Source organism: Megascapheus bottae, chromosome X, assembly GCF_031878675.1.
Source record: "Megascapheus bottae isolate mThoBot1 chromosome X, mThoBot2.hap1, whole genome shotgun sequence".
Classification (NCBI taxonomy): domain Eukaryota; kingdom Metazoa; phylum Chordata; class Mammalia; order Rodentia; family Geomyidae; genus Megascapheus; species Megascapheus bottae.
This window is the reverse complement of record NC_143547.1, coordinates 51,585,307-51,657,395: the sequence shown is the minus strand read 5'-3', so window position 1 is coordinate 51,657,395 and position 72,089 is coordinate 51,585,307. Positions and strand designations below refer to the sequence as shown.

The window sequence follows — 72,089 nt, the reverse complement described above, 5'->3', positions numbered from 1 at the left end:
ACTGTACCATAGCAGTCCTCCTGGGCATGTGGGTGTGTGCCTGTTAGTGTCTGCCTGTGAGTGTCCTTGTGTGAGTGCATGGTACCATGCAAACAAACTCAGCGGTTCATGCATGCTAGAAAAGCACTCTACCAAAAGGCCATATTCGTGTCCCTCTGCACATTTGTATTTCTTCAGCAGTTGTAGGACTTGAACTCAATGCCTGTATGCCGCCCCTGAGCTCTTCAGTTTAAGGCTCCCACCCTCCTACTTGAGGCACAGCAACACTTCCTGATTCAATTGGAGAAATGCTTTGTTGATTGGAGGTAAGAGTCTCACAGTTTTAGACTCCGGGCAGGCTTTGAAACAGGACCCTCCGATCTCAGCGCCCGAGTAGCTTGAATTACAGGTGTGAGCCAAAGCGCCCAGATATATCTCAGCTCATGTATGAAATAACCACAGGAGGAAGTAAGACCAAGGTGGACTCCACCACCAGGCAGCCATTTTTATTTCACTGCTGATGTAACATAGCCATTCTGACATCAGGGCAATGTTGCTATGTTACGTCTAGTTCAAAGCTGAGGACAGGAAGCTGTTGACCAGAAATCAGAGTAAGCCCAAAGGGTACAATATGCTTTTGGTAGGAATTCATTTGTCACCGTTCACTCTTGGTTCTTGAAGAAATTGCAGATGTTTCAAAGAAGGTAACTTTCTATTCCAAATGTAAGTTTGAAGTCTTTATTCATAGAAAGACAGGGAAATCATGATATAGTTCCCTACATGTGTATAGTTCCCTTTCAACAAGTTAATTCTAAACTAGTTATTCTCAAATTATTTCTGTTAGGTGCTGGTGTCTCTTGCCTATAATTCCAGTTACAAAGGATGGTATGAAAAGGTTTGGGAAAAGACTCAGTCCTTGAATTCAAGCCCCAGGACCGACAGGCATGTACACAGACACACATGCACACACAGGCACATGCACACACATACCCACTGACACACACTAATACAGGATAATATATATTTTTAAATATATATTTTTCCTTTTGCCAGTGCATTGTCTAGATCTGAAATCCTGAGAGCTGTACCTGGTCTTCTCAAGTATAGGACTATACCACATGATCCAAACTGTATTTTTTTTTATTGGTATGCTTGTGTATGTGTGTGTCTGTGTGTGTGTGTCTGTGTGTGTATGTCTGTGAGTGTGTGTGTGTGTGTGTGTGTGTGTGTATGTGTATGTGCGTTTCTGTGGTACCAAGATATCAAACTCAGGGCTTGATCCATGCTTGTCAAGCACTCTAACACTAGACCACATTCCTGGCCCTCTGCATATTGTTCCTTGGTCTGTTATGGGACTTGAACTCTAGACATGGGTGCTGACACCGAGCCTTTCAGCAGTAGAATAACAACCTACCACATGAGACACAGGACCCTTTCTGGTTTTAATTGGAGACAAGATTTGAAAATTGAAGATAAATATGTCAGAGTGTTTAGTGCCCAGGCCAGATTTAAACACGATCCTCAGATCTCAGCCTCCTGCTTAGCTAGAATTAGAGGTGTGAGCCAATTTGCCCAGGGATAACACTGCTCAGTTATGAAATTACTCCAGGAGGAAGTAGTCCCAAGGTGGACTCCATGACCAGGCAGCCATTTTGATTTCACTGCTGATGTAACCATAGCCATTCTGACATCAGGGCAGAGTTGCTATGTTACGTCTAGTTCAAAGCTGAGGAAAGGGAGCTGTGGACCAGATATCAGAGGAAGACCAGAGAGGGTACAACATGCTTTTGGTAGGATATCAATGGCCACAGTTCACTCATGGTTCCTAAATGTATTGGAGATGTTTCAGAAAAGGTATGTTTGTATTCTATTGTAGTAGGTTTTGACGTACATATTAATAGAACGAGAGGGAATACTTCATATATTTCCCTTCATGTGTGTAGTTCCCTTTCAACAAGTTAAGGCCAGAATTGTTATTCTCAAATTTGTTCATACTTCCATTTCTCTTGTGTGCTGGTTCCTCATGCCTGTAATTCCAGTTACAAAGGTATGGGAAAGCCTCAGTCCAGTTGTAATTTTGAAGTATTTATTCATAGAAAGAGAGGAAAATCATGATATATTTCCCTACATGTGTATAGTTCCCTTTCAACAAGTTAAGGCCAGAATAGTTATTCTCAAATTTGTTAATTCTTCTATTTCTGTTGGGTGATGGTGGTTCTTGCCTCTAATTCCAGTGAAAAAGAATGCTATGAAAAGATAAGGGAAAACAATCAGTCCTTAAATTCAAGACCCAGGACTTGCAGACATGTACACAAACACACTTGCACACACATGGACACACACATATATACACATACATGCAAATACAGGATACTATGTTCTTAAATATCTGTAGATAATTTTCATTTTGCCAGTGCAGTGTCTAGATCTGAAATCTTGAGAACTGTACCTGGTAGTCCTCAAGATTAAGACTCTAACACAGCATCCACCGCATCCAACCTGTTATTTTTTGTTTATTGATGATGTTTGTGATCATTTTTTGTGATCAGTGTGTGTGTGTGTGTGTGTGTGTGTGTGTGTGTGTGTGTGTTCGCGCGTATGTGTTGAGAAGATCAAGCACACTTAACATTAGGCCACATTCATGGCCCACTGAATATTATTTGTTTGTCAGTTATGGGACTTGAGTTCTAGACATGGGTGCTGTTCCTGTGCTGCTTAGCCCCTGGACAACAACCTACCACATGAGACCCAGTATAATTTCTGGTTTTAATTGGAGCCAAGAGTTGAAAATTGGAGATAAATATCTCTAAATATCTCAGTGTTTAGTGCCCAGGCCAGATTTAAATACGATCCTCAGATCTCAGCCTCCTGCATAACTAGAATTAGAGGTGTGAGCCAATGTGCCCAAGATATTACTACTCATTTATGAAATAACTCCAGGAGGATGTATGCCCAAGGTGGACTCCATGACCAGGCAGCCATTTTGATTTCACTGCTGATGTGAACCATAGCCATTCTGACATCACAGAGTGTTGCTATGTTACGTCTAGTTGAAAGCTGAGGACAGGGAGCTGTTGACCAGATATCAGAGGAAGACCAAAGAGGGTACAACATGCTTTTGGTAGAATCTCGATAGTCACAGTCCACTCATGGTTCCAAAATATATTGGAGATGTTTCAAAAAAGGTAAGTTGTATTCTATTGTAGTAGAGTTTTTGAAGTCCGCATTAATAGATCAAGAGGGAATATTTCATATATTTCCCTTCATGGGTATAGTTCCCTTTCAGCTAGTTAAGGCCATTATCGTTATTCTCAAATTTCTTCCTAGTTCCATTTCTGTTGTGTTATTGTTCCTCATGCCTTTAATTCCAGTTACATATGACGCTAAGCTTGAAGCATCCATGTAAAGAGCCAATCCTTAAAGAAAGGAAATGATGGAAAGGTTAGGATAGAGTTTTAAATATGTGTGCAAAGGCAAGAGAAACCACTCAGGCCTTGAATTAAAGCCCCAAGACTAGCAAATACACACATGTGCACACACACACACAGAATCACTTAGTATGTTTTGTTTTCTGTTAGAATATATCTGTACATTTTTCTTTTTCCAAGTATTGAGGCTTGAACTAGTTCCTGAGAACTGTCTTCAGCCTTTCGAAAGACTAGAACTGTACCATAGCAGTCCTCCTGGGCATGTGGGTGTGTGCCTGTTAGTGTCTGCCTGTGAGTGTCCTTGTGTGAGTGCATGGTACCATGCAAACAAACTCAGCGGTTCATGCATGCTAGAAAAGCACTCTACCAAAAGGCCATATTCGTGTCCCTCTGCACATTTGTATTTCTTCAGCAGTTGTAGGACTTGAACTCAATGCCTGTATGCCGCCCCTGAGCTCTTCAGTTTAAGGCTCCCACCCTCCTACTTGAGGCACAGCAACACTTCCTGATTCAATTGGAGAAATGCTTTGTTGATTGGAGGTAAGAGTCTCACAGTTTTAGACTCCGGGCAGGCTTTGAAACAGGACCCTCCGATCTCAGCGCCCGAGTAGCTTGAATTACAGGTGTGAGCCAAAGCGCCCAGATATATCTCAGCTCATGTATGAAATAACCACAGGAGGAAGTAAGACCAAGGTGGACTCCACCACCAGGCAGCCATTTTTATTTCACTGCTGATGTAACATAGCCATTCTGACATCAGGGCAATGTTGCTATGTTACGTCTAGTTCAAAGCTGAGGACAGGAAGCTGTTGACCAGAAATCAGAGTAAGCCCAAAGGGTACAATATGCTTTTGGTAGGAATTCAATTGGCACCGTTCACTCTTGGTTCTTGAAGAAATTGCAGATGTTTCAAAGAAGGTAACTTTCTATTCCAAATGTAAGTTTGAAGTCTTTATTCATAGAAAGACAGGGAAATCATGATATAGTTCCCTACATGTGTATAGTTCCCTTTCAACAAGTTAATTCTAAACTAGTTATTCTCAAATTATTTCTGTTAGGTGCTGGTGTCTCTTGCCTATAATTCCAGTTACAAAGGATGGTATGAAAAGGTTTGGGAAAAGACTCAGTCCTTGAATTCAAGCCCCAGGACCGACAGGCATGTACACAGACACACATGCACACACAGGCACATGCACACACATACCCACTGACACACACTAATACAGGATAATATATATTTTTAAATATATATTTTTCCTTTTGCCAGTGCATTGTCTAGATCTGAAATCCTGAGAGCTGTACCTGGTCTTCTCAAGTATAGGACTATACCACATAATCCAAACAGTATTTTTTTTATTGGTATGCTTGTGTATGTGTATGTCTGTGTGTGTTTGTCTGTGTGTGTATGTCTGTGAGTGTGTGTGTGTGTGTGTGTGTATGTGTATGCGCGTTTCTGTGGTACCAAGATATCAAACTCAGGGCTTGATCCATGCTTGTCAAGCACTCTAACACTAGACCACATTCCTGGCCCTCTGCATATTGTTCCTTGGTCTGTTATGGGACTTGAATTCTAGACATGGGTGCTGACACCGAGCCTTTCAGCAGTAGAATAACAACCTACCACATGAGACACAGGACCCTTTCTGGTTTTAATTGGAGACAAATTTGAAAATTGAAGATAAATATGTCAGAGTGTTTAGTGCCCAGGCCAGATTTAAACACGATCCTCAGATCTCAGCCTCCTGCTTAGCTAGAATTAGAGGTGTGAGCCAATTTGCCCAGGGATAACACTGCTCAGTTATGAAATTACTCCAGGAGGAAGTAGTCCCAAGGTGGACTCCATGACCAGGCAGCCATTTTGATTTCACTGCTGATGTAACCATAGCCATTCTGACATCAGGGCAGAGTTGCTATGTTACGTCTAGTTCAAAGCTGAGGAAAGGGAGCTGTGGACCAGATATCAGAGGAAGACCAGAGAGGGTACAACATGCTTTTGGTAGGATCTCAATGGCCACAGTTCACTCATGGTTCCTAAATGTATTGGAGATGTTTCAGAAAAGGTAAGTTTGTATTCTATTGTAGTAGTTTTTGACGTACATATTAATAGAACGAGAGGGAATACTTCATATATTTCCCTTCATGTGTGTAGTTCCCTTTCAACAAGTTAAGGCCAGAATTGTTATTCTCAAATTTGTTCATACTTCCATTTCTGTTGTGTGCTGGTTCCTCATGCCTGTAATTCCAGTTACAAAGGTATGGGAAAAGCCTCAGTCCAGTTGTAATTTTGAAGTATTTATTCATAGAAAGAGAGGAAAATCATGATATATTTCCCTACATGTGTATAGTTCCCTTTCAACAAGTTAAGGCCAGAATAGTTATTCTCAAATTTGTTAATTCTTCTATTTCTGTTGGGTGATGGTGGTTCTTGCCTCTAATTCCAGTGAAAAAGGATGCTATGAAAAGATAAGGGAAAACAATCAGTCCTTAAATTCAAGACCCAGGACGTGCAGACATGTACACAAACACACTTGCACACACATGGACACACACATATATAAACATACACGCAAATACAGGATAATATGTTTTTAAATATCTATAGATAATTTTCATTTTGCCAGAGCAGTGTCTAGATCTGAAGTCTTGAGAACTGTACCTGGTAGTTCTCAAGATTAAGACTCTAACACAGCATCTACAGCATCCAATCTGTTATTTTTTGTTTATTGGTGATGTGTGTGATCATTTTTTGTGATCATTGTGTGTGTGTGTGTGTGTGTGTGTGTGTGTGTGTGTGTGTTCGCGCGTATGTGTGTTTCTGTGATACCAAGGAATCAAACTCAGAATGCTTGACAAGATCAAGCACACTTAACATTAGGCCACATTCATGGCCTAATGTTTGTCAGTTATGGGACTTGAGTTCTAGACATGGGTGCTGTCTCTGTGCTGCTTAGCCCCTGGACAACAACCTACCCCATGAGACCCAGTACAATTTCTGGTTTTAATTGGAGCCAAGAGTTGAAAATTGGAGATAAATATCTCTAAATATCTCAGTGTTTAGTGCCCAGGCCAGATTTAAATACGATCCTCAGATCTCAGCCTCCTGCATAACTAGAATTAGAGGTGTGAGCCAATGTGCCCAAGATATTACTACTCATTTATGAAATAACTCCAGGAGGATGTATGCCCAAGGTGGACTCCATGACCAGGCAGCCATTTTGATTTCACTGCTGATGTGAACCATAGCCATTCTGACATCACAGAGTGTTGCTATGTTACGTCTAGTTGAAAGCTGAGGACAGGGAGCTGTTGACCAGATATCAGAGGAAGACCAAAGAGGGTACAACATGCTTTTGGTAGAATCTCGATAGTCACAGTCCACTCATGGTTCCAAAATATATTGGAGATGTTTCAAAAAAGGTAAGTTGTATTCTATTGTAGTAGAGTTTTTGAAGTCCGCATTAATAGATCAAGAGGGAATATTTCATATATTTCCCTTCATGGGTATAGTTCCCTTTCAGCTAGTTAAGGCCATTATCGATATTCTCAAATTTCTTCCTAGTTCCATTTCTGTTGTGTTATTGTTCCTCATGCCTTTAATTCCAGTTACATATGACGCTAAGCTTGAAGCATCCATGTAAAGAGCCAATCCTTAAAGAAAGGAAATGATGGAAAGGTTAGGATAGAGTTTTAAATATGTGTGAAAAGGCAAGAGAAACCACTCAGGCCTTGAATTAAAGCCCCAAGACTAGCAAATACACACATGTGCACACACACACACAGAATCACTTAGTATGTTTTGTTTTCTGTTAGAATATATCTGTACATTTTTCTTTTTCCAAGTATTGAGGCTTGAACTAGTTCCTGAGAACTGTCTTCAGCCTTTCGAAAGACTAGAACTGTACCATAGCAGTCCTCCTGGGCATGTGGGTGTGTGCCTGTTAGTGTCTGCCTGTGAGTGTCCTTGTGTGAGTGCATGGTACCATGCAAACAAACTCAGCGGTTCATGCATGCTAGAAAAGCACTCTACCAAAAGGCCATATTCGTGTCCCTCTGCACATTTGTATTTCTTCAGCAGTTGTAGGACTTGAACTCAATGCCTGTATGCCGCCCCTGAGCTCTTCAGTTTAAGGCTCCCACCCTCCTACTTGAGGCACAGCAACACTTCCTGATTCAATTGGAGAAATGCTTTGTTGATTGGAGGTAAGAGTCTCACAGTTTTAGACTCCGGGCAGGCTTTGAAACAGGACCCTCCGATCTCAGCGCCCGAGTAGCTTGAATTACAGGTGTGAGCCAAAGCGCCCAGATATATCTCAGCTCATGTATGAAATAACCACAGGAGGAAGTAAGACCAAGGTGGACTCCACCACCAGGCAGCCATTTTTATTTCACTGCTGCTGTAACATAGCCATTCTGACATCAGGGCAATGTTGCTATGTTACGTCTAGTTCAAAGCTGAGGACAGGAAGCTGTTGACCAGAAATCAGAGTAAGCCCAAAGGGTACAATATGCTTTTGGTAGGAATTCAATTGCCACCGTTCACTCTTGGTTCTTGAAGAAATTGCAGATGTTTCAAAGAAGGTAACTTTCTATTCCAAATGTAAGTTTGAAGTCTTTATTCATAGAAAGACAGGGAAATCATGATATAGTTCCCTACATGTGTATAGTTCCCTTTCAACAAGTTAATTCTAAACTAGTTATTCTCAAATTATTTCTGTTAGGTGCTGGTGTCTCTTGCCTATAATTCCAGTTACAAAGGATGGTATGAAAAGGTTTGGGAAAAGACTCAGTCCTTGAATTCAAGCCCCAGGACCGACAGGCATGTACACAGACACACATGCACACACAGGCACATGCACACACATACCCACTGACACACACTAATACAGGATAATATATATTTTTAAATATATATTTTTCCTTTTGCCAGTGCATTGTCTAGATCTGAAATCCTGAGAGCTGTACCTGGTCTTCTCAAGTATAGGACTATACCACATAATCCAAACTATTTTTTTTTATTGGTATGCTTGTGTATGTGTGTGTCTGTGTGTGTGTGTCTGTGTGTGTATGTCTGTGAGTGTGTGTGTGTGTGTGTGTGTGTGTGTATGTGTATGTGCGTTTCTGTGGTACCAAGATATCAAACTCAGGGCTTGATCCATGCTTGTCAAGCACTCTAACACTAGACCATATTCCTGGCCCTCTGCATATTGTTCCTTGGTCTGTTATGGGACTTGAATTCTAGACATGGGTGCTGACACCGAGCCTTTCAGCAGTAGAATAACAACCTACCACATGAGACACAGGACCATTTTTGGTTTTAATTGGAGACAAGATTTGAAAATTGAAGATAAATATGTCAGAGTGTTTAGTGCCTAGGCCAGATTTAAACACGATCCTCAGATCTCAGCCTCCTGCTTAGCTAGAATTAGAGGTGTGAGCCAATTTGCCCAGGGATAACACTGCTCAGTTATGAAATTACTCCAGGAGGAAGTAGTCCCAAGGTGGACTCCATGACCAGGCAGCCATTTTGATTTCACTGCTGATGTAACCATAGCCATTCTGACATCAGGGCAGAGTTGCTATGTTACGTCTAGTTCAAAGCTGAGGAAAGGGAGCTGTGGACCAGATATCAGAGGAAGACCAGAGAGGGTACAACATGCTTTTGGTAGGATCTCAATGGCCACAGTTCACTCATGGTTCCTAAATGTATTGGAGATGTTTCAGAAAAGGTAAGTTTGTATTCTATTGTAGTAGTTTTTGACGTACATATTAATAGAACGAGAGGGAATACTTCATATATTTCCCTTCATGTGTGTAGTTCCCTTTCAACAAGTTAAGGCCAGAATAGTTATTCTCAAATTTGTTCATACTTCCATTTCTGTTGTGTGCTGGTTCCTCATGCCTGTAATTCCAGTTACAAAGGTATGGGAAAGCCTCAGTCCAGTTGTAATTTTGAAGTATTTATTCATAGAAAGAGAGGAAAATCATGATATATTTCCCTAAATGTGTATAGTTCCCTTTCAACAAGTTAAGGCCAGAATAGTTATTCTCAAATTTGTTAATTCTTCTATTTCTGTTGGGTGATGGTGGTTCTTGCCTCTAATTCCAGTGAAAAAGGATGCTATGAAAAGATAAGGGAAAACAATCAGTCCTTAAATTCAAGACCCAGGACTTGCAGACATGTACACAAACACACTTGCACACACATGGACACACACATATGTACACATACATGCAAATACAGGATACTATGTTCTTAAATATCTGTAGATAATTTTCATTTTGCCAGAGCAGTGTCTAGATCTGAAATCTTGAGAACTGTACCTGGTAGTCCTCAAGATTAAGACTCTAACACAGCATCCACAGCATCCAACCTGTTATTTTTTGTTTATTGATGATGTTTGTGATCATTTTTTGTGATCAGTGTGTGTGTGTGTGTGTGTGTGTGTGTGTGTGTGTGTGTGTGTGTTCGCGCGTATGTGTTGAGAAGATCAAGCACACTTAACATTAGGCCACATTCATGGCCCTCTGAATATTATTTGTTTGTCAGTTATGAGACTTGAGTTCTAGACATGGGTGCTGTCTCTGTGCTGCTTAGCCCCTGGACAACAACCTACCACATGAGACCCAGTACAATTTCTGGTTTTAATTGGAGCCAAGAGTTGAAAATTGGAGATAAATATCTCTAAATATCTCAGTGTTTAGTGCCCAGGCCAGATTTAAATATGATCCTCAGATCTCAGCCTCCTGCATAACTAGAATTAAAGGTGTGAGCCAATGTGCCCAAGATATTACTACTCATTTATGAAATAACTCCAGGAGGATGTATGCCCAAGGTGGACTCCATGACCAGGCAGCCATTTTGATTTCACTGCTGATGTGAACCATAGCCATTCTGACATCACAGAGTGTTGCTATGTTACGTCTAGTTGAAAGCTGAGGACAGGGAGCTGTTGACCAGATATCAGAGGAAGACCAAAGAGGGTACAACATGCTTTTGGTAGAATCTCGATAGTCACAGTCCACTCATGGTTCCAAAATATATTGGAGATGTTTCAAAAAAGGTAAGTTGTATTCTATTGTAGTAGAGTTTTTGAAGTCCGCATTAATAGATCAAGAGGGAATATTTCATATATTTCCCTTCATGGGTATAGTTCCCTTTCAGCTAGTTAAGGCCATTATCGATATTCTCAAATTTCTTCCTAGTTCCATTTCTGTTGTGTTATTGTTCCTCATGCCTTTAATTCCAGTTACATATGACGCTAAGCTTGAAGCATCCATGTAAAGAGCCAATCCTTAAAGAAAGGAAATGATGGAAAGGTTAGGATAGAGTTTTAAATATGTGTGAAAAGGCAAGAGAAACCACTCAGGCCTTGAATTAAAGCCCCAAGACTAGCAAATACACACATGTGCACACACACACACAGAATCACTTAGTATGTTTTGTTTTCTGTTAGAATATATCTGTACATTTTTCTTTTTCCAAGTATTGAGGCTTGAACTAGTTCCTGAGAACTGTCTTCAGCCTTTCGAAAGACTAGAACTGTACCATAGCAGTCCTCCTGGGCATGTGGGTGTGTGCCTGTTAGTGTCTGCCTGTGAGTGTCCTTGTGTGAGTGCATGGTACCATGCAAACAAACTCAGCGGTTCATGCATGCTAGAAAAGCACTCTACCAAAAGGCCATATTCGTGTCCCTCTGCACATTTGTATTTCTTCAGCAGTTGTAGGACTTGAACTCAATGCCTGTATGCCGCCCCTGAGCTCTTCAGTTTAAGGCTCCCACCCTCCTACTTGAGGCACAGCAACACTTCCTGATTCAATTGGAGAAATGCTTTGTTGATTGGAGGTAAGAGTCTCACAGTTTTAGACTCCGGGCAGGCTTTGAAACAGGACCCTCCGATCTCAGCGCCCGAGTAGCTTGAATTACAGGTGTGAGCCAAAGCGCCCAGATATATCTCAGCTCATGTATGAAATAACCACAGGAGGAAGTAAGACCAAGGTGGACTCCACCACCAGGCAGCCATTTTTATTTCACTGCTGCTGTAACATAGCCATTCTGACATCAGGGCAATGTTGCTATGTTACGTCTAGTTCAAAGCTGAGGACAGGAAGCTGTTGACCAGAAATCAGAGTAAGCCCAAAGGGTACAATATGCTTTTGGTAGGAATTCAATTGCCACCGTTCACTCTTGGTTCTTGAAGAAATTGCAGATGTTTCAAAGAAGGTAACTTTCTATTCCAAATGTAAGTTTGAAGTCTTTATTCATAGAAAGACAGGGAAATCATGATATAGTTCCCTACATGTGTATAGTTCCCTTTCAACAAGTTAATTCTAAACTAGTTATTATCAAATTATTTCGGTTGGGTGCTGGTGTCTCTTGCCTATAATTCCAGTTACAAAGGATGGTATGAAAAGGTTTGGGAAAAGACTCAGTCCTTGAATTCAAGCCCCAGGACCGACAGGCATGTACACAGACACACATGCACACACAGGCACATGCACACACATACCCACTGACACACACTAATACAGGATAATATATATTTTTAAATATATATTTTTCCTTTTGCCAGTGCATTGTCTAGATCTGAAATCCTGAGAGCTGTACCTGGTCTTCTCAAGTATAGGACTATACCACATAATCCAAACTGTATTTTTTTGTTGGTATGCTTGTGTATGTGTGTGTCTGTGTGTGTTTGTCTGTGTGTGTATGTCTGTGAGTGTGTGTGTGTGTGTGTGTGTGTGTGTCTATGTGTATGCGCGTTTCTGTGGTAGCAAGATATCAAACTCAGGGCTTGATCCATGCTTGTCAAGCACTCTAACACTAGACCACATTCCTGGCCCTCTGCATATTGTTCCTTGGTCTGTTATGGGACTTGAATTCTAGACATGGGTGCTGACACCGAGCCTTTCAGCAGTAGAATAACAACCTACCACATGAGACACAGGACCATTTCTGGTTTTAATTGGAGACAAGATTTGAAAATTGAAGATAAATATGTCAGAGTGTTTAGTGCCCAGGCCAGATTTAAACACGATCCTCAGATCTCAGCCTCCTGCTTAGCTAGAATTAGAGGTGTGAGCCAATTTGCCCAGGGATAACACTGCACAGTTATGAAATTACTCCAGGAGGAAGTAGTCCCAAGGTGGACTCCATGACCAGGCAGCCATTTTGATTTCACTGCTGATGTAACCATAGCCATTCTGACATCAGGGCAGAGTTGCTATGTTACGTCTAGTTCAAAGCTGAGGAAAGGGAGCTGTGGACCAGATATCAGAGGAAGACCAAAGAGAGTACAACATGCTTTTGGTAGGATCTCAATGGCCACAGTTCACTCATGGTTCCTAAATGTATTGGAGATGTTTCAGGAAAGGTATGTTTGTATTCTATTGTAGTAGTTTTTGACGTACATATTAATAGAACGAGAGGGAATACTTCATATATTTCCCTTCATGTGTATAGGTCCCTTTCAACAAGTTAAAGCCGGAATAGTTATTCTCAAATTTGTTCATACTTCCATTTCTGTTGTGTGCTGGTTCCTCATGCCTGTAATTCCAGTTACAAAGGTATGGGAAAAGCCTCAGTCCAGTTGTAATTTTGAAGTATTTATTCATAGAAAGAGAGGAAAATCATGATATATTTCCCTACATGTGTATAGTTCCCTTTCAACAAGTTAAGGCCAGAATAGTTATTCTCAAATTTGTTAATTCTTCTATTTCTGTTGGGTGATGGTGGTTCTTGCCTCTAATTCCAGTGAAAAAGGATGCTATGAAAAGATAAGGGAAAACAATCAGTCCTTAAATTCAAGACCCAGGACGTGCAGACATGTACACAAACACACTTGCACACACATGGACACACACACATATAAACATACACGCAAATACAGGATAATATGTTTTTAAATATCTATAGATAATTTTCATTTTGCCAGAGCAGTGTCTACATCTGAAGTCTTGAGAACTGTACCTGGTAGTTCTCAAGATTGACTCTAACACAGCATCTACAGCATCCAATCTGTTATTTTTTGTTTATTGGTGATGTGTGTGATCATTTTTTGTGATCATTGTGTGTGTGTGTGTGTCTCTGTGTGTGTGTGTGTGTGTGTGTGTGTTCGCGCGTATGTGTGTTTCTGTGATACCAAGGAATCAAACTCAGAATACTTGACAAGATCAAGCACACTTAACATTAGGCCACATTCATGGCCTAATGTTTGTCAGTTATGGGACTTGAGTTCTAGACATGGGTGCTGTCTCTGTGCTGCTTAGCCCCTGGACAACAACCTACCACATGAGACCCAGTACAATTTCTGGTTTTAATTGGAGCCAAGAGTTGAAAATTGGAGATAAATATCTCTAAATATCTCAGTGTTTAGTGCCCAGGCCAGATTTAAATACGATCCTCAGATCTCAGCCTCCTGCATAACTAGAATTAGAGGTGTGAGCCAATGTGCCCAAGATATTACTACTCATTTATGAAATAACTCCAGGAGGATGTATGCCCAAGGTGGACTCCATGACCAGGCAGCCATTTTGATTTCACTGCTGATGTGAACCATAGCCATTCTGACATCACAGAGTGTTGCTATGTTACGTCTAGTTGAAAGCTGAGGACAGGGAGCTGTTGACCAGATATCAGAGGAAGACCAAAGAGGGTACAACATGCTTTTGGTAGAATCTCGATAGTCACAGTCCACTCATGGTTCCAAAATATATTGGAGATGTTTCAAAAAAGGTAAGTTGTATTCTATTGTAGTAGAGTTTTTGAAGTCCGCATTAATAGATCAAGAGGGAATATTTCATATATTTCCCTTCATGGGTATAGTTCCCTTTCAGCTAGTTAAGGCCATTATCGTTATTCTCAAATTTCTTCCTAGTTCCATTTCTGTTGTGTTATTGTTCCTCATGCCTTTAATTCCAGTTACATATGACGCTAAGCTTGAAGCATCCATGTAAAGAGCCAATCCTTAAAGAAAGGAAATGATGGAAAGGTTAGGATAGAGTTTTAAATATGTGTGCAAAGGCAAGAGAAACCACTCAGGCCTTGAATTAAAGCCCCAAGACTAGCAAATACACACATGTGCACACACACACACAGAATCACTTAGTATGTTTTGTTTTCTGTTAGAATATATCTGTACATTTTTCTTTTTCCAAGTATTGAGGCTTGAACTAGTTCCTGAGAACTGTCTTCAGCCTTTCGAAAGACTAGAACTGTACCATAGCAGTCCTCCTGGGCATGTGGGTGTGTGCCTGTTAGTGTCTGCCTGTGAGTGTCCTTGTGTGAGTGCATGGTACCATGCAAACAAACTCAGCGGTTCATGCATGCTAGAAAAGCACTCTACCAAAAGGCCACAGGAGGAAGTAAGACCAAGGTGGACTCCACCACCAGGCAGCCATTTTTATTTCACTGCTGATGTAACATAGCCATTCTGACATCAGGGCAATGTTGCTATGTTACGTCTAGTTCAAAGCTGAGGACAGGAAGCTGTTGACCAGAAATCAGAGTAAGCCCAAAGGGTACAATATGCTTTTGGTAGGAATTCAATTGGCACCGTTCACTCTTGGTTCTTGAAGAAATTGCAGATGTTTCAAAGAAGGTAACTTTCTATTCCAAATGTAAGTTTGAAGTCTTTATTCATAGAAAGACAGGGAAATCATGATATAGTTCCCTACATGTGTATAGTTCCCTTTCAACAAGTTAATTCTAAACTAGTTATTCTCAAATTATTTCTGTTAGGTGCTGGTGTCTCTTGCCTATAATTCCAGTTACAAAGGATGGTATGAAAAGGTTTGGGAAAAGACTCAGTCCTTGAATTCAAGCCCCAGGACCGACAGGCATGTACACAGACACACATGCACACACAGGCACATGCACACACATACCCACTGACACACACTAATACAGGATAATATATATTTTTAAATATATATTTTTCCTTTTGCCAGTGCATTGTCTAGATCTAAAATCCTGAGAGCTGTACCTGGTCTTCTCAAGTATAGGACTATACCACATAATCCAAACTGTATTTTTTTTGTTGGTATGCTTGTGTATGTGTGTGTCTGTGTGTGTTTGTCTGTGTGTGTATGTCTGTGAGTGTGTGTGTGTGTGTGTGTGTGTGTGTGTGTGTGTGTGTCTATGTGTATGCGCGTTTCTGTGGTACCAAGATATCAAACTCAGGGCTTGATCCATGCTTGTCAAGCACTCTAACACTAGACCACATTCCTGGCCCTCTGCATATTGTTCCTTGGTCTGTTATGGGACTTGAATTCTAGACATGGGTGCTGACACCGAGCCTTTCAGCAGTAGAATAACAACCTACCACATGAGACACAGGACCCTTTCTGGTTTTAATTGGAGACAAGATTTGAAAATTGAAGATAAATATGTCAGAGTGTTTAGTGCCCAGGCCAGATTTAAACACGATCCTCAGATCTCAGCCTCCTGCTTAGCTAGAATTAGAGGTGTGAGCCAATTTGCCCAGGGATAACACTGCACAGTTATGAAATTACTCCAGGAGGAAGTAGTCCCAAGGTGGACTCCATGACCAGGCAGCCATTTTGATTTCACTGCTGATGTAACCATAGCCATTCTGACATCAGGGCAGAGTTGCTATGTTACGTCTAGTTCAAAGCTGAGGAAAGGGAGCTGTGGACCAGATATCAGAGGAAGACCAAAGAGAGTACAACATGCTTTTGGTAGGATCTCAATGGCCACAGTTCACTCATGGTTCCTAAATGTATTGGAGATGTTTCAGGAAAGGTATGTTTGTATTCTATTGTAGTAGTTTTTGACGTACATATTAATAGAACGAGAGGGAATACTTCATATATTTCCCTTCATGTGTATAGGTCCCTTTCAACAAGTTAAAGCCGGAATAGTTATTCTCAAATTTGTTCATACTTCCATTTCTGTTGTGTGCTGGTTCCTCATGCCTGTAATTCCAGTTACAAAGGTATGGGAAAAGCCTCAGTCCAGTTGTAATTTTGAAGTATTTATTCATAGAAAGAGAGGAAAATCATGATATATTTCCCTACATGTGTATAGTTCCCTTTCAACAAGTTAAGGCCAGAATAGTTATTCTCAAATTTGTTAATTCTTCTATTTCTGTTGGGTGATGGTGGTTCTTGCCTCTAATTCCAGTGAAAAAGGATGCTATGAAAAGATAAGGGAAAACAATCAGTCCTTAAATTCAAGACCCAGGACGTGCAGACATGTACACAAACACACTTGCACACACATGGACACACACACATATAAACATACACGCAAATACAGGATAATATGTTTTTAAATATCTATAGATAATTTTCATTTTGCCAGAGCAGTGTCTACATCTGAAGTCTTGAGAACTGTACCTGGTAGTTCTCAAGATTGACTCTAACACAGCATCTACAGCATCCAATCTGTTATTTTTTGTTTATTGGTGATGTGTGTGATCATTTTTTGTGATCATTGTGTGTGTGTGTGTGTCTCTGTGTGTGTGTGTGTGTGTGTGTGTGTTCGCGCGTATGTGTGTTTCTGTGATACCAAGGAATCAAACTCAGAATGCTTGACAAGATCAAGCACACTTAACATTAGGCCACATTCATGGCCTAATGTTTGTCAGTTATGGGACTTGAGTTCTAGACATGGGTGCTGTCTCTGTGCTGCTTAGCCCCTGGACAACAACCTACCACATGAGACCCAGTACAATTTCTGGTTTTAATTGGAGCCAAGAGTTGAAAATTGGAGATAAATATCTCTAAATATCTCAGTGTTTAGTGCCCAGGCCAGATTTAAATACGATCCTCAGATCTCAGCCTCCTGCATAACTAGAATTAGAGGTGTGAGCCAATGTGCCCAAGATATTACTACTCATTTATGAAATAACTCCAGGAGGATGTATGCCCAAGGTGGACTCCATGACCAGGCAGCCATTTTGATTTCACTGCTGATGTGAACCATAGCCATTCTGACATCACAGAGTGTTGCTATGTTACGTCTAGTTGAAAGCTGAGGACAGGGAGCTGTTGACCAGATATCAGAGGAAGACCAAAGAGGGTACAACATGCTTTTGGTAGAATCTCGATAGTCACAGTCCACTCATGGTTCCAAAATATATTGGAGATGTTTCAAAAAAGGTAAGTTGTATTCTATTGTAGTAGAGTTTTTGAAGTCCGCATTAATAGATCAAGAGGGAATATTTCATATATTTCCCTTCATGGGTATAGTTCCCTTTCAGCTAGTTAAGGCCATTATCGATATTCTCAAATTTCTTCCTAGTTCCATTTCTGTTGTGTTATTGTTCCTCATGCCTTTAATTCCAGTTACATATGACGCTAAGCTTGAAGCATCCATGTAAAGAGCCAATCCTTAAAGAAAGGAAATGATGGAAAGGTTAGGATAGAGTTTTAAATATGTGTGAAAAGGCAAGAGAAACCACTCAGGCCTTGAATTAAAGCCCCAAGACTAGCAAATACACACATGTGCACACACACACACAGAATCACTTAGTATGTTTTGTTTTCTGTTAGAATATATCTGTACATTTTTCTTTTTCCAAGTATTGAGGCTTGAACTAGTTCCTGAGAACTGTCTTCAGCCTTTCGAAAGACTAGAACTGTACCATAGCAGTCCTCCTGGGCATGTGGGTGTGTGCCTGTTAGTGTCTGCCTGTGAGTGTCCTTGTGTGAGTGCATGGTACCATGCAAACAAACTCAGCGGTTCATGCATGCTAGAAAAGCACTCTACCAAAAGGCCATATTCGTGTCCCTCTGCACATTTGTATTTCTTCAGCAGTTGTAGGACTTGAACTCAATGCCTGTATGCCGCCCCTGAGCTCTTCAGTTTAAGGCTCCCACCCTCCTACTTGAGGCACAGCAACACTTCCTGATTCAATTGGAGAAATGCTTTGTTGATTGGAGGTAAGAGTCTCACAGTTTTAGACTCCGGGCAGGCTTTGAAACAGGACCCTCCGATCTCAGCGCCCGAGTAGCTTGAATTACAGGTGTGAGCCAAAGCGCCCAGATATATCTCAGCTCATGTATGAAATAACCACAGGAGGAAGTAAGACCAAGGTGGACTCCACCACCAGGCAGCCATTTTTATTTCACTGCTGCTGTAACATAGCCATTCTGACATCAGGGCAATGTTGCTATGTTACGTCTAGTTCAAAGCTGAGGACAGGAAGCTGTTGACCAGAAATCAGAGTAAGCCCAAAGGGTACAATATGCTTTTGGTAGGAATTCAATTGCCACCGTTCACTCTTGGTTCTTGAAGAAATTGCAGATGTTTCAAAGAAGGTAACTTTCTATTCCAAATGTAAGTTTGAAGTCTTTATTCATAGAAAGACAGGGAAATCATGATATAGTTCCCTACATGTGTATAGTTCCCTTTCAACAAGTTAATTCTAAACTAGTTATTATCAAATTATTTCGGTTGGGTGCTGGTGTCTCTTGCCTATAATTCCAGTTACAAAGGATGGTATGAAAAGGTTTGGGAAAAGACTCAGTCCTTGAATTCAAGCCCCAGGACCGACAGGCATGTACACAGACACACATGCACACACAGGCACATGCACACACATACCCACTGACACACACTAATACAGGATAATATATATTTTTAAATATATATTTTTCCTTTTGCCAGTGCATTGTCTAGATCTGAAATCCTGAGAGCTGTACCTGGTCTTCTCAAGTATAGGACTATACCACATAATCCAAACTGTATTTTTTTGTTGGTATGCTTGTGTATGTGTGTGTCTGTGTGTGTTTGTCTGTGTGTGTATGTCTGTGAGTGTGTGTGTGTGTGTGTGTGTGTGTGTGTGTCTATGTGTATGCGCGTTTCTGTGGTAGCAAGATATCAAACTCAGGGCTTGATCCATGCTTGTCAAGCACTCTAACACTAGACCACATTCCTGGCCCTCTGCATATTGTTCCTTGGTCTGTTATGGGACTTGAATTCTAGACATGGGTGCTGACACCGAGCCTTTCAGCAGTAGAATAACAACCTACCACATGAGACACAGGACCATTTCTGGTTTTAATTGGAGACAAGATTTGAAAATTGAAGATAAATATGTCAGAGTGTTTAGTGCCCAGGCCAGATTTAAACACGATCCTCAGATCTCAGCCTCCTGCTTAGCTAGAATTAGAGGTGTGAGCCAATTTGCCCAGGGATAACACTGCACAGTTATGAAATTACTCCAGGAGGAAGTAGTCCCAAGGTGGACTCCATGACCAGGCAGCCATTTTGATTTCACTGCTGATGTAACCATAGCCATTCTGACATCAGGGCAGAGTTGCTATGTTACGTCTAGTTCAAAGCTGAGGAAAGGGAGCTGTGGACCAGATATCAGAGGAAGACCAAAGAGAGTACAACATGCTTTTGGTAGGATCTCAATGGCCACAGTTCACTCATGGTTCCTAAATGTATTGGAGATGTTTCAGGAAAGGTATGTTTGTATTCTATTGTAGTAGTTTTTGACGTACATATTAATAGAACGAGAGGGAATACTTCATATATTTCCCTTCATGTGTATAGGTCCCTTTCAACAAGTTAAAGCCGGAATAGTTATTCTCAAATTTGTTCATACTTCCATTTCTGTTGTGTGCTGGTTCCTCATGCCTGTAATTCCAGTTACAAAGGTATGGGAAAAGCCTCAGTCCAGTTGTAATTTTGAAGTATTTATTCATAGAAAGAGAGGAAAATCATGATATATTTCCCTACATGTGTATAGTTCCCTTTCAACAAGTTAAGGCCAGAATAGTTATTCTCAAATTTGTTAATTCTTCTATTTCTGTTGGGTGATGGTGGTTCTTGCCTCTAATTCCAGTGAAAAAGGATGCTATGAAAAGATAAGGGAAAACAATCAGTCCTTAAATTCAAGACCCAGGACGTGCAGACATGTACACAAACACACTTGCACACACATGGACACACACACATATAAACATACACGCAAATACAGGATAATATGTTTTTAAATATCTATAGATAATTTTCATTTTGCCAGAGCAGTGTCTACATCTGAAGTCTTGAGAACTGTACCTGGTAGTTCTCAAGATTGACTCTAACACAGCATCTACAGCATCCAATCTGTTATTTTTTGTTTATTGGTGATGTGTGTGATCATTTTTTGTGATCATTGTGTGTGTGTGTGTGTCTCTGTGTGTGTGTGTGTGTGTGTGTGTGTTCGCGCGTATGTGTGTTTCTGTGATACCAAGGAATCAAACTCAGAATACTTGACAAGATCAAGCACACTTAACATTAGGCCACATTCATGGCCTAATGTTTGTCAGTTATGGGACTTGAGTTCTAGACATGGGTGCTGTCTCTGTGCTGCTTAGCCCCTGGACAACAACCTACCACATGAGACCCAGTACAATTTCTGGTTTTAATTGGAGCCAAGAGTTGAAAATTGGAGATAAATATCTCTAAATATCTCAGTGTTTAGTGCCCAGGCCAGATTTAAATACGATCCTCAGATCTCAGCCTCCTGCATAACTAGAATTAGAGGTGTGAGCCAATGTGCCCAAGATATTACTACTCATTTATGAAATAACTCCAGGAGGATGTATGCCCAAGGTGGACTCCATGACCAGGCAGCCATTTTGATTTCACTGCTGATGTGAACCATAGCCATTCTGACATCACAGAGTGTTGCTATGTTACGTCTAGTTGAAAGCTGAGGACAGGGAGCTGTTGACCAGATATCAGAGGAAGACCAAAGAGGGTACAACATGCTTTTGGTAGAATCTCGATAGTCACAGTCCACTCATGGTTCCAAAATATATTGGAGATGTTTCAAAAAAGGTAAGTTGTATTCTATTGTAGTAGAGTTTTTGAAGTCCGCATTAATAGATCAAGAGGGAATATTTCATATATTTCCCTTCATGGGTATAGTTCCCTTTCAGCTAGTTAAGGCCATTATCGTTATTCTCAAATTTCTTCCTAGTTCCATTTCTGTTGTGTTATTGTTCCTCATGCCTTTAATTCCAGTTACATATGACGCTAAGCTTGAAGCATCCATGTAAAGAGCCAATCCTTAAAGAAAGGAAATGATGGAAAGGTTAGGATAGAGTTTTAAATATGTGTGCAAAGGCAAGAGAAACCACTCAGGCCTTGAATTAAAGCCCCAAGACTAGCAAATACACACATGTGCACACACACACACAGAATCACTTAGTATGTTTTGTTTTCTGTTAGAATATATCTGTACATTTTTCTTTTTCCAAGTATTGAGGCTTGAACTAGTTCCTGAGAACTGTCTTCAGCCTTTCGAAAGACTAGAACTGTACCATAGCAGTCCTCCTGGGCATGTGGGTGTGTGCCTGTTAGTGTCTGCCTGTGAGTGTCCTTGTGTGAGTGCATGGTACCATGCAAACAAACTCAGCGGTTCATGCATGCTAGAAAAGCACTCTACCAAAAGGCCACAGGAGGAAGTAAGACCAAGGTGGACTCCACCACCAGGCAGCCATTTTTATTTCACTGCTGATGTAACATAGCCATTCTGACATCAGGGCAATGTTGCTATGTTACGTCTAGTTCAAAGCTGAGGACAGGAAGCTGTTGACCAGAAATCAGAGTAAGCCCAAAGGGTACAATATGCTTTTGGTAGGAATTCAATTGGCACCGTTCACTCTTGGTTCTTGAAGAAATTGCAGATGTTTCAAAGAAGGTAACTTTCTATTCCAAATGTAAGTTTGAAGTCTTTATTCATAGAAAGACAGGGAAATCATGATATAGTTCCCTACATGTGTATAGTTCCCTTTCAACAAGTTAATTCTAAACTAGTTATTCTCAAATTATTTCTGTTAGGTGCTGGTGTCTCTTGCCTATAATTCCAGTTACAAAGGATGGTATGAAAAGGTTTGGGAAAAGACTCAGTCCTTGAATTCAAGCCCCAGGACCGACAGGCATGTACACAGACACACATGCACACACAGGCACATGCACACACATACCCACTGACACACACTAATACAGGATAATATATATTTTTAAATATATATTTTTCCTTTTGCCAGTGCATTGTCTAGATCTAAAATCCTGAGAGCTGTACCTGGTCTTCTCAAGTATAGGACTATACCACATAATCCAAACTGTATTTTTTTTGTTGGTATGCTTGTGTATGTGTGTGTCTGTGTGTGTTTGTCTGTGTGTGTATGTCTGTGAGTGTGTGTGTGTGTGTGTGTGTGTGTGTGTGTGTGTCTATGTGTATGCGCGTTTCTGTGGTACCAAGATATCAAACTCAGGGCTTGATCCATGCTTGTCAAGCACTCTAACACTAGACCACATTCCTGGCCCTCTGCATATTGTTCCTTGGTCTGTTATGGGACTTGAATTCTAGACATGGGTGCTGACACCGAGCCTTTCAGCAGTAGAATAACAACCTACCACATGAGACACAGGACCCTTTCTGGTTTTAATTGGAGACAAGATTTGAAAATTGAAGATAAATATGTCAGAGTGTTTAGTGCCCAGGCCAGATTTAAACACGATCCTCAGATCTCAGCCTCCTGCTTAGCTAGAATTAGAGGTGTGAGCCAATTTGCCCAGGGATAACACTGCACAGTTATGAAATTACTCCAGGAGGAAGTAGTCCCAAGGTGGACTCCATGACCAGGCAGCCATTTTGATTTCACTGCTGATGTAACCATAGCCATTCTGACATCAGGGCAGAGTTGCTATGTTACGTCTAGTTCAAAGCTGAGGAAAGGGAGCTGTGGACCAGATATCAGAGGAAGACCAAAGAGAGTACAACATGCTTTTGGTAGGATCTCAATGGCCACAGTTCACTCATGGTTCCTAAATGTATTGGAGATGTTTCAGGAAAGGTATGTTTGTATTCTATTGTAGTAGTTTTTGACGTACATATTAATAGAACGAGAGGGAATACTTCATATATTTCCCTTCATGTGTATAGGTCCCTTTCAACAAGTTAAAGCCGGAATAGTTATTCTCAAATTTGTTCATACTTCCATTTCTGTTGTGTGCTGGTTCCTCATGCCTGTAATTCCAGTTACAAAGGTATGGGAAAAGCCTCAGTCCAGTTGTAATTTTGAAGTATTTATTCATAGAAAGAGAGGAAAATCATGATATATTTCCCTACATGTGTATAGTTCCCTTTCAACAAGTTAAGGCCAGAATAGTTATTCTCAAATTTGTTAATTCTTCTATTTCTGTTGGGTGATGGTGGTTCTTGCCTCTAATTCCAGTGAAAAAGGATGCTATGAAAAGATAAGGGAAAACAATCAGTCCTTAAATTCAAGACCCAGGACGTGCAGACATGTACACAAACACACTTGCACACACATGGACACACACACATATAAACATACACGCAAATACAGGATAATATGTTTTTAAATATCTATAGATAATTTTCATTTTGCCAGAGCAGTGTCTACATCTGAAGTCTTGAGAACTGTACCTGGTAGTTCTCAAGATTGACTCTAACACAGCATCTACAGCATCCAATCTGTTATTTTTTGTTTATTGGTGATGTGTGTGATCATTTTTTGTGATCATTGTGTGTGTGTGTGTGTCTCTGTGTGTGTGTGTGTGTGTGTGTGTGTTCGCGCGTATGTGTGTTTCTGTGATACCAAGGAATCAAACTCAGAATGCTTGACAAGATCAAGCACACTTAACATTAGGCCACATTCATGGCCTAATGTTTGTCAGTTATGGGACTTGAGTTCTAGACATGGGTGCTGTCTCTGTGCTGCTTAGCCCCTGGACAACAACCTACCACATGAGACCCAGTACAATTTCTGGTTTTAATTGGAGCCAAGAGTTGAAAATTGGAGATAAATATCTCTAAATATCTCAGTGTTTAGTGCCCAGGCCAGATTTAAATACGATCCTCAGATCTCAGCCTCCTGCATAACTAGAATTAGAGGTGTGAGCCAATGTGCCCAAGATATTACTACTCATTTATGAAATAACTCCAGGAGGATGTATGCCCAAGGTGGACTCCATGACCAGGCAGCCATTTTGATTTCACTGCTGATGTGAACCATAGCCATTCTGACATCACAGAGTGTTGCTATGTTACGTCTAGTTGAAAGCTGAGGACAGGGAGCTGTTGACCAGATATCAGAGGAAGACCAAAGAGGGTACAACATGCTTTTGGTAGAATCTCGATAGTCACAGTCCACTCATGGTTCCAAAATATATTGGAGATGTTTCAAAAAAGGTAAGTTGTATTCTATTGTAGTAGAGTTTTTGAAGTCCGCATTAATAGATCAAGAGGGAATATTTCATATATTTCCCTTCATGGGTATAGTTCCCTTTCAGCTAGTTAAGGCCATTATCGTTATTCTCAAATTTCTTCCTAGTTCCATTTCTGTTGTGTTATTGTTCCTCATGCCTTTAATTCCAGTTACATATGACGCTAAGCTTGAAGCATCCATGTAAAGAGCCAATCCTTAAAGAAAGGAAATGATGGAAAGGTTAGGATAGAGTTTTAAATATGTGTGAAAAGGCAAGAGAAACCACTCAGGCCTTGAATTAAAGCCCCAAGACTAGCAAATACACACATGTGCACACACACACACACAGAATCACTTAGTATGTTTTGTTTTCTGTTAGAATATATCTGTACATTTTTCTTTTTCCAAGTATTGAGGCTTGAACTAGTTCCTGAGAACTGTCTTCAGCCTTTCGAAAGACTAGAACTGTACCATAGCAGTCCTCCTGGGCATGTGGGTGTGTGCCTGTTAGTGTCTGCCTGTGAGTGTCCTTGTGTGAGTGCATGGTACCATGCAAACAAACTCAGCGGTTCATGCATGCTAGAAAAGCACTCTACCAAAAGGCCATATTCGTGTCCCTCTGCACATTTGTATTTCTTCAGCAGTTGTAGGACTTGAACTCAATGCCTGTATGCCGCCCCTGAGCTCTTCAGTTTAAGGCTCCCACCCTCCTACTTGAGGCACAGCAACACTTCCTGATTCAATTGGAGAAATGCTTTGTTGATTGGAGGTAAGAGTCTCACAGTTTTAGACTCCGGGAGGCTTTGAAACAGGACCCTTCGATGTCCGTGCCCGAGTAGATTGAATTACAGGTGTGAGCCAAAGTGTCCAGATATATCTCAGCTCATGTATGAAATAACCACAGGAGGAAGTAAGACCAAGGTGGACTCCATCACCAGGCAGCCATTTTTATTTCACTGCTGATGTAACATAGCCATTCTGACATCAGGGCAATGTTGCTATGTTACGTCTAGTTCAAAGCTGAGGACAGGAAGCTGTTGACCAGAAATCAGAGTAAGCCCAAAGGGTACAATATGCTTTTGGTAGGAATTCAATTGCCACCGTTCACTCTTGGTTCTTGAAGAAATTGCAGATGTTTCAAAGAAGGTAACTTTCTATTCCAAATGTAAGTTTGAAGTCTTTATTCACAGAAAGACAGGGAAATCATGATATAGTTCCCTACATGTGTATAGTTCCCTTTCAACAAGTTAATTCTAAACTAGTTATTCTCAAATTATTTCTGTTAGGTGCTGGTGTCTCTTGCCTATAATTCCAGTTACAAAGGATGGTATGAAAAGGTTTGGGAAAAGACTCAGTCCTTGAATTCAAGCCCCAGGACCGACAGGCATGTACACAGACACACATGCATACACAGGCACATGCACACACATACCCACTGACACACACTAATACAGGATAATATATATTTTTAAATATATATCTTTCCTTTTGCCAGTGCATTGTCTAGATCTGAAATCCTGAGAGCTGTACCTGGTCTTCTCAAGTATAGGACTATACCACATAATCCAAACTGTATTTTTTTTGTTGGTATGCTTGTGTATGTGTGTGTCTGTGTGTGTTTGTCTGTGTGTGTATGTCTGTGAGTGTGTGTGTGTGTGTGTGTGTGTGTGTATGTGCGTTTTTGTGGTACCAAGATATCAAACTCAGGGCTTGATCCATGCTTGTCAAGCACTCTAACACTAGACCACATTCCTGGCCCTCTGCATATTGTTCCTTGGTCTGTTATGGGACTTGAATTCTAGACATGGGTGCTGACACCGAGCCTTTCAGCAGTAGAATAACAACCTACCACATGAGACACAGGACCATTTCTGGTTTTAATTGGAGACAAGATTTGAAAATTGAAGATAAATATGTCAGAGTGTTTAGTGCCCAGGCCAGATTTAAACACGATCCTCAGATCTCAGCCTCCTGCTTAGCTAGAATTAGAGGTGTGAGCCAATGTGCCCAGGGATAACACTGCACAGTTATGAAATTACTCCAGGAGGAAGTAGTCCCAAGGTGGACTCCATGACCAGGCAGCCATTTTGATTTCACTGCTGATGTAACCATAGCCATTCTGACATCAGGGCAGAGTTGCTATGTTACGTCTAGTAACATATACTTCATATATTTCCCTTCATGTGTATAGGTCCCTTTCAACAAGTTAAAGCCGGAATAGTTATTCTCAAATTTGTTCATACTTCCATTTCTGTTGTGTGCTGGTTCCTCATGCCTGTAATTCCAGTTACAAAGGTATGGGAAAAGCCTCAGTCCAGTTGTAATTTTGAAGTATTTATTCATAGAAAGAGAGGAAAATCATGATATATTTCCCTACATGTGTATAGTTCCCTTTCAACAAGTTAAGGCCAGAATAGTTATTCTCAAATTTGTTAATTCTTCTATTTCTGTTGGGTGATGGTGGTTCTTGCCTCTAATTCCAGTGAAAAAGGATGCTATGAAAAGATAAGGGAAAACCATCAGTCCTTAAATTCAAGACCCAGGACGTGCAGACATGTACACAAACACACTTGCACACACATGGACACACACATATATAAATATACACGCAAATACAGGATAATATGTTTTTAAATATCTATAGATAATTTTCATTTTGCCAGAGCAGTGTCTAGATCTGAAGTCTTGAGAACTGTACCTGGTAGTTCTCAAGATTAAGACTCTAACACAGCATCTACAGCATCCAATCTGTTATTTTTTGTTTATTGGTGATGTGTGTGATCATTTTTTGTGATCATTGTGTGTGTGTGTGTGTGTCTGTGTGTGTGTGTGTGTGTGTGTGTGTGTGTGTGTTCGCGCGTATGTGTGTTTCTGTGATACCAAGGAATCAAACTCAGAATGCTTGACAAGATCAAGCACACTTAACATTAGGCCACATTCATGGCCTAATGTTTGTCAGTTATGGGACTTGAGTTCTAGACATGGGTGCTGTCTCTGTGCTGCTTAGCCCCTGGACAACAACCTACCACATGAGACCCAGTACAATTTCTGGTTTTAATTGGAGCCAAGAGTTGAAAATTGGAGATAAATATCTCTAAATATCTCAGTGTTTAGTGCCCAGGCCAGATTTAAATACGATCCTCAGATCTCAGCCTCCTGCATAACTAGAATTAGAGGTGTGAGCCAATGTGCCCAAGATATTACTACTCATTTATGAAATAACTCCAGGAGGATGTATGCCCAAGGTGGACTCCATGACCAGGCAGCCATTTTGATTTCACTGCTGATGTGAACCATAGCCATTCTGACATCACAGAGTGTTGCTATGTTACGTCTAGTTGAAAGCTGAGGAAAGGGAGCTGTGGACCAGATATCAGAGGAAGACCAAAGAGAGTACAACATGCTTTTGGTAGAATCTCGATAGTCACAGTTCACTCATGGTTCCTAAATGTATTGGAGATGTTTCAGAAAAGGTATGTTTGTATTCTATTGTAGTAGAGTTTTTGACGTACATATTAATAGATCAAGAGGGAATATTTCATATATTTCCCTTCATGGGTATAGTTCCCTTTCAGCTAGTTAAGGCCATTATCGATATTCTCATATTTCTTCCTAGTTCCATTTCTGTTGTGTTATTGTTCCTCATGCCTTTAATTCCAGTTACATATGACGCTAAGCTTGAAGCATCCATGTAAAGAGCCAATCCTTAAAGAAAGGAAATGATGGAAAGGTTAGGATAGAGTTTTAAATATGTGTGAAAAGGCAAGAGAAACCACTCAGGCCTTGAATTAAAGCCCCAAGACTAGCAAATACACACATGTGCACACACACACACAGAATCACTTAGTATGTTTTGTTTTCTGTTAGAATATATCTGTACATTTTTCTTTTTCCAAGTATTGAGGCTTGAACTAGTTCCTGAGAACTGTCTTCAGCCTTTCGAAAGACTAGAACTGTACCATAGCAGTCCTCCTGGGCATGTGGGTGTGTGCCTGTTAGTGTCTGCCTGTGAGTGTCCTTGTGTGAGTGCATGGTACCATGCAAACAAACTCAGCGGTTCATGCATGCTAGAAAAGCACTCTACCAAAAGGCCATATTCGTGTCCCTCTGCACATTTGTATTTCTTCAGCAGTTGTAGGACTTGAACTCAATGCCTGTATGCCGCCCCTGAGCTCTTCAGTTTAAGGCTCCCACCCTCCTACTTGAGGCACAGCAACACTTCCTGATTCAATTGGAGAAATGCTTTGTTGATTGGAGGTAAGAGTCTCACAGTTTTAGACTCCGGGAGGCTTTGAAACAGGACCCTTCGATGTCCGCGCCCGAGTAGATTGAATTACAGGTGTGAGCCAAAGTGTCCAGATATATCTCAGCTCATGTATGAAATAACCACAGGAGGAAGTAAGACCAAGGTGGACTCCATCACCAGGCAGCCATTTTTATTTCACTGCTGATGTAACATAGCCATTCTGACATCAGGGCAATGTTGCTATGTTACGTCTAGTTCAAAGCTGAGGACAGGAAGCTGTTGACCAGAAATCAGAGTAAGCCCAAAGGGTACAATATGCTTTTGGTAGGAATTCAATTGCCACCGTTCACTCTTGGTTCTTGAAGAAATTGCAGATGTTTCAAAGAAGGTAACTTTCTATTCCAAATGTAAGTTTGAAGTCTTTATTCATAGAAAGACAGGGAAATCATGATATAGTTCCCTACATGTGTATAGTTCCCTTTCAACAAGTTAATTCTAAACTAGTTATTCTCAAATTATTTCTGTTAGGTGCTGGTGTCTCTTGCCTATAATTCCAGTTACAAAGGATGGTATGAAAAGGTTTGGGAAAAGACTCAGTCCTTGAATTCAAGCCCCAGGACCGACAGGCATGTACACAGACACACATGCACACACAGGCACATGCACACACATACCCACTGACACACACTAATACAGGATAATATATATTTTTAAATATATATCTTTCCTTTTGCCAGTGCATTGTCTAGATCTGAAATCCTGAGAGCTGTACCTGGTCTTCTCAAGTATAGGACTATACCACATAATCCAAACTGTATTTTTTTTGTTGGTATGCTTGTGTATGTGTGTGTCTGTGTGTGTTTGTCTGTGTGTGTATGTCTGTGAGTGTGTGTGTGTGTGTGTGTGTGTGTGTGTATGTGCGTTTTTGTGGTACCAAGATATCAAACTCAGGGCTTGATCCATGCTTGTCAAGCACTCTAACACTAGACCACATTCCTGGCCCTCTGCATATTGTTCCTTGGTCTGTTATGGGACTGGAATTCTAGACATGGGTGCTGACACCGAGCCTTTCAGCAGTAGAATAACAACCTACCACATGAGACACAGGACCATTTCTGGTTTTAATTGGAGACAAGATTTGAAAATTGAAGATAAATATGTCAGAGTGTTTAGTGCCCAGGCCAGATTTAAACACGATCCTCAGATCTCAGCCTCCTGCTTAGCTAGAATTAGAGGTGTGAGCCAATGTGCCCAGGGATAACACTGCACAGTTATGAAATTACTCCAGGAGGAAGTAGTCCCAAGGTGGACTCCATGACCAGGCAGCCATTTTGATTTCACTGCTGATGTAACCATAGCCATTCTGACATCAGGGCAGAGTTGCTATGTTACGTCTAGTTCAAAGCTGAGGAAAGGGAGCTGTGGACCAGATATCAGAGGAAGACCAAAGAGAGTACAACATGCTTTTGGTAGGATCTCAATGGCCACAGTTCACTCATGGTTCCTAAATGTATTGGAGATGTTTCAGAAAAGGTATGTTTGTATTCTATTGTAGTAGTTTTTGACGTACATATTAATAGAACGAGAGGGAATACTTCATATATTTCCCTTCATGTGTATAGGTCCCTTTCAACAAGTTAAAGCCGGAATAGTTATTCTCAAATTTGTTCATACTTCCATTTCTGTTGTGTGCTGGTTCCTCATGCCTGTAATTCCAGTTACAAAGGTATGGGAAAAGCCTCAGTCCAGTTGTAATTTTGAAGTATTTATTCATAGAAAGAGAGGAAAATCATGATATATTTCCCTACATGTGTATAGTTCCCTTTCAACAAGTTAAGGCCAGAATAGTTATTCTCAAATTTGTTAATTCTTCTATTTCTGTTGGGTGATGGTGGTTCTTGCGTCTAATTCCAGTGAAAAAGGATGCTATGAAAAGATAAGGGAAAACCATCAGTCCTTAAATTCAAGACCCAGGACGTGCAGACATGTACACAAACACACTTGCACACACATGGACACACACATATATAAATATACACGCAAATACAGGATAATATGTTTTTAAATATCTATAGATAATTTTCATTTTGCCAGAGCAGTGTCTAGATCTGAAGTCTTGAGAACTGTACCTGGTAGTTCTCAAGATTAAGACTCTAACACAGCATCTACAGCATCCAATCTGTTATTTTTTGTTTATTGGTGATGTGTGTGATCATTTTTTGTGATCATTGTGTGTGTGTGTGTGTGTCTGTGTGTGTGTGTGTGTGTGTGTGTGTGTGTGTGTGTGTGTTCGCGCGTATGTGTGTTTCTGTGATACCAAGGAATCAAACTCAGAATGCTTGACAAGATCAAGCACACTTAACATTAGGCCACATTCATGGCCTAATGTTTGTCAGTTATGGGACTTGAGTTCTAGACATGGGTGCTGTCTCTGTGCTGCTTAGCCCCTGGACAACAACCTACCACATGAGACCCAGTACAATTTCTGGTTTTAATTGGAGCCAAGAGTTGAAAATTGGAGATAAATATCTCTAAATATCTCAGTGTTTAGTGCCCAGGCCAGATTTAAATACGATCCTCAGATCTCAGCCTCCTGCATAACTAGAATTAGAGGTGTGAGCCAATGTGCCCAAGATATTACTACTCATTTATGAAATAACTCCAGGAGGATGTATGCCCAAGGTGGACTCCATGACCAGGCAGCCATTTTGATTTCACTGCTGATGTGAACCATAGCCATTCTGACATCACAGAGTGTTGCTATGTTACGTCTAGTTGAAAGCTGAGGACAGGGAGCTGTTGACCAGATATCAGAGGAAGACCAAAGAGGGTACAACATGCTTTTGGTAGAATCTCGATAGTCACAGTCCACTCATGGTTCCAAAATATATTGGAGATGTTTCAAAAAAGGTAAGTTGTATTCTATTGTAGTAGAGTTTTTGAAGTCCGCATTAATAGATCAAGAGGGAATATTTCATATATTTCCCTTCATGGGTATAGTTCCCTTTCAGCTAGTTAAGGCCATTATCGATATTCTCATATTTCTTCCTAGTTCCATTTCTGTTGTGTTATTGTTCCTCATGCCTTTAATTCCAGTTACATATGACGCTAAGCTTGAAGCATCCATGTAAAGAGCCAATCCTTAAAGAAAGGAAATGATGGAAAGGTTAGGATAGAGTTTTAAATATGTGTGAAAAGGCAAGAGAAACCACTCAGGCCTTGAATTAAAGCCCCAAGACTAGCAAATACACACATGTGCACACACACACACAGAATCACTTAGTATGTTTTGTTTTCTGTTAGAATATATCTGTACATTTTTCTTTTTCCAAGTATTGAGGCTTGAACTAGTTCCTGAGAACTGTCTTCAGCCTTTCGAAAGACTAGAACTGTACCATAGCAGTCCTCCTGGGCATGTGGGTGTGTGCCTGTTTGTGTCTGCCTGTGAGTGTCCTTGTGTGAGTGCATGGTACCATGCAAACAAACTCAGCGGTTCATGCATGCTAGAAAAGCACTCTACCAAAAGGCCATATTCGTGTCCCTCTGCACATTTGTATTTCTTCAGCAGTTGTAGGACTTGAACTCAATGCCTGTATGCCGCCCCTGAGCTCTTCAGTTTAAGGCTCCCACCCTCCTACTTGAGGCACAGCAACACTTCCTGATTCAATTGGAGAAATGCTTTGTTGATTGGAGGTAAGAGTCTCACAGTTTTAGACTCCGGGAGGCTTTGAAACAGGACCCTTCGATGTCAGCGCCCGAGTAGATTGAATTACAGGTGTGAGCCAAAGTGTCCAGATATATCTCAGCTCATGTATGAAATAACCACAGGAGGAAGTAAGACCAAGGTGGACTCCACCACCAGGCAGCCATTTTTATTTCACTGCTGATGTAACATAGCCATTCTGACATCAGGGCAATGTTGCTATGTTACGTCTAGTTCAAAGCTGAGGACAGGAAGCTGTTGACCAGAAATCAGAGTAAGCCCAAAGGGTACAATATGCTTTTGGTAGGAATTCAATTGCCACCGTTCACTCTTGGTTCTTGAAGAAATTGCAGATGTTTCAAAGAAGGTAACTTTCTATTCCAAATGTAAGTTTGAAGTCTTTATTCATAGAAAGACAGGGAAATCATGATATAGTTCCCTACATGTGTATAGTTCCCTTTCAACAAGTTAATTCTAAACTAGTTATTCTCAAATTATTTCTGTTAGGTGCTGGTGTCTCTTGCCTATAATTCCAGTTACAAAGGATGGTATGAAAAGGTTTGGGAAAAGACTCAGTCCTTGAATTCAAGCCCCAGGACCGACAGGCATGTACACAAACACACATGCACTCACAGGCACATGCACACACATACCCACTGACACACACTAATACAGGGTAATATGTATTTTTAAATATATATTTTTCCTTTTGCCAGTGCATTGTCTAGATCTGAAGTCCTGAGAGCTGTACCTGGTCTTCTCAAGTATAGGACTATACCACATAATCCAAACTGTATTTTTTTTATTGGTATGCTTGTGTCTGTGTGTGTCTGTGTGTGTTTGTCTGTGTGTGTATGTCTGTGAGTGTGTGTGTGTGTGTGTGTGTGTGTGTGTGTGTGTATGTGCGTTTTTGTGGTACCAAGATATCAAACTCAGGGCTTGATCCATGCTTGTCAAGCACTCTAACACTAGACCACATTCCTGGCCCTCTGCATATTGTTCCTTGGTCTGTTATGGGACTTGAATTCTAGACATGGGTGCTGACACCGAGCCTTTCAGCAGTAGAATAACAACCTACCACATGAGACACAGGACCATTTCTGGTTTTAATTGGAGACAAGATTTGAAAATTGAAGATAAATATGTCAGAGTGTTTAGTGCCCAGGCCAGATTTAAACACGATCCTCAGATCTCAGCCTCCTGCTTAGCTAGAATTAGAGGTGTGAGCCAATGTGCCCAGGGATAACACTGCTCAGTTATGAAATTACTCCAGGAGGAAGTAGTCCCAAGGTGGACTCCATGACCAGGCAGCCATTTTGATTTCACTGCTGATGTAACCATAGCCATTCTGACATCAGGGCAGAGTTGCTATGTTACGTCTAGTTCAAAGCTGAGGAAAGGGAGCTGTGGACCAGATATCAGAGGAAGACCAGAGAGGGTACAACATGCTTTTGGTAGGATCTCAATGGCCACAGTTCACTCATGGTTCCTAAATGTATTGGAGATGTTTCAGAAAAGGTAAGTTTGTATTCTATTGTAGTAGTTTTTGACGTACATATTAATAGAACGATAGGGAATACTGTACCTGGTAGTTCTCAACATTAAGACTCTAACACAGCATCCACAGCATCCAACCTGTTATTTTTTGTTTATTGGTGATGTGTGTGATCATTTTTTGTGATCGTTGTGTGTGTGTGTGTGTGTGTGTGTGTGTTCACGCGTATGTGTGTTTCTGTGATACCAAGGAATCAAACTCAGAGTGCTTGACAAGATGAAGCACACTTAACATTAGGCCACATTCATGGCCCTCTGAATATTGTTTGTCAGTTATGGGACTTGAGTTCTAGACATTGGTGCTGTCTCTGAGTTGCTTAGCTCTAGGACAACATCCTACCACATGAGACCCAGTACAATTTCTGGTTTTAATTGGAGCCAAGAGTTGAAAATTGGAGATAAATATCTCTAAATATCTCAGTGTTTAGTGCCCAGGCCAAATTTAAATACGATCCTCATGCAGAAGGCTGAGATCTGCCACAGTTCACTCATGGTTCCAAAATACATTGGAGATGTTTCATATATTTCCCATCATGGGTATATCCCTTTCAACAAGTTAAGTCCATTACCATTATTCCCAAATTTGTTTCTAATTCCATTTCTCTTGTGTTATCGTTCCTCATGCCTTTAATTCCAGTTACATATGACGCTAAGCTTGAAGCATCCATGTAAAGAGCCAATCCTTAAAGAAAGGAAATGATGGAAGTGGTTAGGATAGGTTTTAAATATGTGTGAAAAGGCAGGAGAAACCACTCAGGCCTTGAATTCAAGCCCCAAGACTAGCAAATACACTCATGTGCACACACACACACACACACACACACAGACTCACACACAGTGTTTTTTTTTGTTAATTATTTTTTTGTTAATTATTTTCTTTTTCCAAGTATTGAGGCTTGAACTAGTTCCTGAGAACTGTCTTCGGCCTTTCTCAAGACTAGAACATAGCAGTTCTCCTGGGCATGTGGGTGTGTGGGTGTTAGTGTCCGTGTGTGAGTGTCCTTCTGTGAGTGCACAGTACCATGAAAACAAAGTCAGCGGTTCGTGCATGCTAGAAAAGCACTCTACCAAAAGGACATATTCGTGTCCCTCTGCACATTTTTTTTTCTTCATCAGTTGTAGGACTTTAACTCAATGCCTGTATGCCGCCCCTGAGCTCTTCAGTTTAAGGCTCCCACCCTCCTACTGGAGGCACAGCAACACTTCCTGATTGAATTGGAGAAATGTTTTGTTAATTGGAGGTAAGAGTCTCACTGTTTTAGAGTCCGGGCAGGCTTTGAAAAGCAACCCTCCGATCTCAGCCTCCTGAGTAGCTTGAATTACAGGTGTGAGCCAAAGCGCCCAGATATATCTCTGCTCATTTATGAAACAACTCCAGAAGGAAGTAGGACCAAGGTGGACTCCATCACCAGTCAGCCATTTTGATTTCACTGCTGATGTGAACCATAGCCATTCTGACATCAGGGCAGAGTTGCTATGTTACGTCTAGTTCAAAGCTGAGGAAAGGGAGCTGTTGACCAGATATCAGAGGAAGACTAAAGAGGGTATTGGTAGGATCTCAATAGCCACAGTTCACTGATGGTTCCTAAATGTATTGTGTGTGTGTGTGTGTGTGTGTGTGTGTGTGTGTGTGTGTGTGCGTGCGCGTGTGAGTGTCCTTGTGTGAGTGTAAGATACCATGAATACAGACTCAGGGCTTCATGCATCCTAGTCAAGCACTCTACTACCAGGTCATATTCGTGGCCCACTGCACATTTTTTTACTTGATCAGTTGTAGGACTTAAACTCAAGTCTTGTATGCTGCCCGTGAGATCTTCAATTAAAGGCTACCACCATCCCACTTGAGCCAAAGAAACACTTCCTGTTTCGACAATTTTTGTTAATTGGAGATAAGAGTCTTACAGTTTTAGTGTCCAGGCTAGCTTCAAAACCCGGCCCTCAGATCTCAGCCTCCTGAGTAGCTTGAATTAGAGGTGTGAGCCAATGCACCCAGACATGTCTCCGCTCATTTATGAAATATCTCCAGGAGGAAGTAGGCCCACGATGGACTCCATGACCAGGTACCCATTTTTATTTCATTGCTGATGTAACCATAGCCATTCTGACATAAGGGCAGTGTTGCTATATTACATCTAGTTCAAAGCTGAGGACAGGGAGCTTTTGACCAGATATCAGAGGAAGACCATAGAGGGTACAAGATGATTTTGGTAGGTTCTCAATAGCCACAGTTTACTCATGGTTCCTAAAGATATTGCAGATGTTTCAACAAAGGTAAGTTTGTATTCTACTGTGGTAGATTTTTTGAAGTATGTATTAATAGAACAAGAGGGAATACTTCATATAATTCCCTTCATTTGTATAGTTCCCATTCAAAAAGTTAAGGCCAGAATAGTTATTTTCAAATTTGTTCATAGTTCCATTTTTGTTGTGTGCTGGTTCCTCATGCTTATAATTCCAGTTACATATGAGACTAAGCTTCAAGCATCCAGGTTCAGAGCCAAGCCTCAAAGAATGGAAATGATGCAAATACACTTTTCATAGAGTTGTAAGCATTTGTGAAAAGGTAAGGGAAACCACTCAGTCCTTGAATTCAAGCCCCCAAACTAATAAACACACACAAGTGCACACACACACACACACACACAGTATGTTTTATTTTCTGTTAGAATATATCTGTACATTTTCTTTTTGCCAGTATTGAGGCTTGAACTAGTTCCTGAGAACTGTCTTTGGCCTTTCTCAAGACTAGGTCTCTATCATAGCAATACTCCCAGGAATGTGTGTGTGTGCGTGTGCACACGCGCGCGCGCGCGCGCACTTGTGTGTGTGTGTGTGTGTGTGTGTGTGTGTGTGTATGTGAGTGTGAGTGTCTTTGTGTGAGTGTATGGTACCATGAAAACAAACTCATGTCTTAACACATGCTAGTCAAGCACTCTACCACCAGGCAATGTTTGTGGACCTCTGTTATTTTTTTTTTCTTGATCAATTGTAGGACTTGAGCTCAAGGTGTGTGTGCTGCCCCTGCGCTCTTCAGTTTAAGGCTACCATCCTCCCACTTGAGCCACAGAAACACTTCCTGTTTCATTTGGAGACAAGTGTTGTTAATATGAGATAAGTCTCACAGTTTTAGTGTCGGGACTGGCTTTGAAACGCGACCCTCAGATCTCAGCCTCCTGCTTAGCTAGAATTAGAGGTGTGAGCCAATGTGCCCAGGGATAACACTGCACAGTTATGAAATTACTCCAGGAGGAAGTAGTCCCAAGGTGGACTCCATGACCAGGCAGCCATTTTGATTTCACTGCTGATGTAACCATAGCCATTCTGACATCAGGGCAGAGTTGCTGTGTTACGTCTAGTTCAAAGCTGAGGGCAGGGAGCTGTTGATCAGCCAGCAGAGTAAGCCCCAATGAGTACAAATGCTTTTAGTGTGATCTAAATAGCAACAGTTCAGCTTGTGTTCCTAAGGAAATTTGCAGATGCTTCAAAGAAGGTAAGACAGTTTTTCTTTACATTATGCTTTGCTTGTATGAAGTATGTTAATAGATTCAGAGTAAATCCTTTCGATATTTCCCCATATATGTATAGTTTCTTTTGAATTGGTTAATTCTAGAAGTTATTTTCAAATTTATTACGTAGTACTACTGCTTTTGCTGGCTGTTTGGTCATGTCTACAACCTCAGCTCACATGACACTGAACTCCATATATCATGGTCCAGAGCCCGGCCAGAAAGGAAAGTCTTTGAGACTCTTATTTCTAATTAACTGAAAAATATGCTGGAAGTAGAGCTGTGGTCATATGGTAGAGTGAGTACTAAACTTGAATGAATAGCTAAGGAAAAGCACTGAGGCCTTGAGTTCAAGCCCCAGAACTGGTACAGATTGTACTATTTCTCTTTTTGATAATATCTATGTACATTTATGAAATTAATTGTAGGAGCAAGTAGACCCTAGATATACTCCATGACTGGGCAGCCATTTTAATTTCACTGCTGATGTAACCATAGACATTCTGACATATGGGCAGTGTTGCTATGTTACATCTAGTTCAAAGCTGAGGACAGGGAGCTGTTGACCAGATATCAGAGGAAGACCAAAGAGGGTACAAGATGCTTTTGGTAGGAACTCAATAGCCACGTTTCACTCTTGGGTCCTAAAGAAATTACAGATGTTTCAAGAAATGTAAGTTTGTATTCCATTGTAGTAGATTTTTTTGAAGTAGGTATTAGTAGAACAAGAGGGAATACTTTTTATATTCTTCATATGTATAGTTCCTTTTCAACAAGTTTATTGCAGAATATTTTCAAATTTGTTAAGACATAGTTCTATTTCTTTGTTACATATGCTGCTATGCGCTAAGGATCTAGGTACAAAGCAGGCCTGAAAGGAAAGCAAATGCTGTAAATGTAGTTATGGTAGAGTGAGTGCTTAACTTGGGTGAAAAGCTAATGGAAAGCACTCATTCCTTGAATTCAGGGCTTAGGACAGGCACACACACACACACACACACACACACACTATTTTCACAATATCTTTGCACATTTTTTTGCCAGTACTGATGCTTCACACTCTCCTTGGCCTTTCTTAAGACTAGCACTCTTTCATAGCACCAATTCTGGTATTCTGTGGTGCGTGTGTGTGTGTGTGTGTGTGTGTGTGTGTGTGTCTGTGTGTGTGTCTGTGTGTGTGTCTGGCATTATGTGGTGCATGTGTATGTGTGTGTGTATATGTGTCTCTGTGTGTGATCATGGCATTGAACTCTAGGCCTCATGCATGCTAGTGAAGCACTCTACCTCTAGGCCACATTCTTCCACTCTGCGTATCTGCGCATTTTTTGGTCAGTTGTTGGACTTGAACTCTGGGCCTGGACACTGTCCCTGAGCTCTTCAGCTCAAGGCTACCACCCTAGTCTTTAAGCCAAAGCACCACTTCTTGTTTTTTGGTTGTTAATTGGAGATAAGTGTCTCACAGTCTTTAATGCCTGGGATGGCTTTGAACCACGATCCTCTGATCTCTGTCTCCTGAGTAGCTAGACTTACATGTGTGAGTCACTGTGTCCACCTATATCTCTGCACATTTAGAAAAAGAACTCCAGGAGCACGTAGTCCCAACGTGGACTCCATGACCAGGAAGCCATTTTGATTTCACTGCTAATGTAACTGTAGCCATTGTGACATCAGGGCAATGTTTCTGTGTTACCACAAGTTAAAAGCTGAGGACAGGGAGCTGTTGACCAGATATCAGAGTAAGGACCAAAGGGTAAAAGATGCTTTTGGTTAGATCTAAAGTTCAGTTTGTGTTCCTAAGAAATTTTGCAGATGCCAGAGAGAACATGTGTTTTTTTCCCTGCGAAGGACATTATTTTATTCTTTCTAATGGCTGTGTAAAATTCCATAGTGTATAAGACCATGTTTTTTGAATCCACTCATCTATTGTGGGGCATCTGGGTTGTTTCCATATCTTGGCTATTGTGACTAGTGTATCAATAAACATGCATGTGTAGGTGTTCTTATCATATCTTGGTTTATGATGCTCAGGGAAGATGCCCAGGAGTGGTATGGCTGGGCCATAGAGAAGGTCTATGTTTAATTTACTGAGGAACCTCCAGACTTCTATACTACTTTACATTCACACCAACAGTGCTGTAGGATTCCTTTCTCCCACATTCCCACCAACATTTGTTTTTCAAATTCACAACGTTGGCCAATCTTACTGGGGTGAGATGGAATCTCAGAGTTGTTTGATTTGTATTTCTTTTTATGACCTGGGATAATGAACATTTCCTCATATTTCTTTGCCATTCCTTTCACGTCTGAGATGTTTCTCCTTATCTGCTTCCTCCATTTAATGATCAGTTTATTAGGTTTGGGAGAGGTTAGTTTCTTTACTTCCTTGTGCATACTGGATATTAAGCCTTTTTCTGATGTACTGCGGATAAAGATCTTTTCCCAGTTGGTTGACTGTCTTTCTACGTTAGTAATTAGTTCCTTAGCTGTGCAGAAACTTTTTATTTTCATATAGTCCCATTTTAAAGTGTTTTTCATCTGTTGTGGCCCTGGGATTCATTCAAGAAGTTTCTGCCTATATCTATGTTCTAATGTTTCTCAGTTTTAGGTCTGATGTTGAAGTCTCATCCACTTTGAATTGATATTGGTGCCTCATGACAAACTGGTCTAGTTTGAATTTTCTCTGATGGCTGTATATTTTTCGCGTAAGCTCAGGGCCTGAGCACTGTCCTTGGATTTTCTCAAGGCTAGAGCTCTACCATTTGAGCCTCAGCACCACTTCCGGCTTTCTTTTCTATATATGTGGTGCCGAGGAATCAAACCCGGGTCTTCATGCATGCTAGGCAAGCACTCTACCATTAGGCCAAACTGCCGGCTCCTTCTCCCTGACTGTATATATTTGATTTCCTTATCAAATACCAGATGACTCTAAGTATATTTTATTTCTGTTGATTTCATTGATCTTTGGGTCTATTTTTGTATTACTGCCCAGTTTTTGTTACTATAGCTTTGTAGTAGATTGTGATATCACCCTCATTGCATTTTTTTGGATTAGAATTGCTTTGGCTAGTCTAGTTTTTTTGTTGTTCCACATGAATGAATGTTTGGATTGTTTCCCCTACATCATTAAAGAAGGTTATTGGGATTTTGATGGGAATTGCATTGAATTTGTGTATCATTTTTCTCAGTTTGGCAATTTTCACAATATTGATGCTACCTATGAATATAGAAGGTCATTCCATTTCTTGGGGTTCTCTGATTTCTTTCTTCAGATTTTATAGTTTTTCGATTTTGAAGTCTATGTTAATACCTAGAGACATTTTTGAGGCTATTAAAAATGAACTTGTTTTCATGATTTTCCTTTTGGTTAGTCCATTGTTGGCATCCAGAAAGGCTATTGATTTTTTGGGTCAGTTTTGTATTCTGCTACTTTTAGAAAGCAGTTGATCAGCTCTAGGAGCTTGGGAATGGAATTTCTTGGGTCCTTTAGGTGTAAGATTAAAGGTTGTTTAATTTATTCTTTCCCCATGAGAAACACTTTAACGTTCTTTTCTTGCCTTATTGCTCTGGTTAGGAAATCCAGAATTATATTGTAGTGGAGTGGAGAGAGTGAACATCCTTGCCTTGTTCTTGATTTTAGGATAAATGTTTTTACTTTTTCCCCATTCAGTATGATGTTTTCTGGCTGTTGGTAGGTCATATAAAGTTTTTATTTATTCAGAGAATATTCCTTCTATTCTGAACTTATCCAAAGCTTTAAACATGAAAAGATATATTTTGTTAAATGGTTTTAATATGTCTATTGAAATGATTACGTATTTCTTCTCCTTGGCTCTGTTGACATGGTGAATTACATTTATTGATTTGTATATGTTAAACTTGCCTTGCATCTATATGGTGAAGTCTACTTGGTCATAAGTATGATTTTTAAAATTTGTTCCTGATTAGGTTGGCTAGTAACTTATTAAAGAGCTTTGCATCTGTGCTCATCAAAGATATTGGTCTGTGATTTTCTTTGTTTTGTTGAATCCTTAGCTAGTTTGGGAATGAGTGTGATATTGGCTTTCTTGACTGAGTTTGGAATTGGTCCCTCTGTTTCTGTTTCATAGGAAAGCTTTGGGAGTATTGATATTAGTCTTTACTAGTCTTAAAGAATTCAGTGGTGAATCCGTTCAGGCCTGGATTTTTCCTGTTGGTTATCTGCTCAATCTTCTTGCGTGTTATTGGCCTACTTAACTGGATTATCTTTGTGGCTCAGTTTAGGCCCTTTCTCTCTCTCTCTCTCCCTCTCTCCCTCGCTCTCTCTTTGTTTTTTGCGGGTCATGGGGCTTCAACTCTGCCTGGGCACTGTCCCTGAACTCTTCAGCTCAATGCTAACCCTCTACCCTTAGGCCTTGGTGTTGTCCCTGAGCTCTTCAGTTCAAGACTACTGCCTTACCGAGCCAAGCTCCACTTCCAGTAGAGGTCAATTGTTGATAAGAGCCTCAGGTCCTTTTGTGCCTGTAATGATACTATAATGTGTCCTGGTCAGTTGTTGGGTCACTGTGATATGTGGAGCAGTCTCTTGTTCTAGCCTAGGTATAGGCCTGGTGGCATATTCCCCTTATGTGGGGCACAGCAGTCTAGTGCCTGGGCCCAGTTCTGTGCTTAGAGTCAATAGTGGGTCTCCTTGTGGTTTCAGTCCTGAACTGGTATCTCATTCCAGAGGTATGAGAGTAGTGTTTCAGCACTGAGATCTTGTTTGAGCCCTGGGCAGTGGAGATCATGGAGAGGGTGCATATTCCCACTATGCTTTGATGGGAGGTTGTCCCCAACTGAGACCTGGATTGGGATAGGCTTCTCCAACATGCAAGTGTTGGAGATTGTCCCTAAGTGTATACTTGGCTGGTACCGTCTTTGTTCTGAGATGGCATCTAATTTCCGGGGAATGACATGCTGCTGCCCTGTACCTGAAGGCTCTTGGCCCTGGGCTAGGTCTTTCAGAGCAGGTTGCTTGTGCTTGGCCTAGGGCTAACTTGCAGAAGGTGAACTACCCTAGCTCACTCAGCCTGGGGCTGGAAAGCTCTACTCAGGCTTGCAGGCACTGGGTCCAGTCTAGGGTGGGGACTGGGCAGGCTTGATTCAAATTTCTGGGATGGGCATGATCTTCAGAAGGGGCAGAATCCCACTGTCTTTCAGCAGATTAGTTTTTTCTGCCAACAGCAAGGGCTGCAGAGGATGCTTAATCACTATTCCCAGTGATCTTCCACTGGAATTGAATGGATTGGAGGGATGAGGAAGGACTCTGGTCTCTTTGACTGCTTCAAGTGTGGTCATCCTTCCCAGGCAGGAGGTATAGGGTCTAAGTCAAGCACTCTGGGAAACCACCAGTGCTGGTTCCCTATGTGAGGGATTCCGCAGTAGGGTACTCACCATTCTGGATTTGCTTTTTGCTCTCTGGCAGTGCTGTGACAGTTTTTGGCCATTGTGTGCTGTTGCTGATCTTTGCCACTGTGTGCAGTCATCAGGGTCCTGGTGATGTGAATGTTTTCTGATCTGGATGGTGTGTTCTTGCAGGTTAGATTCTGGTAGCTGTGAGCAACATTTCAGGAGTGGGATGAGTGGTGGAGAAAATGTTTTCTGTCCTTGTGTGTGTTAGGTATAAGTTCTTCATTCTTGTGATTCTCTGTTTATATTTTTCTAGTTGTTTATGTCTTGGGGGGAAGTACAAGTTAGGAACATATATATCTCTGATTAGAGAGCTGAGATGATTCCTTATTGCTTCTCCATAATTTTGACCAGACTCCCTCCATTAGAATATTTTGAAGATTCTTTTCACGTACTTTTACTGTGTGATCTTATTTAATGTCTTATTCTATTAATTATATATAGACCTGTTTTCATGTTAGTAGAGTGCTGTTCTTCCTGTGTTTGTAGTGTAGTGTAATGAGTATTATAACTTCATTATTACTCTTTTTGTTCAGTTTTTTTCCTCTTTGGATATTAAAATCCTTTTTGCTTCTACATTAACATTGTATATTCTACTCCTGTGTCATAAGAACTTCATTAATAAGTTATTTATTCTTTCCATTATATTTCCTTAGCTAAATCTGTTTCCATGAATTTCTTTAGGATATTACGAATGAGATTGTCTTCCTTGTTTCTTTACCTCTCTTCTTACTGTTCATAACAACCTATAGATTTTTTTAATGGTGATGTTGACACTTTCTGCCCTCCTAAAAAATTTATACGCTGTCCCTGAACTCTTTAGCTCAAGGCTATACCACCCTTCCCCTGGGCCTGAGTGTTGTCCCTGAGCCATTTAGCTCAAGGCTACCACCCTACCCTTGAGCCAAGCCCCACTTTCCATTTTCTGGAGGTTAGATGGAAATAAGAATCTGAGGTCCTTTTGTGTCCAGGATGGCTTTGAACCTTGATCCTCAGATCTCAGCCTCCTGAGTAGCTAGGATTACAGGCATGAGCCACCTTGGTGTGGCGGGCAAGAGGATATTGAATTTTGTCAGTTTTTTTCCTGCATAAGTTGAGGCAATTTGCATGTAATAAAGTTCAATCCTTTTCATTTTGACTTTTTAAAAGTTTTTGTATATTTATTGAATTAAACTTTAACCTGCATTATTATTATTGATTAAGATATTGATTTAAATTATCTATGGATTGATTGTTACATCTTCTTTGATTGCTGCATCTTTGAAATCTGTCATATGTTGATCATTTTTTTGGTTGGTCATGGGGCTTGAACTCTGGACCTGGGCACTGTCCCAGCTCAAGGCTACTGATGTACCCCTTGGCCTAGGCATTCTCCCTGAGATCTTCAGCTCAAGGCTAATTCCCTACCCCTTGAGCTACAGTGCCACTTCCGGTTTTCTGGTGGTTAAGTGGAGATGAGTCTCATGGATTTTAGGATTTTAGTGCCTGGGCTGGCTTTGAAATGTGATCCTCAGATCGCAGCCTACTGAACAGCTAGAATTATAGGCATGAGCCACTAGTACTATCATTTTTTAAAATTTCAAGTATATCAGCTTTCCTATATCCAGGTGTCCATTCTCATCACTACATTTGGGTTGATTTCAATAGTAAGGCATGTGTCCCCAGTGCCTAAGACACCGGTCCTGTTTCCTTTTCCATTCAGAGAAAAGAAGTGTAAGTCAATAAGCAATCAGAGTGTTAAGCACCAAGTAAGTGGATACTTAGATCCATCACATAGAACATCCTGATCTACTTCAGTGTCTGAAGAAGAAAAGTTGAAATTTTTTGTATTAGAAAGCTCTCTGTTCATATGGCTAGTAATAAGAAGAAAATAAAAAGATACTGCTAGTGTAAGGTACATTTTTGAAGGTTAGGGGATTTGTGGCAATGGATATGGTAATCAGAAAGGCAGAAGAAATCTAATTAAATGTGTATTTGGAGGGAAAATGTGGTAAGATGAAAAATAAGCACAAAAAGTAAATGACAAAAGTATTTAGCAATCTATATAACTCCTCAAATTTTGTAGTCAAAATCGGAAGGTTGTACATTGGGACAATGATGTTGGGAGTAAGCAGTAGAATTGAACTGCAAAGAGAAAGTGGAAATGGCAGAGTATAATAGGACAGACAGGAAGATGATGTTAGTGAATATTGAAAGATCAGTCATAGGTTTAATATAATGGCTATTAAAAGAAACGGGACAGAGGCTGAAATTATAGCTTAATAGTAGAGTGCTTGCATAGCATGAATGAAGCCCTCGGTTCGATTCCTCAGTGCCACAGCAAAAGTTGGAAGTAGTGCTGTGTCTCAAGTGGTAGTGTGCTAGCTTTGAGCAAATGAAGCATAGGGACAGTTCCCAGGCCTTGAGTTCAAGCCCCAGTACTTGCAAAAAAATCTAACTGCAATCATCAAAAAGACAGGACTGGGAGTTTGACCTGAGGGTAGAGTCCTTGCCTAACATGTACGAAGACCCAGGCTTGATTCCTCAGTACCACATACCTAGAAAAAGCCAGAAGTGGTGCTTTGGCTCAAGTGGTAGAGTTCTAGCCTTGAGAAAGGCCAAGGATAGTGCTCAGGCCCTGACAGGACTGGCAAAAATAAGTCAAAAAGACAACAAAACCAGCACCCCAAGACAAACTATATTTTAAGTCTGAACAGGTTCTTACAGGTTGGAAGACTTCATTCATTTCAGAGGAATCATGGCTTCCCCCAAACTGGGATTAGTTCCTCAAAGGAAACTTTACTTAAATTTTGAATAAAAGGAGGTTGCTAAAATGCATATTTTCCAATCCCCTTGTAGTTATTATGTGGTGGAATTACGTCCCTACAAACTCACAGTCTATCGTTCTCTATACAGGTACCTTTGGATTTCTGAGTGTCGTGCTCAGGGATTTCTGTCAAAATTCTTGTTCAAACAAATTAGGTCCAATAGTTTTTAACAAGTCAAAGCATGTCTGAAAAGTCATTTAATGAAGAGAAAAATAACAAAGATAAAAATGAAACAGTGACACCACAAAAAATTCAAGATGAATTGGCCTGTGTCATCCATACATCAATAAGTAATATAGCCACACAAGTAAATAACCTGAACAAATATGTTGAAGAAACAAGTAAGAATCTATCTAAAGAAGTTGATCAGATTTCCGTGAGACTTCATGCTTTACAAGACAATGTGGTCCAGGTCACTAATAATATTTCAAATAAGGACACAAACCAAAATGATTCCATAGAATGTACTGAGTTTGAGAAAGGTTCTGAAATTACAAACACTCCAACAAAGACTGAAAATATTGTTAAGCCATTATCTACTAGCTTATATAAAACTCAAGATGATGTTAGTGTACAAACATCACCTACTCATTCCGAGGATGTCTCCAAGGCATTAAATAATTACCACAATAATATGTATGCCTGTGAAACTTGTAAAGAAATATTTATACCTGAAATCAAAGAAAATCAGGAAAAACTCAATCAAGAGGAGTATCTGGATGATCTCAATTCATGCAAAGACATGCCACCAGATAGAATGCCACAAAATCAAGTTCCAGTGGATCCTACCCACGCCACTTGTGGAGACTTAAAGAAGCCAGAAGAAAGTAGTTTAGTTCCCACCAACCAATTCACTGAAATAGTTCCCAACAACCAATTCACTGAAATAAGTAAAATAACAAGAGCAGCGGAAAATGTTTTATGCAACCCTGCACTTTTGAAAAGCAAAGATTCCGTAATTCTCATAACGTCTAAATATGTCCGATACGGAACTGGTACAAGAGAAATTCAATTCCAACCCGAGTTTCACCATACAACGGAAGTTTTCATAGGTCCAGCAGCACCACCTTCACCTCCTTTACCATCTAATTGGCTGGATTTATTAAGAGTTTCTGTGATGTCAAATCCTCCAGTTGAACCTTCTTCTAACATGACGTTCCTTGGTGTATCCCCTGCAGAATTACGTTCAGATTGTATTGAAACTATTCCTGAAGCAGATTTTGAAACTCTTTCAGCTGAAGAAGATTCATCATTAACTACTTCTAAACCTGAATACAAAAAATCAGTATGTGATCCAGTTAAAAAGGATCAAGAAGTACAATTTCCATCTGTACCTTCTAGTCCAGCAATTTCAAACAAAGACAAAACTCCAGTTATTCCAAATTCAGTCTCACCATGTATTCAACCATCAAAAACTTCAATTCAACATTCAAGATCACCATGTGTGCAACAATCAAAAACATCAATTACTCCACGTTCAAAATCTCCTTGTGTACAGCCATCAAAAACATCAGTTATTTCCCGTTCAAAATCGCCGTGTGTACAACCATCAAAAACTTCAGTTACTGCACGTTCAAAATCACCGAGTGTACAACCATCAAAAACTTTAATTAATCCACGTTCAAAATCACCGTGTGTACAACCGTCAAGAACTCCAGTTACTGCACGTTCAAAATCATCATGTGTACAACCGTCAAAAACTTCAGTTACTCCACGTTCAAAGTCGCCGTGTGTACAACCGTCAAAAACTTCAGTTACTCCACGTTCAAAATCGCCGTGTGTACAACCGTCAAAAACTTCAGTTACTCCACGATCAAAATCGCCGTGTGTTCAACCGTCAAAAACTTCAGTTACTCCACGAACAAAATCGCCGTGTATACAACCGTCAAAAACTTCAGTTACTCCACGTTCAAAATCGCCAGGTGTACAACAGTCAAAAACTTCAGTTACTCCACGTTCAAAATCGCCGTGTGTACAACCGTCAAAAACTTCAGTTACTCCACGTTCAAAGTCACCAAAGCTTCCAGTTTCCAAACCACAAGGACGTTCATTTATATCAATACCAGTTTCTTCACAGCCAATACCACGTGAACATCAGCATGTATCAGTGGCAAAATCAGAAACATCAAAGCCAATTCATTCAACTCAACAAATTTCTAGTACTTCAGTTGTTTATCCATCAAGCTCATATTCATGCCCATCAATGTCAATTTTACCTACAACAGTTCCAGTTTCCCAGTCAAAAACTATTCCAATAACTGCATCAAGATTTTCAGATATACCCTCATCAACATCTTCCTCAGAAACTTCTTTCACTCCATCTGCACCTGGAGATTTGAAACCACCACAACAATCTTCTGGTGTAAAGCCAACAGCTCCATTCAGTTTATTGTCCTTACTACCTTTCTCTTCATCATCTGTATCAAACCCTCAGGGACAATCTGTTTTCCAACCATCACCATCTCCAGCTAGTCAACGTGTGAAACAGGCTCCATCCATCCCAATATTAAGTAAAGCAAAATGTGCTTTGCTGGAAGTAGTAAGAAAAAGTGTCCCACTCCCCAAAGCTGATGATCAGTCTGCACTAAAATCCAAAGGAGACATGACTGAAAACGCAAAATCTCCAGACATGAGCAATCAAATCAACTGAGTAGAATTCTGGAAAATCAGGAGATCTGTTCATCAGATGGGACAAAATGAACAATAAATCCAAGTAACTAAAAATTAAGACTCTGTGTTGTTATTCTCTAGGAATATAGTGATTATTTTTTTGCATTAGAATAAATTTTTGCATCTACTAAAAGCCTTCAAATATTTAAATTCTGAGAGTACTTAGTCACTATTTTTTCCAACTAATATTCACTGCCTCTGCTGGAGGAATGGCTCAACTAAATCCCCAGTACCAACAATACAATAGTCTGCCTTCCATGTGTGTTTTCAGTTCTTTAGCAATATTCCATTGTACTCTATGGCCACCTAATGCAGCATCTTATTTCTTTGTGATCAATCTTTTTAAAATAGAGGAATTAAATTCTTGTAATAATAAAGCAAATGTTCTCTTGTTTGAGAGAATTTATCTGGAAGAATAGTTATGATCAGTCAGTTCAGGAATCATATCTCATGATGGCGGTCAGCTACTTCTGAACATACACACACACACACACACACACACACGCGCGCGCACACATAAAACACACATGCCACATATATATAAAACACTTGCCTTTTTATGCATTTGAAGATACATTTGGACAAGTATCTGAGGGATCCAGTGACAGGGAGGAGGTTGAGTAATTCGATGAGTAGTAGATTCTTGGTTAAAGCTTTCATTTGGAACCAAATATCAAGTAATCTTGTGAATCTTATGGTACCTTCCTTCCTTGACAAGTATGCATTTTTTCTAATAGTCAAGAGGTTTTACAGCATACTGCACAGGAAACCTGAAGAATTATTGCTGACTTAAATTCCAGCCCTTGTTATAAATTTGTATAAGAATATAAATTATAAAAAAGGGGGGCTGGGAGTTTGGCTTAGTGGTAGAGTGCTTGCCTAGCATGCATGAAGACCTGGGTTCATATGTAGAAAAAAGCCGGAAGTGGTGCTGAGGCTCAAGTGGTAGAGCTAGCCTTGAGAAAGTCCAAGGACAGTGCTCAGGCCCTGAGCTCAAGCCCAGGGCTGGCAAAAAAATAATATTAAATTTCAGGATCTGAGATGTTACCATGATGTGAGACTCACTTGAGAAATCACTCAACACAAATTTTACTTTTGCAGAAGTGTATTTAACATCCCAGTCTGAATAGCAATCACATTTGGTTTATTTTGAACCAATCACTACTTCTCATTCTAATTTAGGAAGCATGTCATAAGAACTTTAGGTTCTCAGTCTAATGTGATTAACTAGTTTGAAATGAGACCAAGAATTTACCCAGTTGGTCATCTTGCCAAAAAGGCTGCCCCTAAAGTGGTATTGCTGTGTGAAGCAGCTATTTCTCAGAAAATAGCTTAATTCTTACAATTCCATTCTGTTTTGTGATATATTCAGTTCTTCCAGACTAGATAACATCAATTGACTTTCTATATATGACTTTCATTATGAAAGAAGAAAAGGTACTATTAGTCATTTTAAGGTCAATTTCCTGAGGTTGGTATATAGGGCCACTTTTTTTCTTGACTTACTGTGTGGATCCAGCCTCATTCCACTATTTGAGCAGTCAACTCAGTCCAAAATAACACTTGTGGGCTCAAGCTTATCCTCATTATGCAAATATGGTCATTGAGCCTTTAAGAATATTCTGGAAACTCAGGAGGGGAAGTCTGGACCAAAAATCCTCATAGGATGGGAGAAAGCAAAGGAAATATCCAGCCCTCCTAGGCCAGACGTACTTGCTATATATGATGCTTACATTGTACAGCCTCTTCATAGGAATTTGAGCAAATGACATTATGCCATATACCAATAATTCTACTTTTAAAAACTGACATGGCGATGCCAGGCGTGGTGGCTAACACCTAAAATCCTAGCTACTCAGGAGGCTGAGATCTGAGGATCAAGGTTCAAAGCCAGTCCGGAAATGAAAGATTGTAAGACTCTATCTCCAATTAACTTCTAGAAAATAGGAAGTGGGAATTGGATGAAGAACTCGGGGACAGCACCCAGGCCCAGAGGTAGGGTAGTAAACTTGAGCTGAAGAACTCGGGGACAATGCCCAGGCCAAGTTCAAGCCCCATGACCCACAAAAAAAGAAAACTGACATGGTGAGCCTGGCACCTATAATCCTAGCTACTCAGTAGGTTGAGATCTGAGGATCATGGTTCAAAGCCAGTCTGGGCATGAAAGTCTGTGAGACTCATCTCCGGTTGCCTACCAAAAAACCAGAAGTGGCCCTATGGCTTAATGTGGTAGAGCAGTAGCTTTGAGCTGAAGTGCTCAGTGAAATTGCCCAGGCCCAGGCTTCAAGCCCCACAAGAGACCAAAAATAAAGAAAAGGCATGGTGGGGCCAGGAGTTTGACCTAGCATTAATGAAGCCCTGGGTTCGATTTTTCAGTACCACATACTTATAAAACAACAGTAGTAGTGCTCTGGCACAAGTGGTAAAGTACTAGCCTTAAGAATGCTCAAGGACAGTGGCCAGGCCTGAGTTGAAGCCCCAGGTCTGGCAAAAATGGCATAGCATAGCACAATATACTCTGTAATTACAAAAAAGGTGTGTCTGAGGAAACTAAATATGTACATGTCCTCACATGTCCAAAGTTAAAGCTCAACAGGAAACATTTTAAAGACTACATTGATATCTTCAGTAGAAGCAAATTCTTGAATACTCCCTGATCAAATATGACCAATACCAACATGAAAGGAAAGATAAAGGACTATAAATAATAACATCTATGCTAGAATTGGAAAGTCTGCTGGAAAGGAGAGAAAAATAAAATTTCTTCATAAATTCTGAATGTGAAGCATATTATAGTTACATCCAACAGACACAGCACACACTAGAGAAAGCCAACAATAAGGTATTCAAGCACTTTACACTTTTATGTTCTTTCTCAAAGGACTGTCCACCCTGCCAGTCCACAGGAAAAGACACATAATGTACAAAATCCCAGGAAGCATACAGTTAGATCCCCAAGGCTTTCTTCCTTGAATCCTGGAAGGGAGTAGTCTTAAAAATATATAGAAAAATACTGGTGGAGCCAGGAGTTTGACCTTGTGTGAGAGTGCTTGCCTAGCATGCACGAAGACCCGGGTTCAATTCCTCAGTACCACATACATAGAAAAAGTGGTGGAATGCTTGCTTTGAGAAAGTACAAGTACAGTGCTCAGACCCTGAGTCCAAGCCCCAGAACTGGCAAAAAATAAATGCCGGTGAATTAATAGCTAGCCTGAAAAGATATGCCTGAAGGACAAAACAAATTATTTTCCTCCTACAGGCCTATAGAAGAAAAGCAGATTATGCATATCCTTTATTTGAGTTCTTTCACATCCAAGAAGGAGTTTCCAGATAAGGGAGAGCCTGAGGTACCTGTTATCCACTGCTGTTTCTGCTGGGATTTTTTCCCTCCCCTTTTCTGTGTCCCCTTTTCTTCCTAGGTAATTTGATAGGGAATAAGGTCACAGGTCTGCTTTGCCAGCAGAGGGCAGAAGGAACAAAAAAATCTAAATAAACGACCAGTCATTTGTTTTATCTTTTTGTCCTATGATTTTTTTTATTTAATATTATGACATCACGGTGGAGAATTTATTTTCTTAGTTCTGCCCTTATCTAAGGTTGAAATTTGTCCCCTTCCCAATATTTCAATGGCGAATGTCCTGGGACAATACTCAACTACATATTGGAGGTTTCTTACAAATGTTTCTTCAGTCTCCTAGCTATTGGAACTGCTAATCTGAGACATTATACTCTTCATGTACAGGACATATGTCACACACACACACACACACACACACAAATACATAGACACACACACAGACACACACGATGTCCCAAGCATTAAATAGTTCTTGACTTTCCTACTTCTGTCAGTGCATAAAATGACTTAGTTGTCAACTTGTTTGCCGGGGGCCTTTTCCCCATGTTTCAGATTATTTGACTATCTCCCTCAGCTCTAAGATCACTGTAATAAGGCAAGAAGAAGTATCAGCTCCAAGAAAGAGTTCCTCGACCACCCCCACTTCTAAGTGACATAAAAGATCCCTAAAGAAAGGGAAAGGTGGTCAACTGACAGTAGTCAGATTTACATTCTAGGAAGGCAGTCCATTCAAGATTTATCCCTAACGTGTCATGCCCCTCATTCTGATCAGGAAACATTGCACCAGAATTTAGGTTAACAGACTTTTATGATTGGCTAGTTTGAAGTGAAGTTCCTAATTGGAACAGCAGGAATTAATTAGAAAAAAAACACAAGCCTTTATGTATAATGCGATATAGCGCAATACAAATAACTTTGTTTTAAAGGATTTCTTGAGGTTGACCAAAGGAAAATTTAGACAGTTGAGGCTGTATAGCAATTGAGGAAATGGAAATGATCCTTAAAATGGCATTGCTTATGTACAGCAATCATTTGGCCAAAGATTTTAATTCTTACAGAACCAAGTTTAAACTTACTGTATGATGGATAGATAAGGCATATAATTGTAGCTTTTTTATGGATTCTTACACATAGTTTGGCACTTACTCTAACACATGGGGCCGGGAGGTTGGCCTAGTGGTTAACGTGCTTGCCTAGCATGCACGAAGACCCGGGTTCGATTCCTTGGTACCACATACATAGACAAAAGCCAGAAATGGTGCTGAGGCTCAAGTGGTAGAGCTCTAGCCTTGAGAAAGTCCAAGGACAGGGCTCAGGCCCTGAGCTCAAGCCCAGGACTGGCAAAAAAAAATCCTAACACATTCAATGAAACATATATGGGATATTTTCCTGCTTCAATTAGAGAAGAGAATTTAAATATAAAATGAATACATCTATTACTAAATGAATAACAATAATCAGTTTTTATAAATTAGATTTTTTTGGAAATAGCATTTGGACTCAAGGCTATATTTTTATTAACCATTGTGCTCAACAATTGGAGTTTCATATCATCCTTTTACTTTCATTATTTTTGAATTGGTTCTCACATTTATACCATTATGCAATGGAATGCTGTTCCAATATTTACAATGTGTGCATTGCTGGGATTATAGGCAGCCACTGTTGTGCCCAACTTTATATGGGTTGCAATGGAATCTTAGAAAATTTTTCCCACACTAACCTTGAAATGTAATCCTTTGCATCTCAGCCTATTGAGTAGCTAGGATTGCAGGTGTATGCCATTGCAACATATATTAGATTTCAGGAGATATTTATTAGCTAGTTCCCTTTACTTGATGATGCTACACCAATAGCTGAAAAAGATTAGAAGGCTAAAAGGGCACGGGAACTGCAGTTCAAATCATTATCAGATGTGCAATCTCACAGAGTTCCATAGAGAGTATACAAGCAGAGGAACCTAAATGAGATCCAAGAGTTGCAATTAAAGGATAATGAGGACTATCTTGAGTTTTAGGACAGGTTTAAAAGTAATGCATAGACTGAACCAGAGGCCCCTGAGAACGTATGCATGGTAAGTATGACTGATTGAGTAGAATGCTTTGACATCAGAAAGAGATTACAACAGGAGAAGGAACGATTTGCATGAATTCTCCACATCTTATTGACATTGATTACAAGTTTCATAATGCTATAGAGATTCAAAGTCAAAACAGTTTTGTATACTGTTTATAGCTCCAATTAAAGGGAATAGTTAAAGTAAAAATAAAGTTGCCAAGGACAGATCCAAGTGAAAACCAGTGTGCCTATTGTAAAGAGGAAGGACATTGGAGAAATAAGTGTCCCAAATGAACCGTGAACAAATGGACTGCGAATTGTCTGATGACCCCTAGAGATAAAGAATCAGATGGTGACTAAGCATCGTGAATGATAAAGCCCAGAGTTTATACTTATACTGCTGATTTGTATAAGACTTAATAGCCATACCAAGTGAAAGAAAGAGAGGGAAGGAAGGAAGGAAGGAAGGAAGGAAGGAAGGAAGGAAGGAAGGAAGGAAGGAAGGAAGGAAGGAAAGAAATAACCAACTCTTGGAGTTGGAGGTGTGGCTCAGTTGGTAGAGCACCAGCCAGGTAATGAGTTTGAGTCCTAGTCTTGTAACAACAACAAAATTAGGAACAGCCCTATACCAGCCACGTGTGCAGCTAGCAGAAAAAAAAACTATCAGTTTTCTGATGGAGACTAGAGTAAGAGTCTCAGTTTTAAACTATAAAGTAGGGGCCAGGAGTTTGGCCTAGTGGTAGAGTGCTTGCCTAGCATGCATGAGGACCGGGTTTGATTCCTCAATTACCACATACATAGAAAAAAGCCAGAAGTGGTGCCATGGCTCAAGTTGTAGAGCTCTAGCCCTGGAAAGGCAAAGGACAGTGCTCAGGCCCTCTGCTCAAGGCCCAGGACTGGCAAAAAAAGATTAAAAACTAAATTATGGCATGAGCCATAATAATAATCTTCCTTTGAGAGGACTGAAGTCAACTATGAGCAGAGTTTTTGAAACTCTAGTTAAAAACCATATACTGAAGAATGCAACTTTCTGTAAGATTGGAGGGATAGGGGCCAGGAGCGTGGCCTAGCAGTTAGAGTGCTTGACTAGCATGCATGAAGACCTGGATTTGATTCTTTGGTACCACATACAGAGAAAAATAAAAAGCCGGAATTGGTGCTGTGGCTCAAGTAGTAGAGCTCTAGCCTTGAGAAAAACCCAAGGGCAGTGCTCAGGCCCTGAGTTCAGGGCCCAGGAGGGACATAAATGAGGCAATCTAGGGTACTCACTTAACTGTACCTAATTCATATGTTTTTAAATACTGTGTAAGGAAACTATAGATGGTTTTCAGTAAGGAATTATTATTGAGTTCTATTTGCAAAGGTTTTTATTTGGAACTTTGCATCAACATTCATCAACAAGACTGGATTATAATTTTATTATTTTTGTTCCACCCTTATCTGACTTCTTCCTCCCCTTCTTTCCTTCCTTCCTTCCTTCTTTCCTTTTTCTTTTCTTTCATATCTGTCTTTATTTCTCTTTTTGCTGGTTCTGGGGCTTGAACTTTGAGCCTAGGCTCTGACCCTGAGCTTCTTTTGCTCAACGCTAATGCTATCACTCTACCACTTGAGCCACAATGCCATTTCCAGCTTTTCCTTTGTAATTTATTGGAGATAAGAGTTTCATGGACTTTTCTTCCTGGGCTGGCTTTAAACTGCAATCCTCAGATTTCAGCCTCCTGAGCAGCTAGGATTACAGGCATGATCCACAGGGGCCCAGTCCTCTCTGCCTTTCTTTATTTACTACTTAAGAGAATGAGATCAGGAGGAACATGGTTCAAGGCCAACAAATGCCCAAAAGTACCATTCTCCTCACTGCTGGGTACAGTGATTGTGTACCTGTCATCACAAGCTACATGGAATACTTCAATTGGGAGGATTTCAATTCTAGGCCAGCCCAAGCAGAAAACCCCATGAAATGTCTCAAAACAGAGACACTAGATGTGGTGTTTTGTGCCTGTGATCCAAGCAAAATTAAGAAGTGTAAAATAAGCAGATTAATGCTTTGTGCATGGCCGAGGAAGTAAGGGAGACTGTGTGTGTGTGTGTGTGTATAATTGTGTATGTGTCTTTTAAATTAGTACTATTTTGAATAATTACAGTTGTATGTAATTATGAGATAAAATGAATTTTTGATAAATGTACACAATGTAGAATTTTTTAATTATGCTAATTATTATTTTGGTAAAACAGTGTAAATTTTTTCTCAGTTCTCCTATACATACATACTCATGTAGCACCAGAATTATGGCCTTTTCTATGGTGGTGAAGCCAGAAACCACATTCATTGAACTTAAAGCCAATTCACAACAAATGAAATAAGGTATTTGGAGAAAATGAAATAAAGTTGATTAATTTTTCTAGGTAAGAAATACTTCTTCCATGAAGACAAAAGTGAAAAGCTTTTAAGTTTAATAATTTTGCTAGGCAAATAAAGGACATATTTGTTATTATTCTGAAGACAAAAAAGTGTAGTCCTCTAGTCTTGAGTGTGTGTGAAAAGCCCTAAACATAACCAAGCAGCATAATCTAGATTTATATGCTGAGATATGACTCTGGGCTGGATGGTGGCCTTGGGAATATTTATTTATTGACGTATAGGCATTAGCCTTCAGTTTCATCCCCTGATGTTCCACACGTTCGTTTACTCCCAGGTCTAATGAGATAAGGAGGCGAATGAGATGACCTTGCCTAACACTGTAAAGACACTCTGTACTCTTTTTCACAGGGTAGAGTGGGGGAGAGGCAGATAGGACAACAAGAAAGAAAAGAAAAATATCTTTTAAAGCTCATATAACTAAAAGCAGTATTTAAAGTGTTTTACTTGTTGAACAAAATCTAGATGTGTGGGTTTGTTTTTACTACATTTTCAGTCTCTTAATTTTTTCTGAGCTAAGAGTCATTTTAATAGCATTGCAGTGGCTACTCTCTACCTTCAGGCTGATAGAGAGCAGCCCCAACCTTCAGTGGAATTGAGCTTTGAAAGATAAACACCACACGCAGGTGATAATCCCCTTATATGACAATGCCCATAGTCTATAACCTCAAGGAGTATCTACTATCTGTAAGTCCTCTATACATTACAATAAAAAGTTAAACAAATAAATAAATGGCATCTAAATTTGGAATGAAAAAAATAGCCTCAAGGATGGGACCACACGCAGGTGGTCGAGCAGGGTAAGCATTTTTACCAAAACAATTTGGCAGCAAACCCTGCCAAGGTTATTACAGTGATCGAGTGCTTACCTAGAATGCATGAAGACCTGGATTTGATTCCTCAGTACCATATAAACAGAAAAGGCTGGAAGTGAAAAAAAAAGCTCCATGATTGGTCTAAAAAATACACACCCACAAAGTCACATTCCATTTATGTCTCTTAATTTTTAATGCCCATTTTTTTAAGAAAAAGAGCATCCTAGTTATCTGATTGCTTCCTGATGAAATGTTGGGATGTTAGGGGATTATTTGGATAGCAGGTAAGCACCTGTCTTTCTCTGTTTTCCTGGTTCCTATTGGTGGTTTTGCCTTGGCAGGGTATACAGCAATGTGCCAAGGCAAAATGGGAAGATGACTGAGTAAATTTGGCAGAATTAGTGATGTAGGAAAACAAACTGGAAGACCAGTTTGTCCATCTGTCCTCCAGACTGTTGAAAATTGATTCATGGTTATCTTCTGTTTGTTTCAACAAACCAGTAGCTTGTTGCCTAATCTTCTCTATATTCAACTTTACAGAAAGTATTTTATTTAGGACTTATTAGTAATAGAATAGAGGTGACTTCGCTTATACAGAATGTAGTCCAGAGCTATTTATCCAATGCAATTTTTGCAAAAGATTCCAAGGAATACTGAAGATTGGAAAAGGATTAAACAATTTTGGTAGCTATAACAATCAGAGGTGAGGGTAGTTTTCAGAGATCCTATTGCTGGGCATGTTTACTTGGGAAAATGAGTAGCTCAAATGATATGTAAAACTCACCTGTCATCCTTCCTGGTAAATTATGAGTTCCTCTCCTAAACAGTTTTAAAGAGTTTGCCTATATACAGACTTGTCGTGTAGAAGAAGCTAGTTCATAAATAATATGGGCCAAAGGGATTTGTCTTCTAACACGAAGAGGGAATCAATATTAAAGGACTCATGAAGACATTCATTGTGCCTATTTGTTTGAACAGGACTCTTAGGTGTTCCATGTCCTGAATGTCTCACTAGTAGTATCAGTAGAATTATATGTTAGACATTGTTCACCCTTATAAGCCCAAGACTCCAGTGCAGCTAATTTTTAAATAGATTTTAGTCATCACAAGAATATCTTAAAAATTTTAACACTTTCCCATCAGTTTTAGAGCCTGAATCTTTCTAAGTTTATGGAAATAATTGACCACCTATCCTGAAATAATGAAGAGATATGTCAAGTTGGGTTGGTAATATTGAACAAACTAATGTACAGTATTTAGCATTTGATTACTGTTTGTGCTTCGTTTTTTTTGTTGTTTTTTGCTTTTTTTGCCAGTCCTAGGGGGCTTGTACTCAGGGCCTGAGCACTGCCCTTGGGCTTTCTCAAGGTTAGCACTCTACCACTTTGAGCCATCGCACTACTTCCAGCTTTTTCTATATATGTGGTACCGAGGAATTTAACCCTGGTCTTCATGCATACGAGGCAAGCTCTCTACCACTAGACCAAACTCACAGCCATGTTTGTGCATATTCTTTTAGTCTAATTTCCCTTTTAATATTTATATTTTTACTTCATATATGAAGTGTCAACATACATTTCTTAGAGGGTTAATTAGAAAACACTTCTAGCAGCCACACACAAGTGAAGGCAACTTCAATATCATGTTCAATTTAATGGATTTTTTTTTGTCAGTTGTAGGGCTTGAACTCTGGGATTGGCTGCTGTTTCTGAGCTCTTCGGTTCAATGTTACCATTCTACCACTTGAGACACTTCCGGTTTTCTGCTAGTTAATTGGAGATAAGCATCTCATTGACTTTGGTGCTGGCTTTGAACTGTGTCTCTCAGATCTCAGCCTCCTGAGTAAGTAGGATTACAGGAGTGAGCCACCAGCTCCTGGTTTAAAGGATTTTTTAAAAACTTACTTAGCTATAGTTGTTCCTAATCTATGATTCATCTTTTCAGTTTTCCCAGTATATTTGGTCCCTATCTATGTAGCTTCCATTTTAATGCCTATTATTTTAATTACTATTGGGTAATACCTGTTAGGAAGTAGGGTTCTATTGTCACTGAATTAAAAAAATTATTAGCGTGCATTATGTGTACGGGTTCTTTGTAGTAGAATTTCTGCACATGCATACAGTGTACTTTGTTCAAACTTAACCTACTACTATCTCTTCCTTATTCATACCTCCTAAATATAAGACAGATTTTATTGTTCTACTTTTGTACATGCATATGAAAAACTTAAATAATATTCACTTACCTTCAGTCACTTTGCCCCCAAATAGGATGTTTGCAGTTCTTCATTTTAAAGGCATATATTAATTATTAACTATGTGTATACATACATGTATAATATAGCATTTATATTAATGTGTATCTTTTAATCTAACTTTCACATACGAGAGAAAAGTTCACCTGTGTAATTTTGAATCTGGCTTACGTTGCTTAACATAATGATTTCTCATCCCACAACTGACATGGTGATTCAGCATTGTATTAGTGTTGGCACAGCAGTGTTTAAAATCAGAAATGGCCTCCAGTGGGTCATTTACAAATTGCAAAAAAATCCCTTTAATTGTAAATCCCCTAAATCTCCTGGTAGGATTTTTACTAAATAGGAAAGTGTTTTGAAATCCCTGTACAAGACTTTAAAATATATTTTGTTGTTACTAAATAGTTGGGATCTTTGCATTTAAATGTAAACCATCAATATTCTTTTTAAAAGGATGTAAAATAAAATATCATTTAAATTGCATCAATGTAAATACATCCATAATCACCTGGAAGAGTAGTTAAAAGGATGTATGGACTACACACTAATGGGTAGATGTCATTTATGACTCAGATTGTACTGACCTGTATTTTTTAGTATGTGGGTTCTTAACTGATAATATAGATGAATTTTGCAGAGGCTGGCAGGTTCAAATACGTTCACCCTTTATCAATCTGGTTATAATGGGTTGAATTCCTTGTGAGGTATCTTTCCTTAAAATATTGGTTAAGCTATGCATTACTGGCTCACATCTGTAAAATTCTAGATACTCAGGATGAGATCGGAGGATCACGGTTTAAAGCCAGCCTGGACAGGAAAGTCCGTGAGACTCCTATCTCAAATTAACCACCCAAAACTTAGTGTTGGGCTAGGAGTTTGGCGTAGTGGTAGAATACTTGCTTATTCCTTGGTACCACATACATAGAAAAAGCTGGAAGTGGTGTTGTGGCTCAAGTGGCCTTGAGAAAGTCCAAGGAAGTACTCAGGCCCTGAGTTCAAGCCCCAGAAGTCGCAGAAAACAAAGCCCAAAGTGGGGCTGTGGCTCAAGTGCTAGAGCAATAGCCTTGAAAATAAAAGGCTATTGGTTATTATTAAGGCAAGGAGCAACAAATGATTAGGAACTGATTGTGTGTCTACAATTAGTTTTACATGGGACTCATATAGGGATCATGATGTGAGCCAGTGGTATGATTTGAAAACCTGGGTTCTCTTTCTGGTGCTAGAGATCATTAGATTCACTGAAGGCCATTTATTGTTATTTTTATTTAATTTTGTCATACTTTGTAAATTGTTATAGATACATTGATCGTTTTATTACCTTAGCTAGGTTCTGCTCCTTTATTTAGGATTGTCTTTTGTTGAGTTGAATGAATATGAATTGGGTTTGGTTTTTGTTTGTCCATATTATAAACTCAGTAAGTCATTGCTCCTTCTACACACTGCATATTTTTTATATTGTGAGTTCTCCATATAAGGAAAATGATGTGAATTATGTATAGGTTTCAAGCTCCCTTTGGTTCAGAGTCTCTAACTTTTTATAAGCCTGACAGCCCCATTTATAAATTAGACTTTTATTATAATTTCTCAATCTTTCTTTTTTTTCTTGTGTATTTCCCTGTTCAGTCTGTGAGGTTGTACTTCTAATAATGGTGTATCTTGCAATTTTTTGTACCTGTATTAGGGTCTTGGATAGAGTCAACTATTGGTATGGTATCGCACGCCGACCCTCGCCCACAAGGATCCAACACACGATACAGGTTGCAAGAAGGTTCTTTATTCTCCTGGTTCTCCTTTTCTTTCCTCCTTACTCCGGGTATATATGTACAAGCCCACCAATAGGAATAGGCCGCCTCAAACACTCCACCAATCATCTCCTGCCACCCACAGGACATGCACCTGGCACTCGCTCGATCACGCAGTAAAATGGAGAACAGCCCGCTTCCGCACATGCACAGCGCAGGCTATCGCTAAGCAGTAGGGGCACATGGGCAGCCACGCCTGATTGCGTCAGACCCCCATTCCAGGAAGTGAAGGTATGGCCACCAAGTCCGTGTGCCGCTTCCCACAGTATGGCATCATCAGGAAAGGGACTCTAATTAAGAACTACATTATAGAGATACTGTGCTCTTTTTTTACATGTCCACCCCAAGTTAGTCGTCATTGGTCATGAGCAAGTTATTTAACAAGTTTGTAAATATCCCTAGCTAGGGTTTATGTAGAAAAAAATGGAGGTAGATACTTCAGGAATTTTCGAGGAGCCTTCCTATGTATAGTATTTGAAGTTTTTAATAAGTCTGAGGTTGAGACCCTGAACATGGCTTACTGGTAGTTGGCTTGCTTAGCATGCACAAAGCCCTGAGTTCGATTCCTTGGTACCAAATACACAGAAAAAGCTTGGAAGTGGCACTGTTGCTTCAGTGTCAGAGCACTAGCCTTGAGCAAAAAGTGTCCAAGGACAGTGTTCAGCCCTTGTAGAAGCAGTTGTTGAACAAAATAATAAATACTATTAGATTTTTGAAAGAGATATCATTTTTCTACCTGACATAACTGGGGATGTCTTTGGTAAGACATCTTATCTGATGCCTTTTTCCTTCCAGCAGAGAATAGCTTAGTCTTTAGCACAAGCCAGGTTAAAGAGAGTTGGGTTTTATTGGTCAGTCCTGGAACTTGAACTCAGGGCCTGGGCACTGTCCTTGAACTTTCTCAAGGTTGGCTCTCTACTACTTGAGACACAGAACCACTTTAGGCTTTTTCCTATGTATGTGATATTAAGGAATTGAACCCAGGGCTTTGTGCTTGATTTTCTCAGGTTAACCATATGAAGATAATACACTCATATTTCATTTGTGTATATTAAGTAAAATATATAGTGGACTTCCATATTATTGTAAAACTATAAACTCATTATTTGAAAATTCTCCATATATTTGCACACATGAAATTGATAAATCTTTGATAAATACAACGCAGACTTACAGTAAGTAATGCAAATATTAGAGAGACAAAGAGTATTGCTATGTCTCCAAAGCATGTTCCAACCTAAAGGCTTAAATAGTCAAATAAATATCTGTGCTCAATCCATTGAATATTTCTATTTTGTTTTTTCCTTTTTTTATTGTAATTAATAAAAGGGTTACATGATATTTGCCAGATAGAAGGTGCATTAATTCACATACATTGATACCCTTTCACATGTCTTGGTACCCATTACCCTCCCCCCCAGCCCCCCCACCCGTCTTGGTTTTCCTACCTTCCCTATCAAATTTCAAATAACCAAATACAAATAAATTCAATATATCAGATAACAAAGTGAGATACAGTAACAATATGAGGTACCCAAGGGACAACAAAGGAGATGAGAGATAACATAGTACATTAAGGACAACAATCATTCGTTATATGGCTTTTGTTTCAGTATCCTGGAGGGCCTTTCAATTAGCTTCATACTATATGGCCTTATGTATCAAGATTTTGCTCTATTGCAGATCTCTGCTAGTAGAGCCCAAGGTTTCTACTGATTATGACAAATGAGGGAAACCATTGAGCCTAAGTTCCTTTGAGTCTGGCTTACTTTACTAAATATGATTTTTTCTAAGTCTTTCCATTTCCTAACAAATGGGGTGATGTCATTTTTTCTGACAGCATCATAGAATTCCATTGTGTACAAATACCACAACTTGTTGATCCACTCATCAACTGAAGGACATCTAGCTTGGTTCCATATCTTTGCTATGGTAAATAGTGCTGCAATGAACATTGTTGTGCTAGTGGATTTAGTATGCCCTTGTTTCTGGATGGTTGGGTAAATGCCAAGTAGTGGTATTGGTGAGTCATAGGGGAGCTCTATGTTTAGTCTTTTAAGGCACTGTCACACTGCTTTCCATAGTGGTTGAACGATTTTGCACTCCCACCAACAGTGTAGTAGTGATCCCTCCTGGCCACATCCCCTCCAGCATCTGTTATTATTCGTTTTCCTGATCCTGGCCATTCTAACTGGAATGAGGTGGAATCTTAGAGTTGTTTTGATTTGCATTTCTTTTATGACCAGAGACGTTGAGCATTTCTTCATGTGTCTATAGGCCATTTTTGTTTCTTCTTCAGAGAAGACTCTCTTTAAGTCTTTGGCCCATTTTTTAATGGGATGGTTGTTTTTTTCTTTTTCTTAAGGTGAATACTGTAACCTGACAAAAATACCAATAGTGTTCCTAATAATTCTCCCTAAGAATATATTTTTAAAAATAGAATCTTAAGGCAAAAATCAAGGGAAGAAGTTAATTTTGCTTTACAACAATGTATGGCTTAACCTGACAAACTGGAACACATCTCTGATCCACTTTCCTCAATCCCCAGAAAAGATTGACTAATCTAAGATATTATCTTTCAAGTCTTCACATATGAGGGGAAACATGATATCAAATAATACTTGTTTTTTAACTTGGAAAAATCATATTAAGTGAAGTAAGCCAGACACAAAGAACATAGGCTCAATGATTTCCCTCATTTGTAATACTTAGTACAAACCTTGGACTCCTCTAGCAGAGGATTACAATAGCTCAAAACCTAGAAACATTAGGATGAGGCTTAAATGAAAGGACTTTCAGGATATGAAATCAAGAGCCATATAATGTGTGATTATTGTTCTTAATGTACTATGTTATTTCTCATCTCTTTGGTTGTCCCTTGGTTATTCTCATATTGTTACAGTATCTTACCTTGTTAGCTGGTATATTGTATATATGCTTATTTATTTATTTGAAATAGGAAAGGGAAAGGGGGAAAACAAGACCAGGAGAGGGGAAATGGGGACAAAAACATGAGAAGGGATATCAATGTATGTACCTTCTATCTGGCGAATATAACTGTAACCCTTCTATTAATTATAATAAAAATTAAAATAATACCTGTCTTTTTAAGTCTGGCTTATTTTGATTACCATGATGATTTCCAATTTCATAAATTTTTTTAAATTTTGTAATAACAATTGTGGTGTGTGTGTGTGTGTGTGTGTGTTTGTGTGAATGCAGCCAGATTTATAGTGAAAATTATGAGCAAAGACCAGCAATAAAAGACTGAAAAATGTGGAAATTGTCCAGAAGAGTGCATGTAAAATTGAAAGCACGGAAGCTAAGGTTAGCATCATTTAAGTAAGTCAAAGAGTTGACTGCTGGTGGCTCTAGTTTGTGATCCTGTGTACTCAGGAGGCCTAGATCTGAGGATGGAGGTTCAAAGCCACCAGAAAACTGTTAGTGGAGCTGTGGTTCAAAGTGGTAGAGTGCCAGCCTTCACCATCACAGCTAAGGGTATTGCCCATGACCTGAGTTCAAGGCTCACAACCCCCAAAAATAAGTAGCCAAAGAGTTTTTGCAGAGACAATAAGAAATATGTGTTGGGCTTTCTATAACTTCCTCTTCTTTGAAGACTAAGGATTTAAAGTGTAACCTTATTGAAATGATTTAATTTTTATTGTATTTTATTGTCAGGATGATATATAGAGTGGTTATAGTTACATTCATCAAGTAGTGGGTACACTGGTTCTTGAACATTGATACCACTTCCCATGTTTTGCTCCCACTTTTCCCCCCACCCCCTCCCAATCATGTTGTTTTTCTCCTTCCCTTTCCTATTTCAAGTAAACAGATGAACTTATATACATTATACCAAGTACCAAAATCAGATACCAGAGCAACTAGTAAATTGTCTAAGATTGCTTTCACTGTCCTGAGCTATTCATGCACTCAGAGGCTGCCACAGCGTTTGCTCTGATAGTCCTGGCTACTGATCAAGCTGCCAGCAAACTCTAACATCATCCATCATCTGCCTGATGCATGCAGAATGCTATACATCTGTGGTAGCAGTAGGTTCACACAAAATTTCAAAGGAAAGCCTGGGAGACCAGGAAATATATGGCAGATTCAGATTTCCATTGAATAGTCCCGAGAGTGAAGCTAAAGCTGTAACACTTACCTCAAGAAATTGAAGGTCACAGCATCCTGAAACATCTGCTGAGGATTTTGCCATCAACGGACATAATCAGCCCACAGGGCTTGTCTCAGAATCTAGCCACGGAGTTAGTTACATGGCTTAGTAACTTTCATGTTGGGTTTTGGTCTGATTCACTCCTATTAATATTTGCCCCGTGCCTGTTTTAGCATTATGTGTTGGACATATATAATGTCCTTTTTGATTTTACAGTGGCTCAATGAGTTTGTATTAAGTGGCAGACAAAAATAATACTTGGGCAAATACTGGAACTATTGAGACTTCATGCTCCTATCACCCACCCATAACTCAATTTCTCCCTTCTTCCCCACCCCGTCCCCTGTCCCCTCTTCCATGCCCATCCCCTCTCCTGCAGGCTCCCACTCTACTCTTCCTCTTCCCTTCCCCTCACCTACACCTTCCCTGATCTCAGTCCTTTACTCCCACCTATCCTCTCTTTTCTTTGCCCCTCCCCTCTGGACCTTTCCTCCCTTTTACCCCCTCCCCCTGTCCCTCCCCTCTTCCCTGTCCTCCACTCTTCCTCTCTACTGCACATCACGTCAAGCTACCTTTCCTCTCCCCTCTGCCCCTTCCACTCTGCCCGTCCCATCTCCTCTGTTCCTCCCCTCCACTTGGCCCCTTCCCCCTTTTCCCTCCCCTTCTACTCTACCCCTTTCTTTCCATGATCCCCTCCCTTTCCCTCTCTTCCTCCTCTCTCCTCTCTGCCACTCTCCCTTCTCTAATCTGTACCATTCTTTCTTTTCACCCCTCCCATGTCCACTCTTCCCCTCCCAGAAGCTCTTCTTTAGATTCCCGTCCCACCCATCTACTCCTTCCCATCACTTTTCCTCCTCCCTGTCCATCTCCTCAGACACTTCCCTCTCATCTATTTTTCCCCTCCTTTCTCCTCTGACCCACCTCCCTGCTCATTCCTTGTTCCCTATAGTCTGTCCAGCCTCTCCTCCTCTAGTTTGTCCCAATTGTATCCCCTGCCAATCCTATCCTATCCTATCCTATCCTATCCTATGGCACACCCTCATCCTCTCCCCTCTCCTCCCCCCCTGTCTTTCCTCGCTCCTGCCATGCACCTCCCATCTTTTACTACCCCCTCCTCTGGCCCCCCCTTGCTTCTCCCATCTCCACATTCTTTCCATTCCCCTCCCCTCCCCTCTCCTCTCTTCCTCTATTACTCCCCTATCCTTTTATTTTTTGTGGGTAGTGGGACTTGAACTCTGGGCCTGGGTGTTGTCTCTGAGCTCTTCATCTCAAGGCTACCACCCTACCCCTGGAGACACAGCACCACTTCCAGTTTTCTAGGGATTAATTGCAGATGAGAGTCTCATGGTCTTTAGGGCCCTAGCTGGCTTTGAACCTGGATCCTCAGATCTCAGCCTCCTAAGTAGCTAGGATTACAGGTGTGAGCCATCATGCCAACCTGCAGTCTGCCTCACTATCGCCTTTGCTTTTTATTCCTCTGTCCTTCCCCATTCCCCCTCTCCTTTTTTTCTCCTTTTTCTCTCTTCTTTCACACACCTCCCCTCCTCTCTTCCCCCTCCTCTCTCCTTCCATCCCTTCTTTCTTTTACCACTTTCCTGTTCTCCCTTCCTCTGCTTCTTCCACTCCTCCTTTTTCCTTCCTCCCTTACCCTCCTCATCAACTCCTGTACTCTGCTGCCCTTTCTCTTACTTCCTCTCCCCTCCCATCTTTTCTACCTTTCCTTCACATTGCTCCTCCTCCTCTCCCCTCCTGTCCTCCCTTCTCCTTTTCCTTTCTCCTTTCCTATCTCCCTTCCTTCCCTGTTCTCCTCCTCCCTTCCTTCTCTTCCCTCCTCTCCTCTCCATCCTTTCTACCTTTCCCTTCTCCTCCCTTCCCTCTTCTTTCTTTTACTCCCCCTTCCTCTCCCTCCCTCCTGTTTCTTTCTCCCTTTTCTTCCTCTTCTTCCTACTCCTCTTCCTCCTCCTCCTCCTTCCTCCCTACCTCCCCCCTCTCTATCTCTGCCTGTCCCTCTTCTCCTCTGATCTTTTCTCTTCTCTCCTCTGTTCTCTTCTTTGTTTAGCCTCTTCTCTCCTTTTCTCTCTCATTCTTTTTTGTCTTTTCTTTTTTATTGTAATTAATAAAAGGGTTACATGATATTTGCCAGATAGAAGGTACATTAATTCACATATATTGATACCCTTTCACATGTCTTGGTCCCCATTACCCTCCCCTCCACCCCCCCATCTTGTTACAGTATCTCACTTTGTTATCTGTCATTCTTTTCCCTATCTGTTTTCTGGCTCCCACGAAGGAGGAAACTTCCTGTAATACATGGTATCTATGTCATATCTATCTTTGTCTCAGGCACAAGGCAACAGGCACGTTTGACAATGGACTTAAAGAACTGTTTCAAACCAAGATCCCCCCCAATTTCTATTTAAAATTATTTGATCAAGTTCTTTCACAATGACAAAATCATAATACATAGTCTTAAAGGAAAAATTATCTTAGCAATCATATTTCACACATTATGAAATTATTTTTATAAAGACTAAGCTGCGACAGAGAATAAGGGGATTGCAAAAATTTTAAAGTTTTTTTTTTGTGTGTGTGTATGTGTGTGTGTGTCTGTGGGGGGTTCTGGGCTTGAACTCAGGGCCTGGGCTCTATCGCTGAGGTTTTCTTTCTTTTTTGGTTCAAAGCTAGCACCCTACCACTTTAATCACAGCACGACTTCTGACTTCTATTTTTTCATATATTATTATTGTAATTATTAGAAGGGTTACATTACTTTCACCAGATAGAAGGCACATTGCTTCACATACATTGATACCCTTTCTCATGTCTTGGTCCCCATTTCCCTCCCCCCATGTCCGCCCCTCATCTTGTTTTCCCCCCTTTCCTATCCTATTTCAAATAACCAAATAAGCATATATACAATATATCAGATAATAAGGCAAAATACTGTAACAATATGAGATAACCAAGGGACAGCAAAATAGATGAGAGATAACATAGTACATTAAGGACAACAATCACACATTTTTAAATGGTTAATTGGAGAAAAGAGTTTCATAGACTTTCTTGCTGGGCTGGCTTTGAACTATGATTTTCAGATTTCAGCCTCCTAAGTAGCTAGAATTACGTGTGTGAGGCACTGGTACCTGAATTGAAAGTATATTTTTATAGATATTTACAAATTTTGGCCATAAACTTATCAGTAAAAAGTACTATTAAGAGATAATCTCACAACTATGTTCACTGCAGCATTATTTACCCCAGCTAAGTTATGAAACCAATTCAGATGCCCCACAATAGATGAATGGGTCAAGAAAATGTGCTATTTATACACAATGAAATTCTATGCTGCCTTCAGAAAGGATGACATTGCCCCATTTGTAAGGAAATGGAAAGACTTGGAAAAAATCATATTAAGTGAAATAAGCCAGACACAAAGAAACATAGAATCCATGCTTTCCCTCATTTGTAATAATCAGTATGTGTCTAGGATTTTCTTAGCAAAGGAATGCAGTAGCTCAAAAGCTGTATATGTATGGCCATATAGGAACAGGTTTAGTGAAATGGACTCCAGGATAGGGGAACAAGAGTTTTATCCTTGTAGTTGCTGCTTTTAGTGTACTAGGTGAAGTTATTCCTTTATTCTTTTTTTCATTTTTTTCTTTATTTGTTATCTTTGGATTTAACTTCTTTTGTTGCTATATCTGACTTGGTACCTAGTGTATTGTGTATACAATTATTTATTTGGATCAGGGAACGGAAGGGGAAAAACAAGATGATGACACAAAGACAAAGGATGAACCAGTGTAAACAGTGATATTCACAAGACAATGTGTTGAAAATGATCTTTACAACTTGGGAGGGAGTAGAGGGACAGAAAGTGGGAGAGAAGCATGGGAAAGGGTAACAACATTGAAGAACTCATATACTCACTAGCTAACAAATGTAACTGTAGCCCTTCTATACATTACCCTGAAAATTCACTAATTAAATAAATAAATAAATAAATTCAAACCCAAGTGTCACTCAACCAATAATTGCCCCTGTCCTACAGTTGTCTGAACCTTGTTGACTAGTTAAATTAAGTTTCAGTGCTCTCCTTTGAGAAAGAAACTAAGCTATGCTCACATGTTTTTAAGTGAATGAATTTCTTCAGGAAAAGATCTAGCATTTTTGTCCTTAATGTACTATGTTATCTTTCATCTCCTTTGCTGTCTCTTGGGTATCTCATATTGTTACAGTATCTCACTTTGTTATCTGATATATTGAATTTATTTGTATTTGGTTATTTGAAATTTGATAGGGAAGGGGGAAAAACCAAGACGGGGGTGGGTGGTGGGTGGGGGGGAGTGTGATGGGTACCAAGACATGTGAAAGGGTATCAATGTATGTGAATTAATGCACCTTCTATCTGGCAAATATCATGTAACCCTTTTATTAATTACAATAAAAATTATAAAAAAATAAATAAAAAATATTTTAATCTTAAAAAAAAGATGTTTAGTGTTACATGGGCTGGAACTCAGGGCTTATTGCTAGTCAGGTGCTCTACCACCTGAACCATACCCCTGGCCCTAGAAAATTTGAATGTTTGAAGAGAGCTAGCATATTCGCAAACACTGTGAATGTCATTGATACCTTCCTATTTTAAGAATTTAAAGTATTTCTTTATGAAGCATGTTTCTGAGGCTGGATAATCATCTCTTCTGTAGTATTTTTGAACAATGGCTCCGAAATCACTACCCTCTTCAAGATCTTTACCCAGTAGCCAATGAGCCCATTGGGGACTCCTACATGGTTCCTTTCATACCTCTCTACAGAAATGGTGATTTCTTTATTTCATCTAAAGATCTGGGTTACGACTACAGTTACCTACAAGATTCATATTTAGACTTTTTTTTGAAATTATATTGAACCCTACTTGGAACAAGCCCGTCAGATCTGGCCCTGGCTTCTTGGGGCAGCTTTGGTTGGGGCTGGCCTCACTGAGGTGCTGGCCGGGCTTAGTCACTCACTATGTTATCGCAAGAGAAAGGTGCTTCTGGAGGAGCAGCCACTCCTCAGGGACAAAGAAGACTACCACAGCCTGTTATATCAGAGCCATTTGTAAGCAGCATAACAATTAGTGTGAGGCCAAAAACTCTGACATCATTTTATCTCAATTTGTACAGGTGAGCAGATTCCCAGAGACATGCCTAGTAGTTGTGACTGAAGATAGTTGTAACCCAGAATTGTAATGCAATACAAATAACACTTCCCATTCTTCCCAGGTAGAACACAGCCTCTGTTTTGCTGTGTTTGCTCAGCCCACTTACCAGTTTTCCCTACTGCCAAGGAAAGTATCATATTTGATCATGAATCACTGCTACTTGTATCTGAATAAAAGTGCTTTAAAAAAAGAGGTAATTTCAATTTCTTGTCAAAAATACAAAATATGAGAAATCAAACATAACGATATAGAGCAAATAATATATTAAAATGTTAACCGCTAATGTGTGCATGCATGTGTGTATGTAATTTTCTGACTTTCATAATGGATTTAATAAAAATATTTAGAATGTAAGTATAATTTAAGATTATATAGTATATGTTTTGAGTACCCAATAAGTGATCCCTATAGAAAAATCTGTAGCCTTGGATGCACCTATTAAAAGCAAATAAAAAGTGAGTGAATAATTGACCCAATTAGTTTACAAAAGGATATCGTATGAGAATAGAATGAAGGAAATTAGTAGTGAGTAGAATTCTAATATTAAATGAAATAATAAAACCAAAAGCCCATCATAAATCATTTCTAAATGTGACTCTGCTGAGTATCGATCTGAGAATACTGAGATAATTGAGTTGAAAGAATGAATAGAAGAATTTGAAGGGTAATTCCCAAATACATGGCACTTATTTTCACATGACAGCCTGTGAAAAGTAATGACTCAAGTTACTGACTGCAAATAACTCAAGGTAAGTAATGAAGATCATTTATGACATCATCATTTTTCTTCACTAGGGTGATACTAATAATTAATAGAAACAGTTTGTCTTCACCTTGTTATTAATTTTAGTAGCATGCAAATTAGCAGGCTATTTCCATTATAAAAATTAATATTAGTCTTTTAAACAATTAAAATAGTCACTTTATAACACAGCAATCAATATATGCTAAATGTACATGTACACACATATGAACAAATATGAGCATACACATATATGCATATATATGTGCTCAAATATATATCATATTATATATTCATGTATCTATAGAAATATATATATATATATATTTGAACATAAGATCATAGTCTATCATGGTTAAACAATCAAGTGGAAGGAGAATGGCTGCAAATAAAAAGGAGAAAGCATGGGGGTTCCAAAGTTCTTGTGAGATTACAGCCTCAAGAACTTAACTTCCTTTTATCAAGCCAATTGCAAAGGCATTTAGTATGTCAAAGAGATATCTTTACTCATATCTTACACAGGTATATTTATAACAGCTAAGATATATGTAGGTTCACTACAGGGATAAATAAAGTTGGAAGTAGCACCGTAGCTCAAAGTGGAAAAGCGTTAGCCTTGAGCTAAAGAACTCATAGTCAGTGCCCAGGCCCAGAGTTCAAGCCCCTTTACTGAACAAATAATAGTGTCCACAAACTATGTAATGTAATTCTTCTATAAAAGAAAGATACAGCATGGAGTAACTTG

The 72,089-nt window shown here is 39.9% G+C and overlaps 1 protein-coding gene across 6 annotated transcripts; it reads left to right on the top strand.

The window, feature by feature from the left end:
* The first annotated feature begins 31,709 nt into the window (after positions 1-31,709).
* Positions 31,710-48,554, top strand: LOC150041084 (uncharacterized). 6 transcript variants are annotated; one of them, XM_090326253.1, is made up of 2 exons: positions 31,710-31,762; positions 45,935-48,554. In XM_090326253.1, exon 2 carries the CDS (start codon positions 46,028-46,030, stop codon positions 48,494-48,496), a length of 2,469 nt encoding a protein of 822 aa, XP_090182379.1. In that variant the 5' UTR covers positions 31,710-31,762; positions 45,935-46,027; the 3' UTR covers positions 48,497-48,554. The 6 variants fall into 6 exon arrangements, with proteins under 6 accessions (XP_090182379.1, XP_090182382.1, XP_090182380.1 ...); XM_090326256.1 differs by lacking the exon at positions 31,710-31,762 and adding an exon at positions 32,527-32,545; XM_090326254.1 differs by lacking the exon at positions 31,710-31,762 and adding an exon at positions 32,853-32,922.
* The last annotated feature ends 23,535 nt before the right edge of the window (positions 48,555-72,089 follow it).

Coding starts and splice junctions, on each gene's coding strand:
- LOC150041084 (XM_090326253.1), top strand. CDS start 46,028: ATGTCTGAAAAGTCATTTAATGAAGAGAAAAATAACAAAGATAAAAAT.